The sequence below is a fragment of the Sinocyclocheilus grahami genome, unplaced genomic scaffold (genome assembly GCF_001515645.1).
Source record: "Sinocyclocheilus grahami isolate Dianchi unplaced genomic scaffold, SAMN03320097.WGS_v1.1 scaffold2135.1, whole genome shotgun sequence".
Lineage (NCBI taxonomy): Eukaryota > Metazoa > Chordata > Actinopteri > Cypriniformes > Cyprinidae > Sinocyclocheilus > Sinocyclocheilus grahami.
The window spans coordinates 13,246-85,334 of record NW_015507314.1 but is presented as its reverse complement, the minus strand read 5'-3'; the positions used below and the strand labels follow the sequence as shown (position 1 = coordinate 85,334).

The 72,089-nt window shown below is 35.2% G+C and overlaps 1 protein-coding gene across 2 annotated transcripts; it reads right to left on the bottom strand.

Annotated features, from left to right (window-relative positions):
* Window positions 1-21,144: 21,144 nt before the first annotated feature.
* On the bottom strand, window positions 21,145-66,138 carry LOC107574175 (syntaxin-12-like). Of its 2 annotated transcripts, none has more exons than XM_016260635.1 (4): window positions 66,070-66,138; window positions 59,186-59,268; window positions 49,113-49,222; window positions 21,145-21,335 (listed from the first exon to the last, which is right to left on the bottom strand). In XM_016260635.1, the coding sequence occupies exons 1-3, from the start codon at window positions 66,134-66,136 to the stop codon at window positions 49,127-49,129; spliced, it is 246 nt and encodes an 81-aa protein (XP_016116121.1). In that variant the 5' UTR covers window positions 66,137-66,138; the 3' UTR covers window positions 21,145-21,335; window positions 49,113-49,126. The 2 variants fall into 2 exon arrangements, with proteins under 2 accessions (XP_016116121.1, XP_016116122.1); XM_016260636.1 differs by lacking the exon at window positions 21,145-21,335 and adding an exon at window positions 28,365-28,406.
* Between the last annotated feature and the right edge of the window lie 5,951 nt (window positions 66,139-72,089).

The window sequence follows — 72,089 nt, the reverse complement described above, 5'->3', positions numbered from 1 at the left end:
TGCAAATGAAGAAACTTTGTCTACACACAAGCTTCATCATGTCTAATAAAATAACTTTTTGGACAGAAGTTGTATATGCCATTGCATTTATTATGAAGATCTGAACAGTTCACCCAAAGATTTCAGTTTGCTCAAAATCTACTCACTCTCAGCCAAGATGTATATGAGTTTGTTTCTTCATCAGAACAGATTTGGAAGTTTAGCATCAAATTACTTGCTCACCAATGGATCCTCAGCAGTGAATGCATGCCGTCAGAATGAGAGTCCAAACAGCTGATAAAAAAAAATTAATCACAATAATCCACGAGTAATCCAGAAAACTCCAGTCCATCAATTAACATTTTGTGAAGTGAAAAGCTATGCGTTTGTGAGAAACAAACCAATCATTAAGGCATTTTCATCATCTCGCCTGAATCAGGAGAGAAATATGCACAGATCAAGCGCAGTTTACAAGAGATAACGCTCCAAAATAGTTTTAAACAAATATGTTAGTGGTTTTTGATGTGAGAGGACAACAGGACTCAGAAGCATTAATAATTTAATACAGATGGAATAGATGGCGTAGATTCCTTGTAGATTACTGTGATGTTTTTCAGATGTTTGAACTCTCATTCTGACGGCACACATTTGCACAGTGTTCCATTGGTGATCATGTGGTGTAACAGCAAATTTCTCCAAATCTATTCTGGTAAAGAAACAAACTCATCTACATCTTGGATGGTCTGAGGGTGAGTAGATATTCAGGAAATCTTCATTTCTGGGTGAAACATTTCTTTAAATAATTAAAAACACCAATTCTTTGCTTTACTTTTGCAACATTAGCTATGTTTCCATCACCCTGTTTTAATGCGCATTTTGAAGTATCGCATGAGAAACGAGTGATGGAAACACCAAATTTCGAATAAAAATCCCTTAATTCGCAAAAAAGTTTTTACGCTCGCTTGAGATGGTTTTTGACTTGTGGGAAAAGGGATTTTGCGAATAAATCCCGCATGAGCGTTCAAAAAAGTCATGTGACTTTGCGCTATGGGACAGCATAACCTGACTAACCAGCGAACCGATTTAGTTGCACAGCATCTGAAATGTTGTCATGGTCATTCTGAAGTGCCCGAGCAAAGTCTGTCGTCAAAGTATTTCTGTATAACTGCCTCCCAGAACGGTCTACCACGACTGCGTTCCCAAACAGCTGACATTCACCTCCTTATTGTGATTCGTCTGCTCATTCAAAGCGCCATTAATTTATTATATTTGAGAATTATTATATTCAGTGGCTTCTCTTACTTAGTGATATTTGGTGCCAGTCAATCAGGGTATCTTCCGTCCATTCCAAATCCGTTTTCAATTAAAAAAACAGAAAACGAAAAAACTATTCGTTTTTTAATTTACCATTTTATTGCCTTTGTTTAATATTTACTTAAAGTTATATTTTTCTATTCTGCCAGACACATAATCTACTCTAAATAATGGATTTTAGAATATTGGCCTAAAAATGGAATATGACATTTTGATTTTTTAACTAAGCTGTGACCCGGAAGTTCACGCGCCGGGACGAATGGAAACGGAAGAGTGCGGATGCCGAATTCAGTCGCGAAACTTCCTTCAAGCAAGCCATGGATACATACACGCTTTTCAAGGGTCCTAAGAGGGTAACTTTAAAGGACGAAGACATGACAACTGATAAGATTGGCCGTATATTTCAGGTAATGATTTAGATTTTTTTTTTTTAATAAAACGTATCACCTATATATATATATATCATATGCCACTGCAGTGATGGGCAAACTCGCCTTATCCAGGCCAATGTCCTGCAAAGTTCAGCTGCATCCCTAATCAAGCACACCTTAGCCAGTTAATCTCTGTCTTAATGATTACTGGAATGCTACAGGCAGGCGAGTTTTATCACGGTTGGGTCTAAACTGCAGGACAGTGAGCCTGCAGGGCCGAATTTGCCCATCTGTGCCAATTATTAGAAAATGTTACAATTAAGCAAAACTATATAATCTTATAGACAACTATCAATTTTAATTTAAGGTGTGTAGTTCCAGTGTTTACATCACAGATGATAGCAACATCGCTATCTTCGCTGGAGAGAGTGGATTTTTTAGTAGTGTCGACCTTGTTGCAAGAGGACACTACGAAGGTAGTTGATTCTGCCGAGGTGCAATCACCGGACTCAAGTGTTCGACCCATTGCTACAGGCAGCACTTTTTCTGCTTTAATCAGAGTAATTATATACATTATATACAATGTAAGTTATATACCAAATATCACTGTTTAAGTGTCAAGTTCAACTTTTGAAGTAAAATGCAGCACTGGATAGCACTTTATTAAAGCTTTAATGTGACAGTTTTATACCTCAAATTACAGCATTGTTTTAATACAATTGATAATGCCTATGTTCAAAAGACTTGCTGTTTATTTTTGTACTTTGTAAAATTATTGTTCACAGAAATATGTAATAAATGTTAGTTTTATGATGAATGTCTTGTTCCTGGTATTCTTAAAGAAACCTTCATCTTCATGAATAACGTCTTGTTACATTTATGAGATGTAATATGGCTTCTTTAAAGGGTGTGAAGTCATAATTTACAGCCTGATCAAAGCACCGTGTAATGTCTGGATAATGATCAGCAAATTCTTCCTCCGCCTGGGCTCTGTCTTCCTCACAAGAAAAGGGATCTGTCCCGAATGTTGATGTTCTTGTCAGACGGGACCCCACATCTTGTTGGTACATGTCAGCAACCACGCTAAAGATGCCATTGTAATAATTTTGCCGCGTCTTTGCTCCCCCTGCCGTTGACCTTTGCAAATGCTGATGAAGAAAGGTAGCTCCGTCGTGGAAAATGTAGCTTTTTAAGATTTTGTTTATTTCATTTTTCACAATTTAGTTTTAAGAAGTAAGATTGAGAAACGAAATGTAGGAAAATGTATTAATTCCTTCTTTTTAAAATCCGTCTTCTTTTTTCTTAATTTTATGACGGATATAATAAATTGAAAAACGATTACATTTTTCGTTTTCTGTTTTTTAATTGAAAACGGATTTGGAATGGACGGAAGATACCCTGATTCCAGTTTATCAGGAAGTGATGATTTTGTTCGCTCTGACTCGTTGGATGGAAACAGTGCTTGTTCGTAAATGTTTTATGTAATATTCCAATTTTGCGCATACGTTAAATTCACAACTTTGGATGGAAACCCGGCTATTGGCACATACATTGAAACTCAAAAAACGTACCTATACACACAAATCGTGTGTATGCAGTTTCCAGCTGAAATTAACACTAGAGGCAGTAAAACTCTGACAACTCTTATTCCCTTTCACTCAAAATATGATTTGCAGGTCTACAGTTTTGATTAATAAAGCCTAATTTTCGCATAGGCCTACTTACTTGAGGAATATTATGTTATGAAATCAAAACAATTTTAACATGCTGTGAGATTTGAAAACTGATACATTCGAACATTGTCGTCATATATACAGCTTCATATGCATGAGTTTTCTAATTCAGTAGGTTTGCTCAGTAGCTCACGCCACACGGCAATGCACTTGAGTGATGAATTGCTCCGGTACCCACCCCGTGAAACTAAGGTTCAGCAAAACAGCTCAAATCCGCATAAGGATGTTAAAATAGCATGGCTGCATCAACAAATAAGTTTTTATATCACTTGTGCATTTGTTAACACTATCGGATAGGTTCAGGGTTGGGTTTGGTATAGAGGATATTTCCAACACGATAGAGCATTAGCTTTTAGCAACACTCATCGGATATTTGAATTATGAACCACTACAATACGTCCCTGAACGTAATGTAATACAAACACAGCAATACGTGCCTATAACAACGTTAGAAAAACGCCCCAGGGTCATGTATTGAACCAGTGTTTAAGCGCCACTCACTGGGTGTTTCATTTTGAAACTACCGCAAAACGTGCAGTAAGGTACTGTACATAATAAAGGTGTTGCAGAAATGGATTTAGAGGCACTCATGTATAATGAGCCTGAGTTGTTCTTTTTGATTTGTAGGTCTATAATGACCTAGACATATTTATTTATTTAAAGATCACACAACTGCCACCAAATGGCACAACTCTGTAAACTATGTTTTACAGTAATAATTTCATAATTTCAAATGCAAAAAAAGTGAACAGTTTCAGATTGTAATTCTGCATGGCAATATTTATAGAAATTCCAATAGGCAAAAATTCACAAACTGACCAGTAAATCATGCACTGTTTTTGCTGTTGTTGTTTGGAAAATGAGAATTACAGACTATGTGGATTTTAATATTTGGGTCATTTTCTCATTTAATGGCACTAATACTGGTGCACAGATTTCACTGCTCCATGTGTGTCTAATGATTAGGCTAAACATTGGAAATCCCCTCAGTCATCAGCTCATCTGTAAATAAAGTCTCCCATCTGTGTTGCCTCCCCGACAACAAAACAATCACACTCCTGCACCTGCACAGTATCCAATCCCTGTACCAGACTAAGCCATGGTACACATAGAAAGCATGGTTTGGAATATGAAAATAAGGATGGACAAAGCCATTACTGCAGGTTTCCCTCCACCTACTCCTTAGTTTGGATCATTCTCCTCCAGGGTAAAAGCCTCCTCATGGAGCCTCAGGGCTCAAATGATTCAACCTGACTGCCCTGTTATTGTGACTCCTGCTGCTTTGTCACAGAAAATGCTAGATGCAATTTGCCCCCTCAGGGGAGTCAGAATGAAGTGTCCATTTCAATTCAAGTGCTGATCTGAATTTAATATATAAACCGAAAACATATCTAAATTTTGTTTTTCACTGTCCGTTATTATAGTTAACATACTATTGATGTTTATGATAATGCGTTGAGAACATTTCACACAATATATGACTGCAGGAAACATGATACAATAAATGCATTTGAAAAGATGCATATTTATCAAAAAAATGATGAAACTGACTTCATATAATCTACATGCTCAAAAGTTTTTTTTTTCTTAAAATGATCACTTTTATGCATTAAGGATACATCAAATTGATCAAAGGTGATAGTAAAGACTTTCATAAGATTTCTATTTCAAATAAATGCTTTTCAATTGACATTTCTATTCATCAAGGCACCCTGAAAAAAATGCACCAATTTCAACAGAAATATTTATTTATTTTTATTCAAAAATAAGCAGCACAACTCTTTTGCAATATTGATAATAAAAATAAATGTTACATGAGCAGCAAAATGTAGAACAATTTCTGAAGGATTACATGAGCCTGGCAAGTATTAATGGCTACTGATATTCAGCATTACATCAGGAATAAATTACATTTAATATATATTACAACAGTTATTTAAATTCGCAATGATATTTCATAATATTACGGTTTTACTGTATATTTGATAAATGCACAACTGGTGAACATAAGAACACATTTTCTAACAGAAGTTAATTCTTTTTTATTGTAAATAAAGATTTAATGAACTCGAAGACACCATTCAATATAGTACATTCGTGTAAAAATATAAAAATAAAAATCCTATTAAGATTTCTTAATTTCAGAGAGACTATTTTTGCCAACTGCCTCATTAAGCTTCAATCTCTGAAAAGCTGCTGTGCGATAATCACGGTTATTAAAAAAAGTTAAATAAATCACAACTTAAGCAAATTAAATGCTGAATTCCACTGCTGATTATCATGTATCTAATGTTTTCAACAAACACAGATGCAGCAATCTGTTTGTAGATATTTGTTAAAATATCATCCTGCGGTGAGTAAGGGCAAGGGATCGTTTGTTTTGTTTCTGTGCACTTTGACAGCTGTGCTCTCTTATCACGGGCCAGATCAGAAGCAATATAAACACAGCGCTGAGATAATGTGCAAGCATCATGTTTACTTTACAGCAATTGTACTGCATCTCAAACATCAGAGGATAAATCGGCCCTATTAGAATAATAGTGTGAAGGACAACGGAGTAGATGAGGAGCACTGGTGAAAGAGAGAGAGATAGAGAGTAGCAACCATAACCTCCATGCATTGCAGATTTACTGATCTGTCTGCACTTTATGTGGACGAAATGGAAAAGAGAATGGTAGCATGTTTACAGCCCTATAAACTTTTCTTTAAATTCCCAAGGACTTGACCACCCTGAAACTATGTCAGAGCCGCCATAAAGCTCGGCGTAATGCCATTCTTTAAATCTGATGAAACATTTATTGATCTTCTTAGATCTTATTTTATTTTCTTCCCCTTACTTTTACCTCTAGCTGAGATACAGGAGCCGTGCTGAAAGAGGAGATGTGCATCCGAAGACTTAAAAACAAGAAACGTTAAAGGGACAGTTCACACACAAATAAAAATTCTGTCATCATTTACTCACAGAGGGTGAATTTTTTTTTAAGAATGTCCTGGCTTAACAGTCCCAGTCTCTGTTCTTTTTCATTGTAGTAAAAATAACAGAGACTGGGCCTGTTCAGCTCGAAAATTACAAAAATGCACCATAAAGTATCATCAAATTGGTCCATATGACCTGTGCACTGTTTCGAATCTTTTCAAGTCATACGATAGCTTTGTGTAAGGGACAGACTAAAACGAAACATTCTTTTCAATCAACTCTTTCGTTGATTAAGTTCACAAAACCTTTCTGTAGGGCTGCCCTTAATGTTAGCTGACGAGAAGAGTCAACAAAATTTTAATTAGTCGGTTGGTCACCAAAAAATAAATACAGCTCAGCGTTTTTAGGTGAATGTGTTATGCCACGAGTTTAGTACAAAGCTTTGTTTAGCAATTAAATGTTACATGGCAACCATGGAAATATTTTAAAACATTTAAATTTGAACCTTATGTCAGCTTTGTATTCTGTTTTTGTGATCACCCTATTTTCTACATATTTAATAGTATGTTAATAACGCTGTTTAAGGTTCAAAACACATTATTTTCCACATACCGTATATTACATACTCTGAAAAACTCTAAACTCTCTGAAAGGAAAACATGAACATTTTAAGGCCCTATGAAATTTTTTATTTTCTGCTAAATAAATTCTGGTAAATATTTTTTTTCTGGTAAATATTCCTTTAAAATAATGTTTTAATAATAATTGTATTAGTAGTAGTAGTACTATCATTGCATGCTGGAGAACATCATCATCAGGTTTAACTTGTGCAATTCATGCATCTCAGGTGCTGCTGTAATTAAAGCAAATGGAAACACTAAGAAACTGTAAAAGAAACATACAGTAGCAGACTTTTGTACCCCAGTTTTAATAGAGTATCTTTAGATCAATATCTGTATATTTGTATGAGCTCTGAACCTCGACAATACATTCTCATTTAATGTGAGCTGATTTTACAAACCTAAGGCAATGCAGAAGTGAAACTTAAAGTTGGCCTTTCTCAAATAGAGTGAATAGCTTTTGCAGCCTTGGTCCTACAATGGTCCCAACTCCAAATGATATGCCTGACTAACACATTGTACCATTAATTCTATCGTTTCTTTTGAACAGACCTGAAACATCAAGTGCATTCAACAGAAATCAAATTCGTCCTCAGGGCATAGATTCATAAGTGGGGATTTTTAATAAATTAGAAGTGATGTTTTTGTCCTCAAAAGGACGAATGGCAACATTGATTATGTGCAGTGCATTGGGTTCCATCTACATTATAAAGCCAAGGATTTTGAATCAATAGTAATTAGAGTGTTAACTAATGTAGTGGAGCTTTTAGTGTTATCATATGCTCACTCTAAAGTATTAGGATTTGCCTGTTTGTTTCTTAGTTCATTATAAAGCCATCAGTCCTTGGGTAATCATAATAATATGTGAGTTTAGCTGTTTCATAATCTCTCTGTAATAAGCTTGTTTGGTTACTATGTTCAAGAGATGATGAAACTCACAATTTCAACAAAAATAACATTAAGAGATGAGTTCACTAAACATTTTCTGTTCATAATGGCAGCAGTTATTCATCAAATGATGATCCAATGATGGAAAACAACAGGCATATATCTAGTCACGGTGTAGTCAAAGGTAATTCTAACATCTGAAAACATTCTGGTGTCTGGGTTGCACTTGTAATGCCAGCAAATAAATAGTTTTCATGGCCATTTAAAAATTGTTTTCATGGCCATTTAAAAAACTAAATAAAAAATAATAGACTAGCTATAATGACATATTCATTTATATTAATATTCACCAAGCATTTACTCTGTTTTGAACTACATGAGTGGGTCGAGTGAATCCTCCTCTTTCTGGGTTCTGCACGATCTTCATTAGTTCATTCTTTATTGTCTGACTTTGTCTCGCCTCCATTTCAGTTGTGTTCATTATGCAAACAGAAGGGCTATTCCGAAAATGAACTAAGTACCGTGTTTCAAAAAGGCTGATTAGAACATTAATTGTTCATATGGTGCTTTCACATTTAAAAAGCCACATTTTTTTGCAGTTAATTATGTGCAGTTGTATAACAGACTGTTTTAATAAACTGGGCCTCTAGTTTGGAAATAAGGTCTGTGTTGCAGCGCAATTAGAAAAAAAAAAAATCTGGCTGCTCATTCATATGGAAATGATCACCCTTCGCCCTGCAGGAATGTATACAACAAATGATCTGATAGGGTTTCGCTTAATAAGAGGGTGGAATGTGATTAAAGTTTACACGTAATCTCCACATATCATGAATCCAATGAGGCTTCAAATTCGTACACGCAAGGACGCTCAGACTTTGTCTCTGCTCAGTGTGGATGTCCACAGTTTGGTCCAGAATTTTAAATACTTAACCTTTTGTCTCCATAATAGGATTATGTGCTCTGAATTTTTTTCCGGTGCTCCAAAAATAGTGCCTATTATGTTTCATTCTATTGATTTAAGCCTTATTTTCAAATAAGGTTTTGAAAACCCAGACAAGTCAAGAGAATGTTGCTTGATTTTCATTCCCAAGGTTCAGTGAGCTAAGCGCTTAAAAGAAGTTTAGGGGAACTGCCAAAGTGCCCGTCTTCACAGGGAGCACCTGTGCTTAATAGTATCATTCTTTGACTCAATGGATTTTTTTGAACAGTCGAGAGCAAAATTGTCAGTACAAAAGTGCGGGCAGGTAAAATCTGCAGGGAGAAACTTCTAGTGAAAATGCCTGGCACACATGCTCACAAACACAATTTCAGAGTGGACAAACTGAGCAGAACTCTTGGTATTTCCGAGCACATTCCTGGCATGTTGTGTCGTAATGAAATATGACAAGAGATTTATTCGCTGCACTAATTATTTGTTTGGAGGTAATTTGTTATAATGAGAATGCAGAGACACTGTCTTTGTTTTGTAATTGAATAACACACGAATAATGAATTGGTCAGATCCTCTGCAGCAGCTGTTTTGGTCTTTGTAATGTAACTCATCTAAATGAAACAACTTCACTCATTTAGAGTGACGAACACACACTCACACACAGCAGGAGAGCAAGAACACAACATTTATTTTAACACTGCGGTATTTTTAAGAGAATATAATGTTGAAAGGCAACTGTAGGTTATTCCTTGCTTTGTCCTAGTTTTACATAAATAGTTACTTGAGTTAGAAATATAGTTATTTTTCATTATATCCACAAGAACAAATCAAATGATGATGGTGGATACAGAGTTCAGAGGTTTTCACAAAGAGCTGTTAAAAAACATACATAAATGTATCTTTACGCTCCAGTTGCCTGATGCTTATTATAATTTCAAAACACATTTTTAAACAACGGCTTTTAAAGCTCTACATTAATCAATTACACTGTTTAATTAAGTTAACATTGAGTGTATGGGAATTCATTTCCCTTGTGTTATAAAAAGATAAACTGATTTATTTTGCACTTAGTGCGTGACAAAATATTTCAATTATCGTTAGTAATGTAAGCTTGTAATGACACCTTTATTAGCTGTCAAGTGTTTTATTTATTTACTATAAATATAGTGGGGTTCAAAAGTCTGAGACCACACTGAACATCTGGATTTTCTTTTTTTATTTAAACAAAGAAAATACATATTTTTAGGATTTAACAGTTACAGTTACTCAGGTTCTTTTTTTTGTTGAAAGAAATGAATACTATTATTCAACAAGGACACATTAAATCCATCAAAAGTGTTAGTAAAGACGTTTACATTCTTACAAAAAAAATCAAGTTCAAATAAATGCTGTTCTTTTGAACTTTATATTCATCAAAGAATCCTAAAAAAAAAAAATGTTTCAACACTGATAAGAAATGTTTATTGAGCAACAAATAAGCATATTAAAATTATTCCTGAAGGATCATGTGACAATGAAGACTGCAGTAATGATGCTGAAAATTCAGCTTTGCCATCACAGGAATAAATTAAATCTTAAATATATTAAAATAGAAATAAATTATTTTAAACTGTAACAATATTTCACAACATTACAGTTTTTTTTTTACTGTATTTTGATCAAGCAAATTAGCAAATAAATGCACACACATACCTGTATGCGTGTGTGTTAAATGCTAGAATCTTTAATTGACTAATTTCAGTTGGATTGACAAAGCCTGTATATCCTATTTCTGCAATGAGTTTGTGGGTATTCAAATAAATTATTGCATCTTATCTCTAGACACATTATGGTAATGGTTTATGGTATTATAGTCTTCAACGAGCCTGCATGCATGTGCTGGCTGAATTGATGTAAAGCTCTATTAAAATAGATGGCAATATTTTTCAGGGGTGCGAGGGTCACTCTGTCTCGCAGGACAGGTTCGGCTATTCCCAGCGGCTGTTGACTTATGCTTGGCTGTCTGGTAATTAGGCCAGGTAATAGCCTGCTCTGATGAGGAATGTGTACGGGAGCCACAAGAGAAAGAGCTTATAATTGAGTGATCAGCCTGGGACTACCATCAGCTAACAGCAATAAAGTGCACTGATCAACAAAAAACGTGCTGCAGCAAAAGTGGATAGACAGCACATACACACATTCCAGGCTGTAAACATTTATCATTGTTTATGTTGCACACATCCACCTGTGTTACATTTATCAGAGCACTAGTAAGTTCTGATTCCTACCCATGTAAAAATGATGCTGAAGAGTTATTCTAGTTTTATCCTTTTCAAAAATCCTACTTATTTTTCTAGGTATTTATATGTAAAGTTTACCTTTAACACTTACACGCAGAAACATATATGATTGTATTGACTCACTTTCGTCCGGTCCCTTGAACAGTACTACGTTTACGTTATCACCTCAAAACCCTCTTACCATAGTGCATGATATGTTTGCATCACATATCGATCTCCATATGCATGGCTTTTCCAACTTGGTAAGATTGCTCAATAGCTCACCTGATGCAGCACTGGATCCTTAAGTGCAAGTCCTGTGAAACACAGTTCGACAAAAGAGCTCAAAGCTGTGTAAAAACCAGGTAAAATGGCATGGTTGCTTCAGCAAATGCAAATTTATCTCTCTTTTTTTTTTTTCTTTAACACTATTGATTGGGTTTAGGGTAAGGTTTAATGTAGGTGGTTTTCAAACACGGTAAAGCATTAACTTTGAATGACACTCATCAGGCATTTGATTTCTGAAGCAACGTAAAAAATGTTGCAGCAGTCACATATAATTTTTTTCAGAGAAACTGAACACACGTTTTAGTGCCACACACTGTACACATTTCACTTTGAAACGGTTGCAAGACGTGCAAGAAGCAACATCATTTTTTGCAAAATTGTCACCAGAGGCACATATTTTGCATGAACCTGGGTTGACCATTTTCAAATGTCTCAAGTTGTTCATTTGTAAATTTCACAACTTATTTAAATGCTGTCAATATGTTAATAATATACATTTCAGTGTCTATGCAAAATATATGAAATCGCATATGTGATAAAATCACACTTTATGTACAAATACTTATGATTACTAATGTGATCAAGTTGTTTTTTCATGCACGCAGTCTGATCCAACAGAATGATGGATATTTGAAGAGACAACAACAAATGGAAGATGATCAAAAAACCAGCCCTTCTAGTTATCCAAAGAAAACAAAATGAAAGGAACATCCCTGCTGACTGATTGGAGACGGATTGGAATTCTAGTCATATATAAATGGCGAACGGACTCTAATAAGTAGTATCTGTGACAGTGTCTGACTTTTAATTGCTTAATGAGGGCCAAGGATCATGATAACTGAACTCTCATTTCATGTTTGCTGGAAAGTGTTTGCTAATACTGGCACTGTCTTCATTAGTCTTGGCTCTGAAGCTAAAAGGGGCCAACTTCTGACCTCTTGAGAATTGGACGTTATCAGACACAAATTGATGTTTGGTTCCACATCTGTTTCCAGCCTCTAGCTCAGCTTTAGTTCTTTGATCATTTTTCAAAGCAACACACTGCAAAAAGCCTTTATATCTCTGCCTTTAACAGAGAGGGATGTTTTCAGAGATGAGTCCTATTCATGTTGTCTTGTTAAGCACCCTAATGAATGCACCACTAGCGAGTGTTTATATGTGAGGCCATCGCTCATTTCAGTGAAAAAGAGAAAAAAAGCAAAGAACAAATTTTACCAGCTTGTACTCATCCTCATGTTGTTCCAAAACTATATGACTTTTGATGTTTTTGTCCATACAATGAAAGTCATTAGGGACTAAACCAAAACTGGACGCCATTGACTTCCAGTGTATGGACAAATAAAATGAGAAGGACATTCTTACAGGTTTAGAACATCATGAGGGTGAGTAAATGATTAAAAGACTGAATTTAAATTTTTGGGCAAATTATCCCTGACCACATAAAATGTAAGTATTGAAAATAATAAATGTTCAAACCCCCCTATATACTGTACATAGTTCTTGAATCCTCTTTCATGACTTTCACTTGTTTTGTCATTTGCCCTATTGTACAGTCCTCACAATGAAATTTACATTCAGCCAAAGGAATGTCATTCTCTGAGAAGCGAGTGATGTGTCTCATTGTTTAAAAATTCTTAGTAAATTATCTCTTCGAGTTTATGTCCATGACTGTCTGGCAACGGCTCTGGTTTGAAAGGAAAATGGATAGGGAGCAACTGTCTCTTGTTTTGTTCCAGTTTATAACTAATAAACAGCAAAATTATAGAGTGTTGTAGCCATGACGTTGAAACCCGAAAGACAAATTTGCCACGTTTTCCTTGAGATTTTCAGATGTTTTTATAATGTTTTTTTTAATTTTTTATTCATCAGTAAGGTCTCTGGTAAATGTAAATGTATGGATCCATAGCAACATCAATGCCCATATCTTGTGCAAATTTAATTTCCTATCGATATAATCTCCTGTCCAGTTTTTCTTTTTGAAAATGATCACACATGAAAAGCTCTTTGCAATCATATGCACTTACACAGTAACTAGACAGAATTGTTGAGACCAATGAGAAAAAGCGGCTGCAAGCCAACTAAGAGATTTAAAGTCCAGCAATGGCAGGAAGCTTCAGAAGTATGGCTATTGTCAGAAAGTAATTCCATTTCATGAATAAGCGCTTGACTGCATACAGTGACAGCCTAGTCTTCAGCCTGTCTCTCTTGGCATTTCTGCCCGCGCCAAACACTGACAGAATGTCATTTTAATGTTTGCAAATTCCAGGGTGAGAGCGAAGCATTCTTCTCATCCTTTTTTCAACTTGCGCCACACCGAAGGATGTTCAAAATAAACGTAAATAGAAAAAAAGGAAACTGACTGACATGCTCCATCTTATCTAATTGAATGTCTACTACTACATAAAAGCATTGCGAGTTTGAGTGAGGCCCTTATTTTGATGCAAAAGGAAAAGAAAGGCGCTGAACTGGTACATACTACCCTAATGGAAAATCTAGGTCAAGCATGGTGGTCAAGATGGTTGTAACTTAGGTCAGACAAAACAGATATCACAGTAATGTTATTTATTTATTTATTTTTGATGGCCCTATCAGTCTAACTATAAAAAAAAATTATACAATGCATTTTAATATTTTTTCAGATAATATATATATATATATATATATATATATATATATATATATATATATATATTCTATACTATCAGAACCAGTTTTTCCCCCCTCAAGCTGTGCACTTTAGTTCTCTACTTGTTTGAACAACAACAAAACTCTGTAATTGAAAACATATACAAGGATCTATTTGAAGGTCCACCTTGGATCTTGTGGAGCAGACAAGCTGTTATTGCCTCTAACACAGGACACTTTAACCACTTAAATAATACTTGTGGTTATGCTCTAAAGTTGCCTGCACTGTTGTGATTGTGCACAGACATGCAAAAACAATTATTAGGCTGGTTTTATCAACATATGTGATTTTTGTATTTTTTTTGTGAAGCACTGTGTTCTTAAAGTGTGTGAGAAGCTGATATTGCCTGCAAATGAGGCCAAAAGATCAAAACCGACGTGTTAATGCACAGGTCGGACAGAAGCATATGCCTAGTGGGACGTGGATGCAATCTTCTTTCAGCCGGGTCTAACTGAGCCTGACAGTTTTCCTTTTCTGAACATGCACGAAGAGATGCATTATGCATGAGAGGCCTGTGTACCATATGCCCACCTCTTTACTGACTGGCCCCTTTAAATGTGCTGCCTGGAACAGCCACGCCTGACAACAAAAACACACCTAACCATGTATTACCTCGCCTTAGATGACATTTGTCCGAGGAATTGTGTTTGCAGTCATGTAAAGTTTAAATAAACTTCTTCAAAATCCTATAGAACATACAGGAGATTGTGTAAAGTATACAGTAAGCATAACATGATTTGCTCTGCAGTAAAGACCAATTTAATTAAAAACTGACGCCGTTCCAGTTATGATTCACTTCAGATTTCAGATCTTGGACTTTTTCAACATCAAATCTTCGATATTATCGCTAAAATGATCGAAAATGCTACATAAAATAAAAATGTGAGGCAATCATTTAAAATCCAGTTGAATTGTGTGCGTTCGTGTGACAGCGATATCGAGTGTTTCCAGATTCTCGAACAAATGACTCTTTTAAACCGATTATTTTAATGAGTCAGTCAAAATGGTTCACAAAACACCCTGCGTTCCATTCGGAAGGGCTCATCCCTATGCCCTAATACCTTCTAAGGGTTCACCCTTCGGAGTGAGAGCTTCGAAGGGTTGAATGGTGTAGGGGACCAAACAACTGTTTCTTGAAGTGCCCTTCTGTGTCATCATCACGTGCCCACACGGAGGCGCCGTCATCATGCAAAGAATCTGCGCAAAGGATCATGGGAGGATGAAGTGTCCATCAGTTGTCCTTCCGAAGTGCTCTTTGAAGTGGCCAGTTTTGAGCACTTCTGTTTGCAACGACCCTTCAATATGGCGGCCATGATTGTTTTCACTCCGAAGTACCTTTCAGAGGGCGATATATCCCCTTTGGAACGCACTGACAGTCTCCAATTCGCTCGTGATTTACCGGTTTGATTCAGACTCAACAAATCGTACAAAGCTTTTCACATCCTTCCTGAACCACCCGTGATTTTTTTTGGTTATGCCTGATTCGAAATGAACCGAACTTATTACTGTGATGTTACAGTAGGGGAAAGTGGGGACGAAAGTAACAAAGCGATTTTCTCAGAGCCCTGACTACATTTGCTTTCCAAGCTGTGACAGCACATTCAGCACGCAACCCTTGACGGAGCTGAGAAATATCACGTGATTTCATCATCGTTTCCCGCGGTTAAGTCTGGAAAGCAGTTTTCGAGTACAATAAGTAAATTACTGAAGCGGTATTTATTTATTTTTTTCAAATTAGTTGTGTTGTGTTTCTCGTTTCATGTGTCACAGTAATGATCAATCTACAGGGTATTTAGAACCGTAACACATCCTGAAGTTTGTCTTTTCAGAGTTTTTCAGTATAAAAATAAATGGGTTTAAACGTCAGGTGTTCCTGTCGGGATGTTACTTTTGTCCCCCTACAGTGACAACAAGTGTGTTTTTATTTGTCCCGCTGCATGCTAATGTGGTGACTTTCTGTGTCTTGCATCATTTATTAAAACATGTTTATGTCGTATTATACCAAAAGAATATGCCAAGAGTGAGGGTCAGAAAAACAGACAGAGGTCTGATTCAGCCAGATGTTCATGAGAGGGCGTTTATGGACATAGGCCTATCTGTCAGGAACATCAGTCTCAGGGCAGCTGCTATGTCACATTTACTTTAGTTATATTTAGGTTTTAGCCATACCTTAGATTTTCCACCTCCACCTATGAATTTGCAGTGTTTCCAGATGTTTTTATGCACATTTTGAATTTATGCATAAAAACAACTGTATGGAAACATGAACTGGCCTACTGTTACATTATGTTGAGAATTTATATTATGTTAATTTAATTAAATTTTCATATTGTTCATTCTGTTAAAAACATTTTTTTTCTAAAAATAAATTGAATAAATAAATAAATCTTCTAAACAATTCAAGTGTGTACAGTCGGATTTTGAAACATTTGATGAAACTGAAATTTAAAATGAACTTTTTGAATAAAATTTAGAATTAATTACTTTTTTGCAAAGATAAAGGACAAAATATTTTTGCAGTTACATATTAACAAGGTCACAGTCAGGTATCTTTAATACAAATAAGAGTAACACAAAAAATCTAGCATGTATTGTTGTGTTACTTTTGACCCACCTGTGTGTTACTTTCGGCCCAACCGACGGAGTCGAAAGTAACAATGTGCAACTTATGTTCAAAGTGAAATGATACTTTAGTCTTTCTACATTTGTACAAAATACCACCTAGTATTGATAGACCACACTTCTGAGTTATTGGCTGCAGCAAAAATATATATCTGTCTACAAAATAATCTTTTTAAATTATATTTTTCTGAAAAATGGTACTTTCGTCTCCACTTTCCCTAAGTCTATTTACAGGCTGGGTTGTTCATTTGGCAACCAGTTCAAGAAACATATTCAAAAAAGCTTTGCTGTAATAAATTATATAACTATGTGTAAATGTTTATAAAGACAATTAAATTCAAATGTAAATATTTTACATAATATTAATTTATTAACATTAAATACAACACAAATGTATTTATTTATTTATATTCTACATTCCAAATATTCTAGACCATGTGAATTATTTATGTCATAAATACAATCAGGATTATACTTTCCTCAGACAACCAAAGGTAGGTTACCCTATTTCAGAAAACTAAATAAAAAGACTGAAATGACAGATTGCATTTAATTTTGACAGTGATATTTCAGAGTGATGCCAAAGATGTCATCCCGTGTTAACATAATAATACACTACGAACTCTCGATTGCTAGTTGTCCAACTGCATAATACTTGCTTTTCTGCTGACATCCTCAAGATGTGATTATGAAAACACCTCTTCCCAGAGAGACCTATTTTCAGAGTTATCAAATAATATGTTTACAATTTCTTCAAAAGTCTATGAAAAGCTTCTCAAATGTGCAGAGTTCTCAGGTGTGTCCCTGTCAGAAGGCTGTGTACGAGTTCGAATAATTGCCAGACTGCATTTGTCCTCCACATCTGCATATCAATAGTGCCCAAACTATGTGGACATTTGATGTGCCGCAGTATTTTCAGAGCCTTTTAATGGTGACTCAATAAAAGCAGGTATCTTTTTATGAGCAAAAACAGTCTACATCCTGAAACAATTACGACCACCCCAAACCTCAAAATATGACTAGCTATTTTGCCTCTAATTTAAGCTTGAACGTTATTAGACATGCAAAAATCAATCAATGTCAAATCTACAACATAAATTACCAATATGCACTCCAAAACAATCTGCATGCTATGACATGGCGCCTATGTATTATGCTTATGGATTGGGATTCCTGACATTTTGCTGCTCTTTAAAAAGCAGCGGTGAGTGAGCAGGCTGGACAGTGAGAAGTTATGAAGTGGTGGAAGACATTTATCCATATGTCAGTGATAAGAAGCAACCTGTCAAAGGCTTGATGCCAAACTGCACCACCCGATGCGTAAACACTCACACACGGACAGTTCTTTTGGGCGATCAATGCCAGTTAGAGGCATTTTAGAAATCATCGATAACAAACACACCTCCGTTCTCTTTCTTATTCCATCCTGTATCTGTCAAGAGCAAATTTGTCAATTGCCTAAGAAGTGGAAACAGCATTATTATTGACCACACTGTCTGCATTTATGTGTGTGTAAGTGACTGCCGTCACGATGGAAGCGTTGATGGAAACGCAGGGCTGTGACAAATGTTCCCCATTGACATGTTTACTAAATGTCCTTTTAATGCGGCTGTAGCTATTAAGTGCACACTTTGGAAAGATAAATGAGACAGTTTGAAATTGTGTAATCATGTTTATGTATTCAGTGGGATTCTGCTCTGTTATATTAGTCTGTGAGACCAACTAGATGGGCTTGAACCATCTAAGACTAAGATTTTTTACAGCATGGTTCCTGACAAAGTTAACAAATTGCCTATGGCAGATTATTTTCTAATATTTGTGTTTCCTCCGATGACTTGTTTTGCAAAATTTGATCAAGCCTTGGTAGCTATTGTGATTGCAAACATGGCAATATGTTGCAGTAGCTCGGCCCATTAGAAAGACTTTAATTCTCACTATAGAGAGCTTGCTGATTCATGAGGCCTAGAGGAGTAATAACGCAGAGATTTATCCCCCGCTAACAGAGTTGCAAATGGGACAGCCAAGAGAAGCTAATGATGTACTGTTGCTGCCAGTTAGCCAACATTTTAGCACCCAAACAAAGATGGATTTAGGAAGAATAGTAAGCATGTTAGCATCCATATTTCTTCTAGGTTGTCACAAGGGATTTTTGAGGGACAAAATTAGATTTAGTCTTCTTATAGAGAAGATAAATATCGGCAAAATATTTTCAATTTTTTAAAATATGGATACACATACATTACTGTTCAAAAGTTTGGGGTCTGTAAGATTTATTTGTTTGATTGACCGGTGGGACAGCTTCCTCATTTTTAATTGCTCTCAACAAGTGAAGCAAAAGGACTAATTAAAAGATCGTTTGACACACTGGAATTGGCAGCTATTGCACACAATATACTAGTGTTTCACAAGTTGTGTGATTTTTAATAACAAGCACAGCAGGCTATCATGACTGACTGATGTCTGGTTGGAGCAGGGATATTTAGGCTATTGCTTTTACTGATTATTATTATTTAAAAAAAAAAATTTTTTTGGAAAGAAATTAATACTTTTATTAAGCAACGATGCATTATCTTAAGCAAAAGTGATAGTAAAGACATTTATAATGTTACAAAAAAAGCTGTTCTTCATGAAAGAATCCTGTAAAAATATCTGCTTTCCATAAAAATATTAGGCACAACTGTTTTTAACACTGATAATAAAAGGAAATGTTTCCTGATCACTAAATCAGTATATTAGGGTGATTTCTGAAGGATCATGTGACACTGAAGTATGGAAGCCCATTTCTACAAAACAAAAAAAGGTAATTACAATGTTTTATCTAACAATTTGGATGGGCTTTCTAGTAATTCAGTTAACATTTCACAGTTAACAGTTTATTTTTATTTATCTATTTTTTATTTCTTTATTTCTCTGAATTCTCATAATTGCAAGAAAAAAGTTTGAATTGTGAGAAAAAAAGTCAGAATCACCATTTATTTATTTCCCTGTCATAAAAACAAGCTTCCATAAGGATAGAGTAATGGCTGCTGAAAATTTATTTTTGTCAACATAGTATATAAAGTTAAATAAAAAAAATAGTAATATACTTCTTTAAAAAAATATAAATAAAATATATATAAATAAACCTTACTGACCCCACACTTACCTGGTTCCATCGTGATTAATATGTATTATATAAAAGAGGAGGTGAATCCTTGAATAAAAGCAAAGCAGACCTATTTGTGTACGTAACATCGCATTCCTTTAACCAGCTTCTACAGCAATCCATAAACACAGCAGCTAAGCATTAACATTCTGTAGCAGCCATCAATGATATACCAGCCGAAACTGCTATGACAGAAAAAGCTTTAACTATACCCCATTCAAATTCTATGTAGACTTTCTCAGCTCACTACAGAGATCATCCGACAGATAAAATAATCACTCTGCGGGGAAAGCGTAGTGAGCTTGTTGCTGTCTCTGAATGAATAGTGTGCCATGAAGTTCCTGTCTCATATTGATTAGCAGGTGAATGACTGAGCCAGTACAAACCTATTATTTCTATTATTTGTATGTCAGTTCTCTTTCCATCACAATCTGCTGAAGTTTTATGAGCTTTGGCAGTGTGTGCGAATGAGACAGTGAAACAAATGGAGAGACTAGTTGTTTTTTTACATTGTACTGTTTAATAAAAGCCAGCAAATAAACAATTAAAAATCAACTTAAATAATGGATATTAAGAGCAGTGCAATACAAGACAATACTGAACCTATGAAATAGTATTTCATTAAACAAAAAAAAAAACTATTTATGATTTTATGGTTATGCAAATGATAACAATAACTCAGTTTTCTCTCTCAACTGGTGTTCTATAATGGTAGGCTACCTGCTGCATTCAAATGTCAGTTTATAATACCAGTTTTTGGTAAACACAGACAGCAGGTTACAATATTTAAAGAGAAATATACACCGGTTATGTTTCTATATGACAAATAAATTGCCTTATAAAGAATATTCCTAAAAAGAATGTCACTGTTACACTTTTGTCACAGATTATATATTTGCACCCTAAAAAAATAAATATACACATTTTGAACACAGTGTAAGTAGCAAAAGATCAATATGAGCTGCTATGAGAACTAGCATAAGACTGATTCTTGAGACATGGGACAAAACACAGAAAAAAATGGACTTATAAATAAATAAATAAATAAATCAGATGATCTTCAAATAAATGTACCATTTCGTTTATTGTGCTTATATATTTTTTCATAACCTTGATATGTTAGCTTGGTCATACAAATTGTGAAGAAACAATATATAACATCCAAATTGAATTACAGGCAAGCAAATCCACAGCCAGTTTTGTCTCTGTACTCAAGAATCAGCGATAAATTATGGAAAATATATTTTAAAGTCGGCATAAAAGCCTACAGCAACATTTAGTCTATTTGGAGTTTGTTCTTTGATTCGACGAGTCCACTTTGAAGAGGTAAGGAGCAATTAATTGCACATTACAGTACAAAGCACTGATTAAAAATAGACACTTTTAATGAACATTCACACACACACACACACACACACACACACATTTCCATACATGCATACACAAAAAACAAACAAACACATAATCTGACAGAAGTATAGACAGAGATAAGAAGAAAGGGAGTGAGCACAGGTGGGCCTCCATTTACAGACTCTATTTTGCTGGGAAGTCGAGGAGAGATCACAGCAGAGAAACAGAGATCTCTGAAAGAATAACAGAAAAAGGTCAAAGGTCACAAAGCATGTCAACATTAAGGACACAATTCTGATATCTGACCCGAGTACAAAAAGATACAAGATGATTTGTTGTATTTTCATATATATATATATATATATATATATATATATACAGTGGTGTGAAAAAGTGTTGGCCCCCTTCCTGATTTCTTATTTTTTTGCATGTTTGTCACACTTTAATGTTTCAGATCACCCACTGTATATATATATATATATATATATATATATATACATAAATTGGTGGATGTACTGGCAAACTGCTTCTTCCCTGGCATAATCTCTCCAACCAGTTAAAACATTAACTGGTTTCAATGCAAACTGTACAATTTATTATAAAATTGTCCTGAGGTTTGGGTGATGTGAATTATGATTTGTGGTCAGACTTAAAGTTTTAATTAAGAGCAAGCCTAAGTTTGGAAGTGAAGTGGTTCATTAATCACCCAACTAGGCAATCCATAAAAGGCCATAGCTCATCACTTTAATCTGAAATTTTCTTTATTCAGAGCGCAAACAAGAAACCTTTAAGTAAATGAGAGTTAGGGAGGCATTATTCCTTGTCACTAGACGTGGGTTAGTATTCAGTGCTTGTTATCCAACATCAAACTTACATTTTCATCTTGTGTGGTAGCTACGCTACGCTACACTACACTACAATAAACAGTCTTTGCTGCTTAATATTCATTTGGCAAGGATACATTAAATTGACCAAAAGTGATTATAAAGACAAATGTTACAAAATGTAAAAAAACAAATAAAAGAATAATAATGTAAAATAAAAGAATCCTTAAAAAATGTGTAAGTTACCACAAACATATTAGGCAGCAAAAACTGTTTTCAATAGTTAATAATGACAATCATTAACACTGAAGACTGTATTAATGTCAGCTGAAAATTCAGCTTTGCACTCACAGGAATGAATTACATTTTAAACTGTAATCGAAATGGAAAAGTCATTTTAAATTGTAGTAATATTGTTTGTACTGTATGTTTGATCAAATGCATAGAGCCTTTCTGAGCATAAGCAAATTCTTTCAAAAACAATAAATAAACAAACAAACATATAGGTGTGAGTGTGTTTCTTAATCATTTGACAGATTGTTCTAAGCATAAATTAAGGATAATGCTTTAAAAAAAAATGTCAATGAGATATGAAACAAACTTATTTTTATATTTACTTTGTAATATTCCAACTGATATTCAGTATAACAGCACACTTGCTTGTGTGATATTCCTTAAATCTGTGACTTGTCCCCATCAGCAGTCGCAGTCCATCTGTGCAATAGAATGTGAACGATTCTGTAAGCAACTGACCAAAACGAATGAATCAGCTTTTACGTAACTTGGTAAGAGACCAGCCAGTCGCTCTACTTGAAAACGTTGCTAAGCACTTCCCACTGTCTGCACAATTACCTCACAATTACTCTCTCTTTCTCTCTCTCTCTCTATCTAGCTATCTATCACAATTACTCATTTCACTCACTGTGCCTAAGGCTTCCCGGTCACGTCACCAGGGTCTGAACTGTAAGTTTGATCTCAAATGACCTGTCTCTGCCCATCTGGGTCTGCAGCGCTGATCTGAGGCCAGTGCTGACACACGAAGACCTCAGAACAGTCCAATAAAATAAGAGTGAAGGGCACTGCAGCCTTTTGATCTACTTCTTTACCTGCTTTAACCTCCCCACCCATGTGGAGTGGCTTCTCATCCACGCACACACATAAATAAAACATAATAACAGAACAATGGAAAATCTATGAGGATTGTGACAAGAAGAGGTTAAGAAAATAAAGCCAATAAAAGGGGAAAATGAGGTATACAGTATTTACTATAAGTGGGATGCAACAAAACAATTGCAGATAGATATTCTATAGAAAAGGTCTGCATACTCGAATGCAAAAAAATTAAAATAAAATAAAATAACAGTACTTTAATGCATTACACAATTCATTTGAAAAAAAAATGTTATGCTCACCAGGGCTGAATTTATTGATAAAAAATACAGTAAAACAGTAATATTGTGAAATATTATTACAATTTAAAATATCTATTTTACATTTTAATATATTTTTAAATGTAATTTATTCCAGTGATGGAAAAGCTGAATTTTTAGCAGTCATTACTCAAGTCATCAGTGACACATGATCTTTCAGAAAACAAGTAAGTAACATTTAATATTATTATAATGATGAAGATGATGATGATTATTATTATCCTGTTGTGTTACTTAATATTTTTGTGGAAACCATAAAGCATTTTAAGATTCATTGATGAGTAGAAAGGTGCTTTTTATAATGTAAACGTTTTTTTTTATTATTATTTTATTTAATATATCACTGCTGAATAATAAAATAAAGTAAAATAATCAATTCTTCCTGACCCCAAATCTTTTAAATGGTAGTGTATATGCAAACAAATAAGTTCTTACATGCCTAAACATTAAATGGGAATTTTAGTCTGCTTTTGGACTGTTTGGTATGTTTGTATTATATGCATAAAAATATATCTTTCAAATTGTTATAGCAGATCAGATTTGGATGAACTATACCTTTAAGTTGGTGTATTTTTAAGGTGACATTTGTGTGACATACAGTGCATGCATTTCACCATGACAAACTTTTCTATTCAGTCCAATTCCCTTTACAATACACACTATTTTAATGTCACATAAATGTTTGTGTTCTCATAATTGTTATTGCCACACTGTGATTTGCAATATTGTTTCAAAAACAGCCAGATACGTGTGACTAAACATCTCATCTGAATTCCTGTAATATCAAGAACAGCAACAAAATAAATGTCAAATGATGATTCTAACAAAAAGGAGAGGAGGAGGTTTTTAATGTGTGTGTGTGTGTGAATCTGGAAAAAAAAAACAATTTGGAGAGGCAGAGAGAGAAATTACAGATAAGCATTATGTGAACGTCTGAAAAAAGGTCTCCGAAACGTCCATCAGTTGTGAAGTCATTGTCGCCACTGTGTGGGAATCTTGTCTGAGCCGATGAGAGAGAGCGGGTAGTAAGTGAGAGGAAGGGTAAAGAGAGTAAAAGGATGAAAGGATGGGGAACTGAGAAAGAAGGAACACCTGCTTTGAAGTGACAGAGATCAGAGGGCAACCTCTATCCAGTCTCTCTGGCCAAGAAGCTCGCTCTGCTGGCTACGTCCACATCAAAGGCTGCTTCACAGCCACCGCGGGGAGGATCTCCCCCAGCCACCGAGCTCACAAGTCTCGCTCTTCCTGCGTGCCAACTGTGCCACTATAGCCATTATACCAGAGTGGAAATGACATGAGAGGGGAGCTAGAGAGCCTCCAAAACAACTCGCAGGCTTATGAGACAGAGTTGAAGTGATGAGGAATCTCCTCGACATAAGCACATAAACTGGCAAACCAGAGCTATAGCTCAAGACGAGGGTGCAATAGGGCCAAGGCTCCCGAAATAAAAGGGCCCGTCTGTCACTATGCACTGCAAATCTGTCCTAAGTCATAAGGTCATCACGTGCAATGAGCAAAAGACTGAATTTTAGGTAATTTGATCTAAAATTTAATACATTAAATGTTGCATATGTACTGTATGTACTTAAGTAATCTTTAAATATAAACAAAAAAATTAACGCTTGATCATTTTCTCAACAATGGATCCTCTGCAGTAAATGGGTGCCATCAAAATGAGAGACCAAACAGCTGATAAAAACATCACAATAATCCACAAGTAAACCACATGACTCCAGTTCATCAATTAATGTCAGCAAAAAGCTGCATAATTATTAAGAAAACAAACCCATCATTAAGGCATTTTAACTTTAAACAATCGCTTCTGGCCAAAATACGAGTCCATAATCCATAATTGAGTTCCACTAGAAAAACGTTTTTTGCCCTGTTGTCCTCTCACTACAAAATCCACCAACTTATTTGTTTAGAACTGTTTTAGACTTGTCTTCCCTTGTAAATGGTGCTTGATCTGTGCATATTTCTCTCCTTATTCAGGCAAGATGAATTTTTCACTCGAGAATGTAATATTGTGGATAGAGGACTTGGAATTTACTGTAGCTGCAAAAGCAAAGGTTTTGATACAAACATGCAGTTTCTCACTTCAAGATGTTAAGTGATGAACTGGAGTGGTGTGGATTACTCGTGGATTATTGTGATGTTCTGATCAGCTGTTTGGACTTCTGACGGCACCCATTCACTGCAGAGGATCCATTAGTAATCAAATGCAATATAGCAAGTGTAATGTAATGCTAATTTTCTCCAAATCTGTTCCAATGAAGAAGAAAAAAAAAAAAACACATCTCTTGGATGGCCAAGACAAAATTTTCAGCAAATATTAATTTGCTTTAAAACGATAGTTCACCCCAAAATGGAAATTCGGTCATCTTTTATCATATCGTTCCAAACCTGCATGACTTTCTTCTATGGATCACACAAGATGATACAAACAAAAACAAACAAACATAAATAAATAAAAATAAAAATAGTAATAATACAAAGTTCACCTCCATAAACGCCATTAGATTGCCAAAGAAAGATGCAGGATGTCTGCAATTGTTGTCTATAACTGGAATAGTTATCTGTTATGTAGTTATGGAATAGTTAGATATAATCTATCTATCTATCTATCTATCTATCTATCTATCTATCTATCTATCTATCTATCTATCTATCTATCTATCTATCTATCTATCTATCTATCTATCATCTGTCTGTCTGTCTGTCTGCCTTATTTATCTAAACATTTGTTCAAACTAATTTTGGATCAGAGCGTGGATCAGGGAGTGAAGGAGTGAATGTTTAGTTTCCAAAAAGCATCCCAAGATGCACCTCATGTATTTTTTTGAGAGAAGAGTCAAGTTGCTACTCGCATATATTGTAACTACTAAAAGTTACAATATACACGAGCAGTAGAAAAGGGACATGGAATAAATGGAAAGAAGATGGGGAAGGATACCAGCAAATGTTGCACGCCAATCTCAATCACTTTATCTCCATAAGCATGACAGTTCAATCAGAACATATGCGCAACTGCAAGTCCACAGCTCTAACATGAATTTAAGCAAGCAACAGACGAAAAAAGCTGTTGGGAATGTCAAAAGCTTCATATGACAGGTTTAACTCCAGACCAGGATAAAAAGGGTTTTCTGCTCTATTCTTACCAATCCAAGACTTCTAAGATTTAGTAGTTAGACGCTGTTCGGGGCAGATCAATATGGACAGATGGGCCCCTGCACTCCAAAAGCATCCGTCTCACCCCATTTCCAGTCCACATCCAGATGCCTTTTCCCGATAGCTCATATCAATCAAAGGCAAGCTCTCTTCACAGACAAAGTATTGATTGTCAGAGAGTAAATTAAATGGTACCTCCGCACCTCCACAGATGCAGAGCGAGTGCTCTGTATGAGTTGAAGGCAGAGAGCTGTTTGAAACTTCACAGTCCAGCTGCCCGCATACAAGGTAAAAACATTTTTGGACACACCAGAATGGAGTCTACTCACTAAGTGCATAAGCTTTTACACCTCCAACAGTGAATAGACAATTCGAGAGCCATTCGAACATCTTCCTGTCAACCTGCCCACTTGCCCTGTTGAAAAATATGTTTTCCCCCATTCCTAAAAGCACACACAGAGCATGAGTCACACTAGTTGTTGTAGATGGGGCAAGTAAAAGACTGTCAAATCAGAAACAGAAAACAAGATGCTTATTTTTCTTTAAATAATAATTAATGGGATTATTTTATAATTCAGTGAAAATGTTAAAAACAATACTATATGAATATTATTAGAATTAAAAAGAACTGTTTCCTTTTTAAATATATTTAAAAAATATTATGTATTCTTGTCACGACAAGCTGAATTTTCAGCTGCCATTACTCTAGTTATTAATATATGCTGAAAACAGATTTTTCTATATATTTTGCAGAAATTATGATATACCATTCAAAGGTTTGGGTTAAATATGATTAAGTAAGTAAGTAAATAAATACATTTTAATGCTTACTTGCTTATATTCAGCAAGGACACAATAAGTTAACCAAAAGTGATAGCAAAGACTTATTTATATTTCAAATAAATGCTGTTCTTTTGAAATGTAATTTCATCAAGGAATTCTAAAAAAAAAAAAGTATCATGGTTTAAACAAAAAAATATAAAGCACCAAAATAATTTTCAACATTGATAGCAATAGGAACCATTATTATTATTTGAGCACCAAAAAATAATTTATAATGATTGAGCACCAAATCAATATTCTACAGGATCATGTGACATTATTAAAATGATATCTATAAGATAATGTGACACTGCAGACTGGAATGATTATGCTGAAAATTCAGCATTGTCCTATTATTTGGCAAAATTGCTGTTTTTCCATTATTTTTTATCAATTAAATGCAGCCTTAATGAGCATAAGAGATTTTATTCAAAACATTATAAAATATTCATTATTCCAAACTTTTTTCTCTTTGCAATGTACATATACTGTATTCTGATTTGTGTTTTTCCTCTAATAATATATTGCATAGTGCATGTTACATTCACATCTAAAAATGTGAAAACTTGAGTGTGCATCATTCTAAAGAAAATGACAACTGTATCAAATTCTTTTCTATAGTCTTTCCCTGTGGTCCCCGTGGATTCGACGACTCTGCATTGATCTTTCGACTATTATGACACTTTTAAGTCCTCAGTCTTTTTAATGGTAGCGTCTAGCACATTAAGTTGACCAATCAGCTTTAAGTAATCTCAGCTCTTCCTGGAGACGCCAGCTGAAGCCTGGGAGGGGGCCGTCTCATTGTGATGCCTCGGGAAGCATATCCAAAAAAAAGAAAAAAAAGACAAGTGTGATTTCTGTCATCCTCCGTTTCAGAGAGATGTCCTCTTTATCTCTTTGTTTCCTTCTATAAGCTACTAACATTTAGGTTTGGGACTCTGCAAACTTATAATACCTCCGCTGCACATCTGTTTCTCACATGGGAGCTTCAGCGCCTGTCTCTCACCCGGAGAGTTTGTCGGTAATCCCCACGCGTAAAGTTCAGAGCGAGCTGACAGCACTAAAAAATAGATAAATAAGGATTTTCATTTTTTACCCTGTAATGGAAAATTGCACATAACATTTCTCACTCAGCATTTATCCTTAATACCGACTGCAAATCCATATCCCCTAATTTCACAAAATCACTTCATTGCAGAGAAAGGAGCATTTTTTGCAGGTAGGAAACAGTTTGTCAAAGCTTTTCTTATACTCTTTTCTTTCTCCTTTTTCCACTCATGACAGAGCAATCGATATAAAACATTTTATATGCACTTTAAATGAGAGCTACTATCAAATTGCTTTTTTTTTCTTTCTAGAAAATAACTGTCATATTTCACTCAGCTCTGGCTGATTTTAAAGAAACCCATAGAGGCGACAAAAGGTGGAAAGTACAGCAAAAATTAGCCAACGGAGTATCAGCAAACCTCATCACAAGTGAACTCAGAAACTTCTATCAGTCAGTGGAGAAAGTGAGTAATGTCTTGCATTAAGTTTGTTGTTTATACTTGGCCGGAAGCAGTGAAATAACCCTATTAAATCAAGTAGTCGCCCTGCCATTAATCTCAATGCAGCTGACTAGTTCCTCAAAGCTAATGGGGTTTAGAATTTGCATCAGGCAAGTTTACCCACAAAGCTTTGCCTAAGAGGATTTTAGTCCATACAGAAGGCTTATTGTCACACTTTTTCATGGACGTGGATTAAATATGCTAGGACTAGCACACTGTGCTAACTCCAAACTGCCTTTCGTTTCTGACGGCTGCTTCTGGCTAGCAAGTAGAAAATGACCTTCACTAATGTGCTGGTAGTTTTGGGGCGGTTAAAGATCAGGGGACGGTCGCAACGAAGCCCTTAAGCTGAGAAAACCCTACTATTATCACTAAAGATTTTCTTAACCTAAGGAGTTTGTTGCAACTGGCTGCAGGCTAATCGAGTTGCTGAGTTTTCTATTGCCATTCTGCCCTTGAGAAAAGCATTTAACCCCAAGCTGTTCCGATGGAAACTATTCCTTCTGCAAGTGTACTATAGATTGCTTTAGATTAAAAAAAAAAGAAAGAAAAAAAGCTGCAATTCTAATCAAAACAACAAGGACTACTCATCCTCTGTAGAAAACAAAGATTATTGGTGCTAATTCACAAGAACATACTATTAAAATACATAAAAATACATAAAATAAATGTCATGTTTAATTCAGTATGTTACTTGCCATTGCCTTGTAATTATTTATGAAATTTACTTGCAATTTCTGAGTGAAAATTGTTTCAAAGTTATTTATTTTAAATATAAGTAACAAAACCTGCAATAATAATAATAATCAAATAATGTAAATCAGCATTGTGATTTCAAATTATTAATTTAAATACAATAATTTCATAATTCACTGGCATGAATGTAGTAAAAGTAGTGTAGTCTGTAATAACATCTTTCATGTATATTAAACTAATATTAAATGAATTAATGAACTGCGCTTATGATACGATGACAGAACAACATGCATTCAATCAGATGTTCAGTGCTAGGAGGTCTGATGTTTAGCACTCTAGGCACCCTTAAATATTCTCACACTCTCTCTGTGCCTCTGTCGGATTTCTTTCTTTTCATATTTGCAGTGTCTCATCATGGTGAATACCAGCTCAGTGTTGTCAACTTAGGTTTTTCATTTGAATAAGCCTCTTTCTGCAGGAACCTGTCTGCTCTGTTTCACTGAGGCTAAATCAGCTTTAGCAGCTAAATATAAAAATTTCCTGAGCAATAATTCCTTAATATTTATCAGCGAAAAAAAGGTGCTTGAAATTCAACTTCAGCCCTGCTAGCAGTTTAGAGAGAGAACGACAAGCCGCACATAAGCTTCGATGCCTCAGTTGATCCTAAAAACTCAAACTGGAGTTGGATGTGTGTGCATGACTTGTGCTGGAACACTTTACTAATAACATTTAAACGAAAAATGCAGGCTTCTCCTGAAGACATGACGTGTAAAAAGATGAATAAGAATAGCGAAAAAGGATTCAAGGAGGAAAAACAGATAACATTATCAACAAGTAGCTGAGAGCAACATGTTCAATGTTGAGATAAAAAGCACTGAACATTAAGGCTGAATTAGCTACACACTGATAGCTCTTTTCCACTGAAATGGTGCTTGTAATTGGCGGAGGGATCTGCTAAACTTTCTCAGGACCTGAAAGGTATGTTAACTAAAAAGTAAAACTAATAAAAAAAAAATGTGTTAATTGAAATAAAGTTGAAATGAAATCAAATGTCTTGGCAACCAAATTAAATAAATTAAACTGCACAAAAACTAAAATTAAAAATAAATTAAACCCAAATATTAAATAGTAATAAATAAATAAACAATAATCATATAAAAATTACTTTAAATAATAAAACTACATTTAAGATGAGAACTGAAAATATAAAAATAAAATAAAATTCAAAATATTTTTATTGTGATGTTTTTATCAGCTGTTTGGACTCTTATTCTGACGGCACCCATTCACTGCATTAGGATCCATTGGTGAGCAAGTGCTGTAATGCTACATTTCTTTGGATCTGTTCCAATGGGGGGGGGGGTTTGGGACTAGAAACTCCTCTGCATTTTCGGTGGCCTGAGGGCAAGTCATTTTCAGCAAATTTTTATTTTTGGTAAACTTTAAGAGCAAAGTTTTTTTGATAGATAGATAGATAGATAGATAGATAGATAGATATGTCAAAAGCACACAAAAATCCTAAAACTAAAATTAAAAACTGAAAATTTAAAAATAAATATTTGAATATTAATAAATACTATAATAGCATAGGATTGATGAGTCAGTAAAACAGTAATCAAAGTAATTTAAAAAGCTCTGTTAACATCAAATAATAAACAATGAGCTAAATGATCCTTAAACCATCTCAGAAAGCTCCACTGTCACCTCCCATAATACCTTCTTCCTCTGAACCAGTCAACATTTCCAAAGGCATCACGCTAAGCCAGGAGCAGCAGTGATGGAAGAGAGACATTAAAGGCTTCTAAGGATAAGCAGAGGTAAATTCTGCCCTCCTCCCCCTGCCCTTCCCAGCATGCCTGTGGTGGGTGGCTGGGTCTGTTATGTCCCTTCTTTCCGAGACGGTGTCTGGCTGCACGGTTTGACTGCAGCCCACACTGCTGCTTCAGTGGAGGGTATGGTGTCCGCACACACAGGTGCAGGCCGGCCCACTAATCCGCCGCTCAGTGGTCAGTCTCAGACATGATAAGGGTCAAACTGAGACTTGGCCCAGCCGTGCAGTTCTATGCCGGGGAGATCCGGGGAAGTGTGCTGGCTTCACGCCCTTTTGCCACGTTCACAAAGAGGCAGCCCATGTGAGGCTGGACACAGACTGTAGGTTTTATGTGGGCTGTGCATGTGCGTGAACATTCGAAAAATACAAACTGATACAGAAATGAATGAAAGAGCCTTGGTAATATGACTGGGAGTCCTTATTATACTATGAAAAATTTTGTATCGTAAAAAGCCCTTGGAAAAATATAAATTTTTTAGAACATTTGAATTCTTGGTTTACACTGCGCATATATATATATATATATATATATATATAGTGCTTATTTGTCAGGGTCTGCAGTTAATCTGCATCATAAACTAAACTGTTCTGTTTCTATGGCAGCAATGAAGTTCCAAGAAGTAATTTCCTCACAGATTTTAAATCCCTTCAGCGGATCTGGCTATACTTTTCCTAGAAGTTCAAAACATGAGGGCTGTAAAAAAGTCAGTGAGGAACTGGTGAGATGCCCTGTTGTGTACAAATGGAGGTCTTTGAGGCCAAAGTATCCATTTATTATTCAATTCTGGTTCCTTTTTACGCACTACTGAGTGATTTTCAGGTGTGTCACAACAGATTTACAATCAAATTCAGATATGATTTTTTTTTCTTTACACAATGGTACGGCCAAGTCACATTTGTATGGCAGAATGTATATTTACATGTTTTTTTACACAATCGCAGTCACAAAAACCTGTGGATGAAAAATTTAATGTGATAAAAAATAATCATAAAAAACATATGCTGACAATACAGTGTGCATTGTTAACATAACTTTTTTCCCCCCATATAAATACAAAGAAGCCAATTTGAGGAAAGCTAATATCTTATTTTGATATTGTTCTGACATTTAATCTATGGCAATATACCAGCAATAAAACTGTAAGCAACACAATGGGATTGATCTGTTTTATTTCTAGTCTAGTCAGCTTTTGCTATATTTTGCTCTGCCAAATGTGCCCATAAAGACAGAAAACCCTTTAAAAAACCTAGATGGAGACTCCAAGAGGAAAACAGCTTCAGAAATGGACTTAATAGAGCGGTTCAGATTTGTACTCCTATAAAATCCGGAAGAAAGTTAGTAATTTCAGGCTATGAGTTTTTTTTAAAGTAGTGGTTTATCAGTAAAATCAGGCGTATTTTATTACTTTGTGATGTGAGGAAGTTGTGAGAAATTATACACAGTGAACACTTCAAGCATGAATTTCTCTAGTTTAAGCATTTTTTAAAAAGTAAGTTGCTAAAATCTACACTATCATTGATAAGTTTGGGGTTGGAAAGATTTGTTTATGTTTTTGAAGTATTTTTGAAGTAATTTATTTGATCAAAAATACAGTAAAAATGGTAATATTGTGAATTATTAGCATTTAAATTAACTGTCTTGTGTTGTCATATATATACAAAACAGATTCCAAAAAAGTTGGGACACTGTACAAATTGTGAATAAAAACAGAATGCAATGATGTGGAATACAACATAGATGACATATCACATGTTTAAACTGAGAAAATGTATCATTTTAAGGGAAAAATAAGTTGATTTTAAATTTCATGGCATCAACACATCTCAAAAAAGTTGGGACAAGGCCATGTTTACCACTGTGTGGCATCCCCTCTCTTTTTATAACAGTCTGCAAACGTCTGGGGACTGAGGAGACAAGTTGCTCAAGTTTAGGAATAGGAATGTTGTCCCATTCTTGTCTAATACAGGCTTCTAGTTTCTCAACTGTCCAAGGTCTTCTTTGTCGCATCTTCCTCTTTATGATGCGCCAAATGTTTTCTATGGGTGAAAGATCTGGACTGCAGGCTGGCCATTTCAGTACCCGGATCCTTCTTCTACGCAGCCATGATGTTGTAATTGATGCAGTATGTGGTCTGGCATTGTCATGTTGGAAAACGCAAGGTCTTCCCTGAAAGAGACGACATCTGGATGGGAGCATATGTTGTTCTAAAACTTGGATATACCTTTCAGCATTGATGGTGCCTGTCCAGATGTGTAAGCTGCCCATGCCACACGCACTCATGCAACCCCATACCATCAGAGATGCAGGCTTCTGAACCGAGCGCTGATAACAACTTGGGTTGTCCTTGTCCTCTTTAGTCCGGATGACATGGCGTCCCAGTTTTCCAAAAAGAACTTCAAATTTTGATTCGCCCATGTTGTGATTTCCATTACAGTAGCATTCCTGTATGTGATGCAGTGCCGTCTAAGGGCCCGAAGATCACGGGCATCCAGTATGGTTTTCCGGCCTTGACCCTTACGCACAGAGATTGTTCCAGATTCTCTGAATCTTTGGATGATATTATGCACTGTAGATGATGATAACTCCAAACTCTTTGCAATTTTTCTCTGAGAAACTCCTTTCTGATATTGCTCCACTATTTGTCGCCGCAGCATTGGGGGAATTGGTGATCCTCTGCCCATCTTGACTTCTGAGAGACACTGCCACTCTGAGAGGCTCTTTTTATACCCAATCATGTTGCCAATTGACCTAATAAGTTGCAAATTAGTCCTCCAGCTGTTCCTTATATGTACATTTAACTTTTCCGGCCTCTTATTGCTACCTGTCCCAACTTTTTTGGAATGTGTAGCTCTCATGAAATCCAAAATGAGCCAATATTTGGCATGACATTTCAAAATGTCTCACTTTCAACATTTGATATGTTATCTATATTCTATTGTGAATAAAATATAAGTTTATGAGATTTGTAAATTATTCCATTCCTTTTTTACTCACAATTTGTACAGTGTCCCAACTTTTTTGGAATTGGGTTTATATATATATATATATATATATATATATAATTTTTGAAATTTCAGCAGTCATTACTCCTGTCTTCAGTGTTACGTAATCTTTCAGAAATCATTCCAATTTGATGCTCAAGTAACATTTCTTATTATTATCAAAGCTAAAAAAAGTATCCTGCTTAATATTTTTGTGGAAACCAGGACATTTGTCTTTGATAAATAGAAATGGCAAAAGAACATCATTTATTTGAAACATACATTTTATGTAACTATGTAAAAGTCTTTGTCACTTTTGATTGAATTAATTCTTGAAAAAAAACGAGTTATATATACAATAAAAATCAGTAAGATTTTTAATGTTTTTAAAGATGTTTCTTCTGCTCATCAAGATGCATTTATTTAACCAGAAATACAGAAAAAAACTGTAATATTGTGAAATACTATTACAATTTTAATATACTGTAAAATATAATTTATTAATGTGATGCAAAGCTGCATTTTCATCATCCATTACTCCAGTCTTCAGTGTCGCATGATCCTTCAGAAATCCTTCAGATTTATTAACAATATGCTGATTATGATCAATGTTGGAAACGTTTTTTGAGGATTCTTTGATGAATAAATAGTTAAAAAGAACAGGAACAATAAAAAAAAATGTAAACATTTAAAACATATTTCTATTCAGTCACCCACCAGCACAAGTAAAGTGACTGTTTCCTAAATAAAATGAAAAAAAAAAAATCACCTGTCAAACAAATCACATTGTATTTAGACATTTGCTGATGTGAGATAAGAGGTGATGTACTTCAGGGATCCAGACACCACTGGGGTCTGAAACATTCCTTGTTAAACCTGCTAACAGACTGGCATTTAAATGCTTCTACTATATGATAATGCATAGCGGTCACAACATTAAAATCAGTAATAGTCTGTTGTCATGCTGTTGAGGGTTCATTTTAAGCAATTGGTTACTCAATGAGTTGGGGCCGCTCTCAAATTGCTCTAAATTTTACCAGCTCAGAGCAGAAGGATCAGCTGTAGTTAGCTCACGCCGCTGACATGCATATTGAAGGATCTCTTTCACCCAAATGAGTCTGTAAACAAGATGTGAGGGCAGCACTGGCAACAACTCGCAGGAATAAGTGTCAAGGAGCAGTTATTGTGTTATTTAGAGCACCATAAAGCACAAGGCTATTGATTTGAGAGGCAAAGCGGCTCCCCGGTTAGTTCTGTCATTGCTGAATCATTAAACTGATATATTATGCACTATGCTCTTCCCTCTGCCACCCTGTCTGTTTCCAACCACATCAGTCCAGCACATTTCCAATAATCCTTTGCACTTTTGCTTTTGTGAAGGATCTCACTGTTAACCGCCCACGTTTGTCACATATAACTTTTTCTAAACATCTAAGGCCGTGTACACACCTGGTTTAACATCCAGTTTAGGTGATCAGATCATAAGTTCAAAATTAATTTCTGCTTACACCTCACATAAACATTTTTAATCAAATGCATCTCCTGTGAACCTTTGATGAGCAGTTTCATAAACGTAGAGACTATTTTAAAGCCATTTCTTCAGGAATAGTCTGACAAACAAAAAGAAACTAGTTACTTTTGGGATTTAAATCTATCTTTTTATGTAACTGACTTATGAAGTTACAACTGACTTACGAAGTTACTTATGAAGTTACGATGATCAAAAAAAAAAGAAGAAAAAAAAGGAGTTTAAATGCAACTGGCCACTGATTCTTTTGAGGGAATGTGAGGGAATGTGACTAACTAACTAACTAAATAACTAACTAACCAAAAATAATGAATGATCAATAATAAATAATAAAATAAAATAAATAACAAATAATTAATAGGAAGAATTAATTAATAAGTAATATTAAATTAATAATTTAAACCATTAGAAAAATAAATATCCAAAACCACAGCGATAACTAAATAAATAAATATTTTAAATAAACCACTACAACATTAAAATATATATATATATATACACACACACACATACATACACACACACACACACACACACACACACGTATATATATATATACGTATATATGTATTAGTGTGCAACATAAAGTGCAAGAAGCAAGTGTCCATCTCATAGTCCAAATCACTGAAATCAAAGTTCAGTATTATAGTGTAAGAATGACAACATATCCATGTGTTCTAGTCTATTAATAATACAATTATAATCAAAAAACAATTTTTAAAGGAGTATTTACCAGAAATATTATTAGGAGAAAAATGTAAATGTTCAGTATTTCTGAAAAAAAAATAGTATATATTTTTTTTATAAAATCAATTAATTGGAGATGCTTTTGATTATTAAAATGTAATGGAACCATTCAAATGGAATCCAGAAAACAATGGAAAACAGAATTTGGTAAAAATAAAACTGTAAAACTCAATTAATTAGACAGGCTTTTTGATTAATACAATTTAAAATGATAGAAAAATGAAAATCGAAAAAACTGAATGTGGAAATAAAACGGATTTCATAGTACCCTACAATCATAATACATTTTTTTGTGGTAATAAAAATATGTAAGTGAACAATAGCCAACGGCCTGATGATTATTTTTACACATTGCTGTGCGATCTAATACTTGTTTAATATTAAAGGGGTCAAATGATGCGATTTCAATTTTTCCTTTCTCTTTGGAGTGTTACAAGCTCTTGGTGCATAAAGAAGATCTGTAAAGTTGCAAAGACTAAAGTCTCAAATCCAAAGAGATATTCTTTATAAAAGTTAAGAGTCAGCCACACCTACCTAAAACGGCTCGTACTAAAACGCCCCCACATATCTACATCACTACGTGGGAAGATTTGCATAACGCCGCCCAAATGTTCATGCAAAGAAAGAAGGCGTAACTTTTATTATCGCTGTAGTATTATTGCTGCCGCCATGTCGTGAAGACGCTGTGTGATTCATGTGAAAGCGAAACAACTTTGTTTGGGTGCCGCAAGCCCGCCGGACGCTCCTTCGTCGAATCCGCCGCTTCTGCTCACTCAGCCCACCGGCCGTCCCTCACTTTATCCCCCGGCCTCTGCTCACTCTAGGCCGCCGCCGCTCACTCTAGGCCACCGTGTGTGATGCTGTGTTTCGTTGTGAAAGTGAAACTGCTTTGTTTGGCCTTCCAACAATGGTCACGACTAGAAATCAGTAGTTAAGTTGTATTTACAACACTGTTCCAGAACACTTCAACCCAAATATTCAGATGTGTGCAGCACATTTTATGGAGGACCATTTCCTGATCCTGGTAGAGTAGACTACAATGCCGGCTGTTCTGACTCAAAGACTGTAAGTACGTTTTTTATATTTAAAGAGTTTTTATATTTTATATATTTAAAGTGAGTTTTTGGGCAGTGTAGAGTAGTGCTTGTTGTTTGTCATTTCTTCGATCACAAATGCAGACATGGTTTTATGTAGGGATGGACCGATACCACTTTTTCCAGTACTCGCCCGATACCGATACTTTTATTTTTGGTACTTGCCGATACCGAATACCGATACCAATATGTTTATTGCATTTGTAAATTTTTAAAATATTGGGTACAGAAACCAAAAGAGTATGGATAATGTTAGTTGGTTAACATTATTTATCAAATAGATACAGTCAAACCAAAATTTATTCAGACACTTTCAACATTTCTCACATTATCACAGTTTATTCACTATAGTTTAGACAATGGTAATAAAATATAACAAGAACTAAACGGAGTCAGAACAAATTCAGCTTGATAATGTTAGATAAAATGCATACCAATTATATCTGGTCTCTGAATAATTTTTGGTTTCACTGTATATCCTTCTGTTATTTTCACACTTAATTAAGTTTTTGTTACTTTCACTTCATTTTTTGCTCTATGGTACATCATCTTTAATTTAATAGCATTAGAGCTGCTCCTTTGCAGCTGCTTAGTACTGTAATCACGCGCTTTGCTGTAATAATGCAGGGAACCATTCGTTATAAATCTCCTAACTGTGATATTTTCCGAAATAGAAGTCGCGTTTTTTCATGTGAAACGTGCTCCGATTTATATTCCTAAGCCACTCATATAATGCAGAAACACATACTATAAAGCAAATCAGGTATTTGTACTGATGCAGAATAGCACAGCCTAGCGCATTTCACACAAGCTGCTAGATTCACTTTCGCCAGAAAGTCGTGTATGCCTAAGATTAAAAATAAATGACATTTATAGTGAATGCCCCTATAAATGGTCTTATTTTTACGATTTAGTTTTAATCCAAATGATGCCGCCATGTCGTGAAGACGCTGTGTGATTCATGTGAAAGCGAAACAACTTTGTTTGGGCTTCCAAAAGAGGACGATATCTGCTTCATCGTGCCTGGAGCTGATCCGTGCTGGTTGCTGAGGAAATACTATAACTTTGCGCTGTGGATCGCCGGATTGGCTTTCACCGTGGACGAAGCGGAGTCCAGCCCGGGGTCGTAACATGTTGTTGCCGCAAGCCCGCCGGACGCTCCTTCGTCGAATCCGCCGCTTCTGCTCACTCAGCCCACCGGCCGTCCCTCACTTTATCCCCCGGCCTCTGCTCACTCTAGGCCGCCGCCGCTCACTCTAGGCCACCGTGTGTGATGCTGTGTTTCGTTGTGAAAGTGAAACTGCTTTGTTTGGCCTTCCAACAATGGTCACGACTAGAAATCAGTAGTTAAGTTGTATTTACAACACTGTTCCAGAACACTTCAACCCAAATATTCAGATGTGTGCAGCACATTTTATGGAGGACTGTTTCCTGATCCTGGGAGAGTAGACTACAATGCCGGCTGTTCTGACTCAAAGACTGTAAGTACGTTTTTTATATTTAAAGAGTTTTTATATTTTATATATTTAAAGTGAGTTTTTGGGCAGTGTAGAGTAGTGCTTGTTGTTTGTCATTTCTTCGATCACAAATGCAGACATGGTTTTATGTAGGGATGGACCGATACCACTTTTTCCAGTACTCGCCCGATACCGATACTTTTATTTTTGGTACTTGCCGATACCGAATACCGATACCAATATGTTTATTGCATTTGTAAATTTTTAAAATATTGGGTACAGAAACCAAAAGAGTATGGATAATGTTAGTTGGTTAACATTATTTATCAAATAGATACAGTCAAACCAAAATTTATTCAGACACTTTCAACATTTCTCACATTATCACAGTTTATTCACTATAGTTTAGACAATGGTAATAAAATATAACAAGAACTAAACGGAGTCAGAACAAATTCAGCTTGATAATGTTAGATAAAATGCATACCAATTATATCTGGTCTCTGAATAATTTTTGGTTTCACTGTATATCCTTCTGTTATTTTCACACTTAATTAAGTTTTTGTTACTTTCACTTCATTTTTTGCTCTATGGTACATCATCTTTAATTTAATAGCATTAGAGCTGCTCCTTTGCAGCTGCTTAGTACTGTAATCACGCGCTTTGCTGTAATAATGCAGGGAACCATTCGTTATAAATCTCCTAACTGTGATATTTTCCGAAATAGAAGTCGCGTTTTTTCATGTGAAACGTGCTCCGATTTATATTCCTAAGCCACTCATATAATGCAGAAACACATACTATAAAGCAAATCAGGTATTTGTACTGATGCAGAATAGCACAGCCTAGCGCATTTCACACAAGCTGCTAGATTCACTTTCGCCAGAAAGTCGTGTATGCCTAAGATTAAAAATAAATGACATTTATAGTGAATGCCCCTATAAATGGTCTTATTTTTACGATTTAGTTTTAATCCAAATGATGCGTGTGCTAAGTGAGTGAAAATCAAAGATCACACAACAGAATTGCGCTCTCTCTCTCTCTCTCTCCCTACCATTAAGTAACTTGTGCATTGTTTTACTTACTTGTTTTTGATGTATCCGACCAAACTACGAACTTTCAAGTGATGTCTGTGAGAAAGGTATATTCACTTGACAAGCTCACGCATCTGTGCCGCCGCACGCTCAATCCACTCAGCGCGCTTTGCTTATCAACTCGCACACATCAGCTATACAGGCGTTAATACTGAATGTTTAACATTATATTCATTGCATACATACAGTATACTTCGTAGACATCCTTAATCTCTAATAACTCCATTCTTCTGTCTGTTGTTGGTGTTTCATTTTCTGAATATGGCACTTATCACATGCTGTGTGGTATCGGCATTTGGTATCGGGGCATTTTAACGCGTACGAGTACAGAAGCTCAGTATCGGGCCCGATACCGATACCAGTATCGGTATCAGTGCATCCCTAGTTTTATGTTTACGCGGTGCAATGCAACGCGTGAAAAGACAGTATAAGTCATTATAATCCATAATTATGTTCCCACTGGATGCAACGAATGCCTCATTTATAATGGGTTTTCATGTTTTTGAATCAACGCTCCGGCCTGACAGGGCATCATCACAATATGGTAAGGGGCGTAACATTTCCGTCACACGCTTGAGGTATTCGGCCAATCACAACGCACTGGATAGCTGGCCAATCCCAGCACTCCTTGCTTTTTTTGAACGATGAGCTTTGTAAAAATCGACACGTTTCAGAAAGGCGGGGCATAGAGGAGAAACAATAATGCACAGTATGTGGAAAATAATGTGTTTTTTTAACCTTAAACCGCATAAACACATTTCATTACACCAAATACACAAAATAATGTTCTTTTTAGCAGCATCATATGACCCCTTTAACCAAGCACTATTTCACTCAAATGTCCACTTAATCTTTAATATTTGGTCATTTCTTTAGGACAGAAATGCTACAGCCACTGTAACTGAAATAATATGTGGACATCAAAACGTGTAAACTCAGAGTGAGGGTTTGAGCTTTTATTTTGAAACCGCGATGCATTCTCCTGTGTTTGCATAGATCTATAAATGATTTACCTTACAAATCTGATGAAATGGCGTATGTTGCATTCCAAGATGAATGTTATAATAAACCCAAACTCACAACAACATGCAGAGATGGAGTTTGAGACGCTCCACACATGCAAATGAAAACAGTTCCTGTGGAACTACTGTGAACGGAGCCGCTGTGTGACGCATGAACTTAACCTACACGCATGTAAATAATTAAAGCGCATATACTGTATTAGAACTGCATCACATATAATTATTCAATTAAATCAAAGCGTTTGTGAATTCACAATTATGCTTAATTATTTTTAAATGGGTTTAATACATCATGCAGCCTTGGAGAACAGACTAAACATGTGTTTTATCCACCTTTTTCTTCATCGCGGAAGTAAGCCTATGGGTGAGACTTCCGGTTCATTAGCCGCTATAGGTAAATAACGTTTTCCTTTCTCTTTGGAGTGTTACAAGCTCTTGGTGCATAAAGAAGATCTGTAAAGTTGCAAAGACTAAAGTCTCAAATCCAAAGAGATATTCTTTATAAAAGTTAAGAGTCAGCCACACCTACCTAAAACGGCTCGTACTAAAACGCCCCCACATATCTACATCACTACGTGGGAAGATTTGCATAACGCCGCCCAAATGTTCATGCAAAGAAAGAAGGCGTAACTTTTATTATCGCTGTAGTATTATTGCTGCCGCCATGTCGTGAAGACGCTGTGTGATTCATGTGAAAGCGAAACAACTTTGTTTGGGCTTCCAAAAGAGGACGATATCTGCTTCATCGTGCCTGGAGCTGATCCGTGCTGGTTGCTGAGGAAATACTATAACTTTGCGCTGTGGATCGCCGGATTGGCTTTCACCGTGGACGAAGCGGAGTCCAGCCCGGGGTCGTAACATGTTGTTGCCGCAAGCCCGCCGGACGCTCCTTCGTCGAATCCGCCGCTTCTGCTCACTCAGCCCACCGGCCGTCCCTCACTTTATCCCCCGGCCTCTGCTCACTCTAGGCCGCCGCCGCTCACTCTAGGCCACCGTGTGTGATGCTGTGTTTCGTTGTGAAAGTGAAACTGCTTTGTTTGGCCTTCCAACAATGGTCACGACTAGAAATCAGTAGTTAAGTTGTATTTACAACACTGTTCCAGAACACTTCAACCCAAATATTCAGATGTGTGCAGCACATTTTATGGAGGACTGTTTCCTGATCCTGGGAGAGTAGACTACAATGCCGGCTGTTCTGACTCAAAGACTGTAAGTACGTTTTTTATATTTAAAGAGTTTTTATATTTTATATATTTAAAGTGAGTTTTTGGGCAGTGTAGAGTAGTGCTTGTTGTTTGTCATTTCTTCGATCACAAATGCAGACATGGTTTTATGTAGGGATGGACCGATACCACTTTTTCCAGTACTCGCCCGATACCGATACTTTTATTTTTGGTACTTGCCGATACCGAATACCGATACCAATATGTTTATTGCATTTGTAAATTTTTAAAATATTGGGTACAGAAACCAAAAGAGTATGGATAATGTTAGTTGGTTAACATTATTTATCAAATAGATACAGTCAAACCAAAATTTATTCAGACACTTTCAACATTTCTCACATTATCACAGTTTATTCACTATAGTTTAGACAATGGTAATAAAATATAACAAGAACTAAACGGAGTCAGAACAAATTCAGCTTGATAATGTTAGATAAAATGCATACCAATTATATCTGGTCTCTGAATAATTTTTGGTTTCACTGTATATCCTTCTGTTATTTTCACACTTAATTAAGTTTTTGTTACTTTCACTTCATTTTTTGCTCTATGGTACATCATCTTTAATTTAATAGCATTAGAGCTGCTCCTTTGCAGCTGCTTAGTACTGTAATCACGCGCTTTGCTGTAATAATGCAGGGAACCATTCGTTATAAATCTCCTAACTGTGATATTTTCCGAAATAGAAGTCGCGTTTTTTCATGTGAAACGTGCTCCGATTTATATTCCTAAGCCACTCATATAATGCAGAAACACATACTATAAAGCAAATCAGGTATTTGTACTGATGCAGAATAGCACAGCCTAGCGCATTTCACACAAGCTGCTAGATTCACTTTCGCCAGAAAGTCGTGTATGCCTAAGATTAAAAATAAATGACATTTATAGTGAATGCCCCTATAAATGGTCTTATTTTTACGATTTAGTTTTAATCCAAATGATGCGTGTGCTAAGTGAGTGAAAATCAAAGATCACACAACAGAATTGCGCTCTCTCTCTCTCTCTCTCCCTACCATTAAGTAACTTGTGCATTGTTTTACTTACTTGTTTTTGATGTATCCGACCAAACTACGAACTTTCAAGTGATGTCTGTGAGAAAGGTATATTCACTTGACAAGCTCACGCATCTGTGCCGCCGCACGCTCAATCCACTCAGCGCGCTTTGCTTATCAACTCGCACACATCAGCTATACAGGCGTTAATACTGAATGTTTAACATTATATTCATTGCATACATACAGTATACTTCGTAGACATCCTTAATCTCTAATAACTCCATTCTTCTGTCTGTTGTTGGTGTTTCATTTTCTGAATATGGCACTTATCACATGCTGTGTGGTATCGGCATTTGGTATCGGGGCATTTTAACGCGTACGAGTACAGAAGCTCAGTATCGGGCCCGATACCGATACCAGTATCGGTATCAGTGCATCCCTAGTTTTATGTTTACGCGGTGCAATGCAACGCGTGAAAAGACAGTATAAGTCATTATAATCCATAATTATGTTCCCACTGGATGCAACGAATGCCTCATTTATAATGGGTTTTCATGTTTTTGAATCAACGCTCCGGCCTGACAGGGCATCATCACAATATGGTAAGGGGCGTAACATTTCCGTCACACGCTTGAGGTATTCGGCCAATCACAACGCACTGGATAGCTGGCCAATCCCAGCACTCCTTGCTTTTTTTGAACGATGAGCTTTGTAAAAATCGACACGTTTCAGAAAGGCGGGGCATAGAGGAGAAACAATAATGCACAGTATGTGGAAAATAATGTGTTTTTTTAACCTTAAACCGCATAAACACATTTCATTACACCAAATACACAAAATAATGTTCTTTTTAGCAGCATCATATGACCCCTTTAACCAAGCACTATTTCACTCAAATGTCCACTTAATCTTTAATATTTGGTCATTTCTTTAGGACAGAAATGCTACAGCCACTGTAACTGAAATAATATGTGGACATCAAAACGTGTAAACTCAGAGTGAGGGTTTGAGCTTTTATTTTGAAACCGCGATGCATTCTCCTGTGTTTGCATAGATCTATAAATGATTTACCTTACAAATCTGATGAAATGGCGTATGTTGCATTCCAAGATGAATGTTATAATAAACCCAAACTCACAACAACATGCAGAGATGGAGTTTGAGACGCTCCACACATGCAAATGAAAACAGTTCCTGTGGAACTACTGTGAACGGAGCCGCTGTGTGACGCATGAACTTAACCTACACGCATGTAAATAATTAAAGCGCATATACTGTATTAGAACTGCATCACATATAATTATTCAATTAAATCAAAGCGTTTGTGAATTCACAATTATGCTTAATTATTTTTAAATGGGTTTAATACATCATGCAGCCTTGGAGAACAGACTAAACATGTGTTTTATCCACCTTTTTCTTCATCGCGGAAGTAAGCCTATGGGTGAGACTTCCGGTTCATTAGCCGCTATAGGTAAATAACGAGGAGAATAACAACGTGCAGTAAACGGTAAAACTGTTTGCACTACAAACCAGTGTGTTCATAATTTCAGATAATACATTAAAATAATATGATAAGACACACCAACTTTCAATATCAAGCAGCAAAACGAACTGTTTTGCTCAGCTAAAAATAGCTGGACGGAGTGGACGCAGATGAAACCGGAAGCCATACCCATATATTTTCCAAATGGCCGCGCCCATTTTTACGACAAGAAAAAGGTGGATACATTCTCGTCCATGAAATGCGCCACTTCCGGTATTTTGCCGGTTAGTCGACGCCAGCAAAATTAAGTCGAATAGTCGAATAAAATCGACGAATCGCGACAGCCCTAATATATATACTATATATATATATGAAACATAAAATACGTATAATAAATAAATTCAGTAAATAAAGAAATAACAGTAAAACACTTAATAATAGATGTATCCAGTTTTTTTCAGATTTATCAAAGTGGATAAATAGATAAACAAACAAATCAAAAGAGGGAAATTACAATAAATAATAATAAAAAAAAATATTTCAATAAATAATTCTCAGGAACTCAGTGGATGATTGACAGGTGTGTAGGAGGTCCTTGTATCATTTACACTACACTTCAAATAATGGTTTGAGTGATTGAATCTCTAAATGTTACACCTGTATTTAGCAGTGTCTGCTTACCTGAACATCCACCTGAAATGGATGTTACTATCAGGTTTAAGCAGGGTCTAAGGTACTGTTTGTCACCCAGGGATCATTTCACCTAATTTTCCATAAAAATGTGCATTGCGAACAGCTTGGGGTTATAAGGAGATAGAAAGAAATAATCACAAACTGTGCAGGGTATGAAATAAAAACAAGTCTCACCAGAACCGAATGGCCCATGTTTACATAGATTCAGAGTTGTTAATTCTCTATAAATCTATGCAGCTTTTGGAGCCAGTCCTTAGCACACAAGCTGGCAAGCTCTCCTGAGCTTATAGTCTGTTATGGCACTGAACCAAACAGCGCAGCTTATGGTGAAAACCCCCCACCACCCACCCCCCTTTCCCCACTCTTTTCTCTAAAAACCATAGGGTCTGCAAACATGATTTGGTACACATTGCTACACGGGTCTCTTAAAGCAGTTATCCAGTCAACCTGAGAAATAAAAGACGTGCTTAATCGGGAATTGAGGGGTGAGCAAAAAATATGAGTCAGAGGGATGAATGAACTAAACAGCTCTGCTAATAATGTAATTAAAGGAAAAAAATATGTCTTTCACAAAAGTCTTTCCAAATCTGTATGCATCTCTTCTGTGGACCACCAAAGAAGACATTTAGAATTGTAGTAATATTTCAGTTTCTTTGTCCATACAGTGAAAGTCTGTAGAGTCCAATGTTGTTTGTGCCCCAGTATTATTTAAAATATATCTTTTTTTCTTTTTTGCTTACTGCAAGAAGATAAGGCCTGTTCACACCAAAAATTAAAAAAAAGATAAGCGTCTACACCAACGCATGACAATGTTCTGTTTATTAGTGTGAACTGCAGTTCTGTCATCTGCTGCTTCCAATGTTAAGGCTCTTGAAAGTTTGATAAATTCTGATTGTCAATGTTTATATTGTTTATCAACTTAAAAACATGGTCTGATAGTGATTCCACTGATTCTGAAAGTGTTGTTATCATTATAGTAATAATGTATTTTGGTGTGGACTTCCTATTCTTATAGAATTAGAATGATTATTAAAACTTTATTGATATTTTATTTTTTTTACTTTTATCAAAACTAAAACTAAAATAAATAATAATTAAAAAATATATAACTATATTTAACTATAACGACTATATAACTATAATAGTATCTCATTGATACTAAAATAACACATGTATGAAAGGCCTTTATACAGGTATGGAACAGCATGAGATTTTTGGGTGAAATATCCTTATAAAAAAAGGGACCCAAGTTATGCAGAAATGAGAACAACCACCTAGCAACCACTCAGAACATCATAGCAACCACATAACATGGCAGCACCTTCAGCACAGAAGGCCACCATTACAGTTTCTTCTGAAATTAAGTGAAAATCTAGCATTTCATTTAGAAAAGACATAATAACCACATAAATGAGACAGTTGTAGGTCAAAACAGAAGCGATGGAATATTGAAATCTCTACATCAATTAGTACTTAAGAGTTCTCCATTTGTGAACAGTGCATATAGCAGAGCGTGTTTGAGTTGAGTGATTTTTTTAGTGACGAAATCTCTCAACTGTTCTTATTTGCTCAAGCGCTTGGTAAAAGATGAGATCTTAGCACCGAAGTTCAAACAACTTATGCTCCCTGTTTCACTCTATTTCACAAATGCGAGTTAAGAGCTACTTAATTAAAGATGCTATCTGCTTTCAGTTTCACACACGGCGCTTAAAAGGAGGTGTGTGCGTGTTGCCAGAGGAAAAGCGGGAGAGCGGAGAGGGTACGGATCGATATGAGAGGGAGTCCAGGCTGTCACTCAGCTTCGTCTCCCCGAAGGAGGCCGCGAGAGATCGAACACATAGATAAACATTTCATGGAAATGGAGTCAGTCCTCACCCAGTTTCCAACACTCTTCCTCCTCACAGATAGATGAATGAGAAAAACCAATGAACTAATGAATGAGTCAATGAACGAATAAAAGTAGATTGTGAGGATAAATGAATAACAGAAGAGTGTAATTGTCAGTTGGCCTTTCAGAGATGAATGAGGAGGTAATCCATCTAACTGATAAAATCCCACTCCCCTCAGAGAGGCTGCCCATGGGTGAAATATTAGTCTGAAGAGCTTTCACCGCATTGGCGTTTCGTGGTGAAAAATAGCATCCTGATACGCCCGTTCGGGTTACTCAAATGTCAAGAACCAATTAGGTAAGCAAGATTGTTTTGACACCTTTTTTTTCAGATGATTTTGTCTGAAAGTTTAAAACAAAGGGCAATTGGTGACCTGCTTTAGTCGAAATTCAATCCAATCAATCAATAAAAGTGAAGCAAATGTTTTTATTAAAAAAATCTATATTGTATTAAATTATGTATTTACATGTTTTATATATCTACACTACCGATCAAAAGTTTGTAATAATTTGTTATTTTTTATGTTTTTGAAATATATGTCTCTTATACTCACCAAGGCTGAATTTATGTGCTCAAATATACAGTAAAAACAGTAATAGTATTACAATTTAAAATAACTATTGTCTACTGTAATGTCTTTTTAAATGTAATTTATTCCTGTGATACAAAGCTGAATTTTCAGCATTACTACTCTAGTCTTCATCATGATCCTTCAGAATAAATGGATCAAATAAATGTAGATTTGGTGAGAATAAGAGACTTCATTAAAACATTTTTTTTTAAATTCATAATGTTTCCAAACATTTGACAAGTACTCTATATTTAAATGAAATGACACATTAATTTAGACAAAAGTGAAAGATTTATATATATATATATATGTATGTAACTATAAGAAAGCTAAGTTCTGAAGAGACATGATTGCTTGATATGATGAACAGACTAAAATATTTTATTCACACATAAACATGATCATGGCACATCAGATACAAACATGCTCAAACGTAACATCTTCATTTATGTTTCAAAGATGAATGGAAGTCAGTAAATGGTAAGTGAATAAATGGTTTTTGGGTGAACTGTCTCTATGTTCTACAGAGGCGTGGTTATGCAGCTGATTCTGCTCTTCTAAAGTGTATGTCTGTGTGTGTCTGTGTGTGTGTGTGTTATATATATATATATATATATATATATATATATATATATATATAATGTTACAAAAGCTTTATGTTTCAAATAAAGAACTTTCTCTTCAAAAACCTGGCAACAATTTTTAATAATAATTATTTTAATAACTATAATTATTATTAAGATAGGAATAAATAATAATATAATTTTCACACACATATTTGATACATTTGCTTAAAAATTAAGTTATAATTACTGTTGATTTGTGTTGTCCCTACAGTATTTTTTTTCTCACTTTCTTTTTGATGTTGTTATTTTTATTAAAGGCTGGGCACACCAGATGTAGCTCACCTGTGGTCTTGCTCTCATTTTCTGGCTGAGACTGCAATAATGATGATAAGCAAAGTAAGAAGCAGCACTCCAGCGATTAGCAGATAACATTTCCTCCTCCTCAGCTGGCTCTGGAAGACAGAATAAAGAAGAAAAAGGGAGATATTACTGTATGATTAGGTATAATGATAGTTTACAAGAACCCCCCCCACTGTTAAGCACAAATAAAGAGATGTTTGGGAGAATGTTCATGCTGCTCATTTCCGATGTGAATGGTGACCAGGGGCTTTCATACTCAATAAATAAATAAATAAATAAATCTATAAGGTATTCCATACAACAACATGCCCTAGATTTTCTAAAGCCATGCATAGATTGCCTGAAAATATTCTTTTTCATTGTAGCTCTCAAATCTTATTTCTATATTTGAATATGCATATATTCAAATTTGGTGTGTTGTGATCTGCAGGGGAGACAATTATCATAATCTATCATATGACTTCAGAAGATTTTTGGAGCTTGACAACCCCTGGTCACCATTCACTTTCATTGGAGCAGCATCAATGTTCTGTTATGTTGTGTTCCACTGAAGAAAGAAATACATACAGTTTTAAAACAACATGTGGGTGACTGATTTATGCAAAAATAACAAAAACAGTGAGCTACTATCAAGATACCAAAAATACTAGTTAAGTTAGGTTAGTAGTGTCTGATGAGTAGGGGGCGATAGTGACTGAAAATGCATTCAGACAGCATCCAGCAGCATAATCTTAATAAACTAATAACAAAAGCGAGACTCGTGAGTCAAATAGATTTGTACACACAAAAAAAAATCTATATAATAAATTATTTCTCGGTTGCCCGCCACTGTTAAAAATCAATAAATCAACAGTCATTATCCAGTACGAACGGCCCTTCTAGGTACAAAAGGACTCGCATGGAATAAAAGAACAAAATTACACCATAATTTTCCAAACAGGTTCCCGCCACCGATGCAATACCACAATACGAAATGAAGGTGCTGCCATCAATTGACCTCTATAGGCTCTCTCCTCAATACAGAGACATGCTTTGAAAATGATTTCTCACAGACAGAATTGAATTGTGGCCTAGAGTCAAGAGCTGTTGGCCAAGCATGAGAGAGCCGCATTCTCAGACGCTCTCGAGTTCTGGCTGAACGGCGTCCGCAAAACCCATCTGGCTCTCTGACGCTCTTCGCCTCTGATAAGGCTCTGCGGTGGGAGGAAGCCCTGCTCTGTTTTCAAAAGAATTTTGGAAAACTGCCGAAAGTGTCATTTGGACTTTCAACATCTAAGACCAAAACCCCCCTGCGGATCTTTTGCTTTGTCGTGTTGAGAAATTAAGATCCAGTTTAGAACCAACGCAACAAACAAGTGTGGGAATAATAAACAACAGTGAATGGAATTTGCTTGCTGAGTGCGTTTCAATATAAATTTTTACGACTCGGCGGGCAACTCCGACATTTGGAAGCGTAGATTCTATGTTGTTTTGAAATGCCCTTCCCCATTCACCATAATTTTTTTTTTTTTTTTGACAAAGCCAGAAAGAGCAGCAGACGTAGACCACAGCTAGGCTGGAGTCTTTAAACCCTGACGTGCTTCAAAGCACGAAGATCAATTCATCTTCTTATCTGAGACTGGAAACAGGCTTTCTATGTGGAAGTGTGCATGTGGGGGGGAGGGAGGGAGAAAAAAAAACTGCTGTCGAGTAATTTTCCGTTTAAACGTTCCACTCCACAACAATTTGCATAAGCAGCCAATGCGTCTGTGATAAGAAGATTGGTAATTTTCAAAGGCTCTGTAGGAATTGGGAATTAAAAGCCTCTCTCTGCTATCTCCTCTCTTGCAGCTGGTCACCACAGATTCCCTTGCTTCTTTCTTACATTTCTCCAAAACCGCGTCTTATAAACTTTCTCTCTCTCCCCCAGTTTGCTCTATCACTCAGCATACAGTCTCTCGGCGCTGATTTTCACTCTGTGTTATCCCGGGCATGCTCTGTCATTCAGAGAAAACAGGAAAATAAATCAGGTAAAAAGGGAACAAAAAAGCTTTAGGTGACAATACAACTGTTGCTCCATTTCGGAGCTTGAATTTTTCCTGATGCTGCGGTGGGGAAGTGAGGTGGAGATGGAGAGTGCAGACGTTCACAGAGTGAGAAAGAGAAAGCGAAAATGACTTAAGGATAAAAAGAAAGCTGATGGAGTGAAGTGCCGGCGAGAGGAGAGAAAAGGAAAAGGGAAATGAATTTTCTCTCTCTCCATGTATCCAATTTAGCCGAGCTGCTGTAGAAGCACTAAAACTAAAGCACCTTGATATTGAAAAAGTTTTTCAAAGGGTAGTCCTATAAATGATTAAAGTACTGTATGAATATGCACTGATGATTTCATTAGAAGCTTTGATTTAGTTCTTAAAGTTTTTGACTTTGATTTGAATTGTAGAGAAATGCAAATTATACCATATTGTATTGTGTACAAACATACACTACTTCTCAAAATGTTGGGGTTGGTAATTTTTAATTTTTTAATGTTTTTGAAAAGTCTCATGCTCACCAAGGCTCACCAAAAACATATTAAAAACAGTAATATTGTGAAATAGTATCACAATTTAAAATAATATAAATAAATATATCTTAAACTTATTTTATATGTCTGAATTTTCAGCATAATTTTGCCAGTCTTCAGTTTCACATGATCCTTCAGAAATCATTTTAACATGCTGATTTGGTGCTTAAGAAACATTTCTTATTGTTATCGATATTTAAAGCAGTTGTGCTGATATAATGTTTGATGAAACCATGATACTTTTCTTTTCAGTATAATTTTAAGAAAGGAAAAGTAAAAAAACTGAGTTTATTAGCAATGTCTTTACTGTCACTTGTGACCAATTTTTTTGCGTCCTTTGTAAATATGTTTTCAATTCCAGTTAAAATAAAAAATCTATTTCAATTAAATAAAATTGAGGTAGTCTCAAACAATTTATATGTTTTACTAAATTAGAAACATCCTGTCACATTTTTGCCTTGACATGACACGAGTGCTTTTTGTTTATTAAGCTGACAAAAGAAAGCCTTTCATGTGTGATTAAATTGTAACAGTATTTTTGGGTGAACTATCCCTTTAATTGTTATGAGCTTTATCAGAACTACCAACCCGATCTCATGGCATTTCATATATATGTTACGGGGTATAAATTAATACGACTTTTGCTAAATTGTAACTATTTTAAGGCCAGTCTTCAGTTTCACATGATCCTTCAGAAATCATTTTAACATGCTGATTTGGTGCTTAAGAAACATTTCTTATTGTTATCGATATTTAAAGCAGTTGTGCTGATATAATGTTTGATGAAACCATGATACTTTTCTTTTCAGTATAATTTTAAGAAAGGAAAAGTAAAAAGAGTTTATTAGCAATGTCTTTACTGTCACTTGTGACCAATTTTTTTGCGTCCTTTGTAAATATGTTTTCAATTCCAGTTAAAATAAAAAATCTATTTCAATTAAATAAAATTGAGGTAGTCTAAATTAGAAACATCCTGTCACATTTTTGCCTTGACATGACACGAGTGCTTTTTGTTTATTAAGCTGACAAAAGAAAGCCTTTCATGTGTGATTAAATTGTAACAGTATTTTTGGGTGAACTATCCCTTTAATTGTTATGAGCTTTATCAGAACTACCAACCCGATCTCATGGCATTTCATATATATGTTACGGGGTATAAATTAATACGACTTTTGCTAAATTGTAACTATTTTAAGAGTTTCCCAGTTTGTAAGAATTGACCTAACCCTAACCCTGCCCCTAACCTACCCGTCGCGTATTGTACAAAATCGTACGAGTGAGGTTAGCCACCTCGTAAAATACATACGAACTGGTCGTGAGATAGCGTTGGAACTACTTTACTATTCAAGTCACCTAGTGGCTGGATGGGAGAACCACCTCAAGAGGTGATTTAATTCTTGGTCTTTTTTCCTGAATTAGTATGATTCCACATTAGATTTAACATGTGGAAAACTGTAAATTTTCCCACTTGTAATAGACTATTACATGAGGGCATATGCAACATAATATTTCTGCTGGACAAACTTGTCATGTGACCACAAATGGATTTCCAGCCATGAAAAAGGGTGGACCATATCTGCTAACCTCTGCACCGGAAACTCAACTAAATTAACTCCTGTAACAAACCCTGAACAATGCAGCAAATTTCACTTTAACGCATTTGAGTCACATAGGTGGACATCAAATTTTCACAAGAAACAGAATGACATTGGTTTTAAGAGAAAGAGAGAGGGGGAGAGAATCATTTCCCTTGTGTGACATGAGAAATGTCTTTATAATTTCATAATAACGCAGCATGATGATTACCCACATAATATTATTCTGCCTTTATCTCATCTGCTCAGAAAATTGAAGGTCCATAAAATAAATAATGTTTGCGCTGCCACTGCCTGGCTTGTAATCGGCTTACGCGCAATTTACATAAAAATTCAGAATCCAAGTATTCCTGATTATGATGTTTAAAAGACACAGCAAATAAACAGGAACTTGAGGTCCCCACTTTGCAGTTTAGCCTTTGGCAAACACGAGTCCTTCTCTGCCTCAGGCTGATGTTCACAAGTGTGTGAAAGCTCCATGGAAGAAAGCGTTACAGATGAACAAGAAAGGTTTTAAAGTTGCACCTTGATCCTGCCACCCTACATAAATCTGAGAGGATGAGCAAATTATTTTATTTCGATGTGTCTAGACTGCCAAATGTTTGAATTACACTTTTTGTAAAGCAGAGATTGAAGCAGCTGCTTTAAAATAATTGTTCAGGGACAGTTAATGAAAAGTTTGTTGTTGATCATTTTAAAAAGGCAGCATTTTGTATCAACTTTCCTTAATAAGTCATTAAGAATAATTATATAATAAATGGACCAGTAATTAGTAAAAAATCTTTAAACTTCAAAGTCAACATGAATTTTCACCCTAAGTCTAATTTATGATTTAATCACTGTATCGTAGTACTGTACAGTAGGGTAGCATTAGCAGCAGCGACTTTGGCAAGTTGGCCAGTTGCCACATTCCAACTCATGGAGAATAATGCTCCTGTGCTAAACTCTCCACAACATCCCCTCATTCACATACATATTCATTCCACTTCAGCTCCAATATTACAGACAGGCCTATGTGGCAGTCATCACCACCAGCTAAACTCCATTCATCACCATTACCTAAATTACACTGCATGATTGATTTGCATTGCTGTGCCTGATCACAGCATGACACAGCACTGATCAGCTGCTTTCTGCATTCATTAAATAAACCTGACAAACTTTCAACATGAGGAGAATTACACTTGCAAAGAATGAGTAAACTACAGAACAGGCATTTTTTTATTCTTGCACCAATTTTTAAACAACAAGAGAATAGAAAATGCACCGCTAATTCAAATACTGAATGTAAATCCATTTTACACATTCCGGAGAAAAATGCGAGTGATGCTTCATCATTAAACAATTTTGTCAGGGCATTGCTATGTGATTTTTAAGGTGTTCCAAGTAGCTTTTAAAGCAATAGTTCACCCCCCAAAAAAATTGCTGAGAGTTTACTCAGGGCATTGAAGTACTGTAGATGAGTTTGTTTCATCATCAAAACTGATTTGGAGAAATTTAGCATTACATCACAAGTGGATCCTCTGCAATGAATGGGTGCCGTCAGAATGAGAGCAGCTGAAACAGCTGATAAAAACATTACAATAATCCACAAAAGCTGCGTGTTTGTACTTAAAAAATTAAGTCAAAATTTGAAATCAAAATTAAGATCTTTTTAACTTCGGTCCTCTGTCAATAATATTGCTTTCTCAAGTGAAAAAGCCATCTCATCTGATTCAGGGGAGAAATATGCACAAATAAAGCACTGTTTACAAGTGAAAACAGTCCAGAACAGTTCTAGACAAATACGTATGTTGGTGGATTTTGATGTGAAATGACAACACGGGATGGACTTTTTCAGTGGGGGAAGAGTTACTATGAATTATGGACTCATATTTTGTCCAGAAGCGCCAGTTTAGAGTTAAAATGCATTAATGATGGATTTTATTTTTCAAACACTCAGCTTTTCACTTTGCAATACGTTAATCAATGGACTGGAGTTATGTGGATTACTTATTGATTATTGTGATGTTTTTATCAGCTGTTTGAACTCTCATTCTGATGGCACCCATTCACTGCAGAGGATCTTGGATTCAGTGGAGGATCTTATTCACTATAAGTCAATTAATTGTTTGCCCATTTTATTGTCTACTAGGCAAAAATCAAAAGTCTGAGCACTCAGAAAAGTAACAGCACTCCTCTCCTCAACAAACTGCGTGATTTAAGGTATCATCAAGTCCCCAACCCTAAGTATCCAAAACAGTAGCAGTGATACTAATAAATTTAATTTAATTCGGCCCCCTTAGATCACGCTTTGGCTCTCTTATGGTTTTGTGTGTGGGTGTGTGGGAGGGAGGGAGGGTTATGGAGGGTATGTTGAAGCAGTGAATCTGCTCTGGGCACACAAATAAGCTGTCTGGTCTGCATGGATTCAGTGCAATCGGGACAGCATGTGGCTTTCGTAGAAGCAGATAGCAAATAATAATCCAACACCCCGCTCACTATCACACTCTACGGGCCACAAGATCATCCAACTGACATACTGTAAATACAGCCTAACAGAGTCCACATGCGCACACACTCAAACAAATACATTTTCCACACACCAGATATGAGTAATGTGTAAGCAATAATCTGTGAAAAATGCTAATACATTTGTTGCACAACAGTGGTTAAACTATTGGTTTTTACTAGATTACTATGTCCCTTCTAGTACACATATGTTTGCCTGTATTATGGTCTAGGAGGGTTTTTTTTCTTTTTCTTTTTTGTTTATCATGCACGCTATAGCAAGCTATTTACTAATCATATGTTTTCTCACACTTTAAAAAAACACTTTATTTTTATACACACATTCTTTTATACTATCAAAAGTGACTGTAAAGACTTTCACACTGTTACAAAAAAATAAAAATATATATATTTCAAATTAATCAAAGGATCCTGAAAAACATGTATCATGGTTTCCAAAAAATATTAGGCAGCAAAACTGTATTTAAAATTGATAATAATTTATGTTTTTTTCAGCACCAAAACAGCATATTAAAATGATTTCTGAAGGATCATGCAACACTGAAGACTGGACTCTGGAGTAATGGCTGCTGAGAATTTAGCTTTGTCATCGCAGGAGTAAATTACATTTTAAAATATATTAAAATAGAAATTTGTTATTTTAAATGTTAATAATATTTTAAAATATTGCAGTTCTTGGATTAAATAAATGCAGCTTTGGTGAGAATAAGAGTTTTCTATTAAAAAAAAAAATCAATAAAAATATAATAATAAATTAATTAATGAAACTTTTAATGATAATGTTTATTTATATGAGTATAGTGACATATAGTATATGCAGTCAGTCATTGATTCATTCGGAGTCATTCAAAATTGCTCATTCTACCAGTAACAAAACAATCGACTGTATTTCCGTCATTGAAGCTTTTGTTCAAATGATTTGTACAAGAATACGAAAAAAAAGGATTAATTCAGGAATGAAACACCACTGCTAGGTCTACCTCAGAGACACACAAAGGCTCTCCTGTGTCTCAGAAATATTTGCACAAAAAATATTTTGTTTAAATGTACGTTAGTCAATTATAAACTTTGTCCAATTAAGAATGCAGTATTTCTACTTACAGGAAAAGGGACATAATTGTAAAACACTGACCTTTGCTCTGAATTGAATAAACTTATCTAAGGTTCACTTAGTTAAGAGTGCCCAGTAAAGCAATTTTCCACATCAAAAAAAAAAAAAAAGGGGAGCTTGTAATGGAGAGAGTGAGAAAATGAGTAATGGTAAATGAAGTCTGGAGTCTGTGTATTATGGTGTGAACTCTCTTCAGTGTCTGTTCATTTGAGTTTAGAGTTTGGAGCAGCAGCATGGTAATGAACAATCATGTTCCATCATGCTCCATTGAACTCTGATGGGGCTGATACAACATCATTCTTGTCACTTACAGACCTTCCATGGGTGGAGAGGAACTGCTTTTGGCTTGATGGATTATAGATTCCATCTATTTCCTGCGTTCGGCTAACTGACATTTTGGTCCATGGAAAGAAAATGACTTGCTATTTTTAATTGACTTGTGTGTGTAATGTTCAACAGTGTGGGTTTATGGGAGATGTTTGAAAAGAAACAGGGTAGCGCCCTAAGCCAGGCGCTTCCCTCCTCCCCTCAGGGTGGGCGGCAGCAGGACTGGCGAAGTGCTAAATTGCTCTGCGTGAGTTTGGTCACGGCTGAGCTCTCCTTGAGTTAATGAAATGACAATTAATCCAAAAGCTGTTGCTACTCACTCATTTACTCCCTTGCACTCTTGTAAGTGGAGGAAGGAAGAGGCGAGAAAACTACGGCCAAGAGAGGAATGCTAAAGCACCCGTTTGGGACATTGCTTTGCCACACACAAACTGTGTGTGAATCCCAGACAGGAACTATGTGAAAGGCCACATTTAAACACCAACTGCTCTAATCAGACAGGAATAAAAATAAAAAAAAGTAAAAGTATAAGTATGGTAAAATATTTTTGATATGATGCATAGACAGCAACGCAACTAACACGTTTAAGGCCCAGAAAGGTAGTAAGGATATCATTAAAATAGGCCATGTGACATCAGTGGTTCATCCATAATGTTATGAAGCTACGAGAATACTTTTTGTGCGCAAAGAAAATAGAAAATAGAAAAGAAAATAGAACGCCGGCTCCTGTGTCAGCAGCACCATAATGATACATTGTGGTACTCTCATGAACGAGTGTCGAAGACTGACATGGAAGAAAATAAATTGTTGAATAAAGTTGTTATTTTTGTTTTCTTTGCACACAAAAAGTATTCTTGTAGCTTCATAACATTACAGTTGAACCACTGATGTCACATGGACTATTTTAATGATGTCCTTTTTACTTCTACCACTACCTTTCCATCTCTTAGGTGACAAAAATTAAGATAAAAATTGTCAAAAATTGTTCAATAAGCAATAAAATGCGGCAACACAAAAGGAAAGTGTATTACTGCACATTTAATAACTAATTTATCATATGTATCAGAGTTTGGATCCATCATGTTAAAGCTGAGTTTGGCACTAGCAACATAGGTTTGAAATAAATACCAAGTTCTGTCATGAAACTCTAGATGGTGCAAGCCGACAAGTTCTAACTCAATCTGACCTAATTACATCATCATTCAAATGGGGAAGCTTTCTTTTCACATCAGCAGCCAATGAGCTTGCTGCTCAACATTCAAATACTTGGCTAGTGCTTGCTGTAGCAGTTGCAGCGCGTTTCAGAAATCCTCCACCATCCCCAGCTCCACCTGTATAGATCTGCTACAGGGTAATTTCATGTAAGTTATACACAGGGACTATTTCATATATGCCCTATGTGCAGCAGTATTTCCTACATGCTCACAGCAGCATATCTGTGGATGTATTTGCAGTAGCAAGTCTCTGTACTTGCTCTGCCACAGCAGCAGCAGCATAGCAGATCTATGCTACCAAAACCAAACACATTAACATTGCAATGTCTGTTACCATGCTAAACACTCCAAGAGTTGTCATGACAGAAATATTTTGAATGAAAGTCATTTTTGATTACAAAAAGTCCACTAACTGTGCCAATTATGACATGCATGGCATCAGAGTAAACAAAGTTGTAATACAGCCATTTTGTTTCTACACGCACAATACTTAAACAGAGCTTGAGAACAATCAATGACTTATGGTCTACCCGTCAGGTAATTGGTGAAGGGTGATTACTGAAGTGAGCAGCTAATGAATGACAGCATGTTGAAAATCTCACTGTGTGATGTCAACTGAAACTAATAAACAAACCTGCTACAATAATTGTGTTCATAGACTGTTTCAGAGAGACTCTGTTTACATACCAAACTGCTTTTTGTGTACCTTAATGCAGCTATCAAAGCAATAGCTTTCCAAGAAGTCAATAACATACCTGATAATGACTGGCTTTTGCAAGCTCCTGATTGGCTGATTCCACGTGTGATGAGGTGGTCTGAATGTAGTCTTCAATGCTGTCTGTAAAGAGAGAAAACAAGCATTGTTATTGTTGTTGTCATCATCGTGTTTTGATGTACAAAATGTTACAATGCGTTCAGGATGTTCTGTCAGACTATTTCCAGATGATTTTCAGCCCATATTCATGAAACCTTAAACTTCATGAGAGAATGTGTGACTCACTCATACACACTCACAAAAAAAGAAGATTGTCCAAGCACACAGTGTACCAGAGCACCTTTATAAACATGCCCACTCTCTCATTCATGTTCCCTTTCCCAGGGAGAAAGAGATTAGAGAGCAAAGTGCCCTCAACAGAGCAAAATGTTGATGCTGCCAAAAACTGAAGCTGCACTGCATTTTGTGGTCCCCTACACACCATCATCACAAAAGACCATGCTGAAAGAAAGAGTTCGGCCAAAAATGAAATTTCTGTTATTATTTACTCATTTTGTTCCAAACCTACTTGCTATTATTTTTTCTGTAGCGATGCCATACAACAACATAATTCATAGTGATGAGGGACTGTTAAGGGCCAAAATAAACAACATCAAATTATAAAATTAAATTAATATAACAAAATTAAAATATGATCAAATTAATTCAAAAATTAAATATTAATATAAAAATAGACAAATTATTAAATAAACACTTTAATAATATATCAGTATAATAATGACTGTTAGACATAATGATTGTATCTGATGTTATCAACGCTAGGCTAATGACTTGATACTCTAGAAATACAAAAATATAGCACACAAATATTTTGTGAACAATCAGTTTAAGATTATATATTTGTATCAATTAAAATGTTTCAGTTCCAAATAAAATGCATTTGATATTTCCATAGACTCCATAGGTTTTAGCCTTTAGAAAGGCCAAACCTTTCTAAAACTTTCTTGTCACATCGTGTTCTGGGATTGTCTTATTATCCACAAAGTATGTGTTATCTTATACGCCAACATAATTATGTTATGGTTAGTTATTCATATTAATCATGAGCTGATTCGTTACAGAGCTTTTTTCCTGGCATACAAGACATAAATAAATATCTATATTTTAATATAGTAGTGTACTAAATACATTTCATAGGCATAATAATAATAATAATAATACAATTTTAATCCATTTCCAACTGTCTGGATCAGTATTTCCATGCATTTGATTATGACCAATGAAAATTATTCATGTAATCCCAATGCAAATTAAATACTTCACAAATTTAACATGATTTCAATAAACGAAATGGTGACAATTTTTTTAATAACTACAAATTTATATATATATATATATATATATATACACATACATACACACACACACACATATGTATATATATATATATAGTATATATATATATATAGTAAAAAAAAAACTTAATTTTACACTTTCTAAAATAACAGTTTATAATATATTTCCATATACTGGTTTTTGCATGTACTTTTGTCACTGGACAACTAATAGCACAGCACGACCCGTTTTATTCAGGTACGTGTCACGACTTTGCTCTGGCTTTATCATAAAGCTCACCTTTCCATAAGGCTGTGCTAAAAGCACAAATCCAAACTTCCTGCATCAGTTTACTTGCCTCCTCTGTCCTAACTCCACCCCTCCAATCACGGCTATCCACAAAGATTTATTCACATCCACCTCCTAATAAACATCCTGGATACAAAGGCAAAGAGCAATTTAGCCACTTCTATTTCAGGCTCTTTAAACTCTAATGGACTCTGAGCAAAACAGAAATGTGTCACACAGGCTTTTGTTCTGGCCTTACAACCCTACAAGAAAGACCTCTTGAAAACATCACGCCTGGATGTTGTTTTCTAAACGCCAATAAAGTTTTCTGATGCATTTTCTTTTTCTTTTGCATGTGCATATGTTGGTGTATACAATCTCACACACTTCAAAATCATGGTCTAAGAGAGTGACTCTGCAAGAGGGCATATCTCCAGAAACATATCACGACCACATGAAGAAGAGCAGCTTTCATTTCATTCTTAAGCTGTGGCTTTAAAGGGAAAAATCAAATCTTTGGGATATGAAAGATGAGAGTTGGAGGGGCACACATGTCCTAAAACCCCCCCATTCAGACCTTGCATGTGCTCAGTGTGTTGAAAAATAGAAAGTAGTATGAGTTGAGTGGCTTTATTTTCATGAACACTTTCAGTATGTGGCTGACTTCAAAACTTGATGTGAACTGTCTAATTAGGCAACTAAAGTGGAAACTCATAATCAGTGTTATTTTAGTATACTAATATAGTTTTTGTTAATATTTTGAATTAGAGTTTTTTTATATTTTCTGCTTTTATTTTAATTTTAGTTCAAGTTTTAGTAATTTTTTAAAAGCACAATTATGTTGTGCTTTTTGTCATTTAATTTTTTTTTAAATATATCTTTATATTTTTTATATAGTATTACATTTTTGTTTTTAGTTTATTTAGTTTTGGTTATTTCAGTACTTTATACCTAAACTGTACAGAGAAATAATTTTTTTCCAAGAAATAATTTTTTTTATGGTTTTAATTTTACTTAATGATAATAACCCTGCACATAACAGGGTTATGACTGAAATTAAGAACTCTACATGTATACCAAAATCACTCATTATGTGATGTACAACATTTTTACTAATTTCACAATTGTTTCTAATAGCAAAATAGCATTTCTAATGGCAAAGTTGGGTGAAATGTAATTTTTAATTGGATGAAGCTTCCTATTATTTTCCGTATGTAAAATACGAAATAGGAATATAAAATATTTCTAATAAAATATAATCAAACATTTTCCTTTGTTAGCTCTGTCATAGTTAAATGAATAATTATGAATGTTTGAATAAACAGACCTCAACACAATGCATTCTGGTATTGACTTATCAACAAATGGTCAAGATTAGGTATCTAGGCATAATTTTGTGGAAAAGTATCAGGAATACCTAAAAAAGTAGACTAGATAGGCTTGGGTTTGGACAAATGAATCATCTTTTAAACAAAGTTTACAGGGGAAGAGAAACCAGAAGGTGATCAAATAAATTAAATATTATGAAAATCGTAATGCATGTAGCATAATGAGAGGACCCAAAAGTGGCATAGATGAAAACAAAACAAAATATAGTCCACCTACATCCTCAAGTGACCTTCTAAAGGGCAGAACAGCGTTATTGGGTGGTTTATTGTATATTGTGTGTTCCACTAGATTCTGGTTATTTCGCTAGTCATAACTTGTGATAACCTTCAACGTGTCTGACATCATTTCCCTGTGTAAATGTTAAGTGTCCGTGCGAGGAAGGAAGTTGGGGACAAGGAAAGTTTCAATCTCCCTTTTTCTCTCGTGAACTCCTTCCTTATTGTGTAACTCCTCCATTGTCTCTCCTTTTTCCTTGGGCTGCTGTTGTATTGTGACCGTGAGGGTGTTAAATTAGGATAAAGAATGTGCAAAGCACATCCTTAACCTCTCCTGAAGGAATAGTATCTTTACTCATCTTGCCTGTTGAATGTACAGTACACACAGGATTAATTAAAACAGCCGGACGAAAGGACACTGTGCTGGATGAGTACCAATTAGAACAGGAATGGGCATTTTCCAACAGAGAGGCCACGGCTAAGGGTCTCTGATTGTATGTAACCATTTCATATTCAGCTCTATAAAATCTTTTATATTTGACTTTTTCAATCACATGCAATTTATTAACTGAGGCAAATTAAATACTAATGTGCAATAAATGTAAAATCTGAAAAATCTTAAAAGGATAGACCTAAAACTTCATTTACTCACCCTCATATCTTTTGAAAACCATATGACTTTCATACAGTTTCATTTATATTTTAGCACAGAAAAGGCAAACATAAATACATAAATAAAACTATAAATGCTGATGTGTGACATCATAGCATGTGGGCAGGGCCACATAATAATGGTTCATGCCCCCAATATTTGAGAAACGTTAATGATACAGCATTTCCATTTACAGTAATATTTATTATTAAAGATCCACTGATATTAAAATTCTTGCTCATACAGAAAGGCCAAAAATTGTTTTGATGTTGGCTGATATTAAAATCAATTTGCAGTATTTCTATTCTATACTAGTATTCATAAATACATACAAAATAAAACACTAAAAACTAAAATCAAGTGAATTTAAGCATCTCAGTGTCATGATGTTCAGCATGAAAGTTAATTTTAATATTTTAAAATATTTTATTAATTTTATGATTTGGGTGTTATATAATGGAAAACAATCTAAATATAAAAATAGGAGAAATTTGAATTTTAAAATAAATATCAAATACTGACTATACAAAACAAAACAAAACAAAACAAAACAAAACAAAACTAAACTAAACTAAACTAAACTAAACTAAACTAAACTAAACTAAACTAAACTAAACTAAACTAAACTAAACTAAAATAAATGTTTTCTAGTTTGATAGTATTCAGCTTGGTTTCATAAATTTAACTGACAGGTCATGACTGCTGACGTGTCCAAGATAAAATGTCAAAGGGTTAGGCTAAACATTTTCCAAACAAGTAAGCAACAACACTATTATCCCTGCTTTCTGCATGTAACCAGTGACTCAGCTCCTAAATCATGCTTCCCGTTTAATATCGGTCTGTCTTTCTCTGCCTGTTAACTATAAATTGAATCTTTGAGGATCTTCTCTGATCTTAGTCTCCTCCAGAGGCCTGTAGAGACTAGCTCTCTGTCTGTCATGTATTGAGCTGGTGAAGGTGATGTCTTGTTCTCCCCTCTGAAACTTCACCTCAGCACAGCAGGGGATTATGGGATGGATATGGGGGGAGAAGTGATTATCAATAAAAGGCCAGACAAACAAGGATGAGTCAATAGACTCTTAACTGGAAACACAGAGCCACACACACACACACACACACACACACACACACACACACACACACACAGGTTTGTTTTTGTGTATTGTGGGGACAATGTGGGGACACAGCTTTTATACTGAGGTTTGTTTTTGTGTATTGTGGGGACATTGTGGGGACACAGCTTTTATACTGTACAAACTGCATGTGCTATTGCCCTACACCAACCCTACACCTAAACCTACCCCTTACAGGAAACTTTGTGCATTTTTACTTTCTCAAAAAAACTCACTCTGTAAGATTTATAAGCGTTTTGAAAAATGGGGACATGGGGCTATGTCCTCATAAGTCACCTTCTCCTTGTAATACCTATGTCATACCCATGTCATTATACAAATGTGTGTCCTCATATGCAGGGCTGCAATAAGACCTCAATGGGCCTTAACTTAGTCAGTAATGACTTACTGCAGGGCCCCCCATCACAATAATGATATAGCTTAACATAGGATTTTTATCCAATCAAAGTTTCATAATTCTTGTTACCAATTCCAATATCTCAAAATAAAAAAAATTAAAAAACGTACTGAAGACAAGTAAACAGTCATGAATTACAATAGAACAAAGAAATTGACCTACAAAAATAAAAAAAACTTACTGAAGACAAGTAAACAGTCATGAATTACAATAGAACAAAGAAATTGACCTACAAACACTTAAAGCACTTTAAGCAAATAAGATTGTATAAAATAAATAGACTACAAAAACTGAATAGTCTTCACTGTGTAAATTCAATATACATTATTTTACAAAAGCGATTCGGTCAAGGACAGTGAGTGATTTTCTTTCTAATGTTTAATTTACATTATTGACACAAATGGCAAGAGCAGCTATATTAAGCTGCTTTGCAGGAATAGTTCACCCAAAAATTTAAGTTATATTGTTGTTGTTCTAAACCTGAATGAGTTTCATTCTGCTGTTGAATGCAAACGTATATATTTGTAACAATACTGGTAACCAAACAGTGTCTGTGCCCCCATGACTTCCATAGTATGGAGGGAAAAAAACACTATTGGAGTCAACAGGGACCAGAAACTTTCTGGTGGTTACGAATATTCTTCAAAATATCTTCTTTTATGTTGAGGAGAACAAAGAAATGTATACAGGTTCAGAACAACTTGAAACTGAGTAAATGATGACATTATTAAAATTTTTGAGTGAATATCCCTTTAAAATCGCATCATATAATGCCAGTATCGCATAATAGCCAACTAGTGCACATGCTTTATTTTTAACTATTAATGTTCATTTAAGACACAAATACCTGACAGGCATTTTGACACATAACTATATGTATTCGAACGTTTCACAAGGCGCGAAAAATAACTCTTAGTTTAGTCAGGCGCTGTACGAGCAAGTGTCAGAAACCGTCTTAACGCACGCATTTGCCAAATTCAAATGTGACGTTTTAATCTCTAATGGGAATTCATGGAATTTACGGAAAAGTGAGGGGCGTGGTGGGGTTTTGGCGATCTACTCCACAGACAATCACGGGCCCCCTCCTTGCTCAGGCTCTGGGGCTTCAGCCCCGCCTAGACCAATGGTTAATGCGGCCCTGCTCATATGTCACAAAAACGCACACATACACACAGACACACACACAGGTTTGTTTTTGTGAAAAGTGGGGACATCCCATAGGCGTAATGGTTTTTATACTGTACAGACCGTATATTCTAGTGCCCTACACCAACCCTACCCCTAAACTTACCCCTTACAGGAAAATTTGTGCTATTTCAGATTTTCAATACACTCCATTCTGTGTGATTTATAAGCGTTTTGAAAAGTGGGGACATGGGGTAATGTCCTGAAAAGTCACCTTCTCCTTGTAATACCTATGTCATACCTGTGTCATTATACAAATTTATGTCCTCATTTGTCACAAAAATGCGCGCACACACACACACACACACACACACACACACAAGATCTCACCTATGGTGTCTCCTTGTTCATGTACCATGCTGGCCAAGTCCTTCATAATCTGATTGACGTCCAGCATGTCTCTCTGCAAAAACAAAACAGAGGTTGCAGCTCAGAGGTGTGTACAGCAAACATCACAGTACTCTGAAGTGATCTTTTATGCTTTGTTTATACTTTATATATAACGTATTTCTATATATGTTTACTTTATTTATACTTTAAATACATTAAACAACAACAAATGCAGTAGAGACATAGAAAGGAAATAGATCTTAACGAAGACCAATTACACATTATCACACATAAACAGAAGTTGATGCTTATAAGTGGGTGTAGATCAGCTATAATAAATAAACTATATACTAATTATATCTAATAGACTATGTTCATTACTTAATTAATTTTAAAACATTACTGAGAAAAAAAGCTTTAATACATTTTCATGACCCCCAAAGAAACTACAATGAAATAAAAATAGGCATAAATTAATTTTACTTTAATTGCATGGCATATTATAAAATTTCAGAGAAATGTAACACCTTTAAACTGGTTTTAAATGACACCATTTAGCATATTAACTTGGATATCCCTAAAATACTAAAACTAAAATAAAAACTATATATATATTTATTTTTTATTTTTTTATTTATTTTTATACACTTGACGATAGAGTGGAACTAAACTGAAAATAATAATAACTAAAAAACAAAATCTGATTTATAATAACCCTGAAATGTGTAGATATTATTTTATAATTTACATTTATATTTATATTTGAAGTTATCATTAATATTATCATTCATATTTTAAAGTTTAAAAAAAGTTTTTCTTCAATATATAATAAAATTTTGTTATCAAGTATTGTGAAATACTGGTGTAGTTATTGACGGCCCTAAAATACTAAAACTAATATAAAACTAAAACTGAAAACTCTGAAAAACTAAATTTTAACTAACGTAAATTGAAGAAAAACGAAAAAATCTAATCAAAATTAAATTAAATTCGGAATTATAATAAAAATAATACATCATCGTTAATATTATATATTTTAAATTTGTATGTATATTCAAGTTGAAAAGATGCTGTTTTTATTCAATAGATGGAAAATCAAAAATGGTATGACAAATTGTGAAATACTGGTATAGTTATTGGCAACTGAAATTATGCTACTGTGACAGACCTGAAGCAACATGGTGTCTTCTAAAGCCTGAGTCTATCTCCTGCTCACAGGCCTTTTTGTCTCCATACACAACCCTATGCAAGTGCAGCTGGGTCAGTGGAGCTCAAATCATTGAGCCATTCATCACAGGTGTCTGCAATTGTTCGGGAAACTGGCAGCCATCCTGGCTCTTGGCACAAACCGTTTGGCCGAAGCCAAAATGGCCCCTAGCAAATCACACATTACTAAAGAGTTTCTGCATTTTCTCTCTCTCTCGCCATCAGCACCATCACAGAGCAACATATTTATTTTTCCCACCAAGGCATTTGTACAATTTAAATTCAGTGTGTAGAAACAACAGGATATGGAGTGTCATTACGCTTGATTGGATGGGAGAAATTTAAAGGATGGTGAAGAAAAAACAGCAGGATACACATGTAGTTAGAGCTATCATAAGTTAATTTACTGTAATGTTTAGAATGGCTGCTTTAGTGAATACTCCTCCATGGAGCTGCATCCCCTTTGAGAATTGGGTTTGTAGCTAACAGGCACTGAATTCAGAATAAATCAAAGCACAAGTCATACCGGCAAACATAATTCAACACACTGAAGGAAGGCTGGGGGAAAAAAGTCTGATGAAATATGAAGAAATTACTTAAATGACCTAAACAAACTTTACAGTTTGAATAAACTTTTAGACAAATACTTTGCTGTATTATCTATCAAGCATGATTACATCTGTCTGGTGAGATATGCACTAGTGTTATAAAATGTTAAAAAATATCTACACATAAATATATATTTTATATACAAAATAACATATACAGTTGAATTGTTTGGGTTTGGAAAAATGTTTTTAAAAGAGTATTTTACACTCATCAAGGACACATTTGATCAAAAATACAGCTGAAATATTGAAATATTATTGTGAATATGTATAGGGTTGGTAAGATGTCATTAATGTTGTCGAAATAAAGTAAGTATTTTACATGCTCACCAAGGCTGTGTTTATTTGACAAAAAATACAGTAAAAACAGAAATATTGTGAAATATTATTATAATTTAAAACAGTTTTTTTCCCCAATTGTAGTATATCTTAAAATGTAGTTTATTCCTGTGAAGGTAAATCTGAATTTTTAGCATCATTACTCCAGTCTTCAGCATCACATGATCCTTCAGAAATCATTCTAATATGCCAATGTGGTGCTCAAGAAACATTTCATATTATTATCAATCCAAAAAATAGTTATGCAGCTTAATATTTTCATAGAAACATGACACTTTTAAATGGACTCTTTGATGAATAAAAAGCTCAAAAGAACTTTTGTTGAATGTAATGCACCCTTTCTGAATAAAAGCATGGAAAATATTGCTGACCCAAAACTTTTAAATGGTAGTGTATGTATATTTGAGACCCACCAAAAGCAATAAACAAATAAGCAAAACAATAAATAAACATATGGCTTGAATTCATTCAGTAAGTTAACATGCACATGAGTGTGTTTGAGTCTTTATATACTGTTTATAGAGTCAGAAAGTGACGTATTGATTTTGAGAGCACTCTGTGCCCTTCTGCCCAGGGGGAGTCTGGGTAGCCCTGGGGGCTGAGGTGTGCCACTTTACATCATTTATAAGGGTTATAATAAGCACACAGAGCTCTAGAGCTCCCTTATGACCCAAAACCCAGCGCTCCTCTTTATGCTACCCTTTCATGAAGACCCACGGTCTTGCTGTCCCCTGAGACTGTGTGCAGTGGAGGCGCTTCACAGACGGGCCACTTTGAGGGGTCGAGATGCGGTTGAATGCTTTGGGTAACATGAACCAATGAAGCAGTTGGAAGTTCTACAGCTGTAACTTCCCAGTCCAGATCAGTCATGGAGATAGATCTTAAGAGTACCAAAACTATGACAAGAACTTTTGCAGCTTATGTCCCTCACTGAACTAAGCGGAAACAATGTCCATTTTCAGTAGCCAGTAAGAAAGTTTATTTTTCTTTCCACACTGCAGACAAATCGTTTTTTCTTTCTTCTTCTTCTTTAAAGGAATAAGTTCACTTAAAATGAAAATGTTGTCATCATTTATCCACCTTCAAGTTGTTCTAAATATGCACTAGTATCTTTCTTTTGTTGAACATAAAAGAAGATCTTTTGAAAAACTTTGGTAACCAAAAAATGCCTTTGACTTTCATAGTAGGTTTTTTTTTTCTGTCGGTGGATACCATCAACGCTTTGGCCACCAACATAAAAATCGATAAAAGTCTAAAAATATCTGTTAGATATCTGAAGTCATTTTAAGTTAACGAAGTAATTAATATTTCTCCTAGAAATGAGATAAAAATACTTATAATATATACTATCTTTCCAAAGTGTGTGGTTGGTATTTTTAATGTTTTCGAAGAAAAGAACAGTAAATGAAACAGTAAAAACAGTATTATTGTGAAATATTATTATAGTTTAAAAGAACTGATTTATATTGTAATATATTTTAACAAAGATGGATTTTCAGCTACCATTACTCCAGTCTTCATTGTCACAAGATCCTTCAGAAATTATTCTAATATGCTGATTTGGTGTGCAAGAAACATTTTATTATTATTATCATTATTATTATTATTATTCACAATGTTGAAAACAGTTGAGCAGCTTAATATTAAATAAATACTTAATTATTATTTTGATACTTTTATTAGGATTATTTGATGAATTGAAGGTTCAAAAGAACAGCATTTATTTGAAACAGAAGTTTTTGGTAACATTACAAATATTTTTACTGTCATTTTTGATCAATTTAATGTGACCTTGCTGAATAGAAGTAATAATTCCTGAAAACACACACAAAGATATATATATATATATATATATATATATATATTAGGGCTGTCAATCGATTAAAATATTCCATCGCGATTAATCGCACCATTTTATCTGTTCTAAATGTATCGTAAATTAATACTTTTCAAGTTTTTAATACTCTAATCAACAAGGGCATGGACAAATATGGATGCTTTATGCAAATGTATGTTTATTATTAGTAAAACCATAGTCAACATAGAGCATGAAGTCTAGACATGTTTCAAAGGTCATGGATGTTTTTCAAAGAACTTGTTCATGTCTATTAGACACATGAAAAAATAACAGAAATACCAGGTTCCCATTACTTCTCTTTCCTTGCCCTGAGCAATTTACTTACACAAGCCTGTTTACATTATTTGCAGAACAGGGCAGCTCACTTCTTCTGAACATGCAAAATGTACATTTATTATTTATTATTACATTTGTTTGCCTCTCTGTGCCCACATACTATATTTTGATGCAGCTAAATTCTCAATAAAACTGATAAAACATTGATATATTTAGCTCTTTCTCTTGTCAGACAACCGAATTAATATCAAATGGTAACTGAAACGTGACCCATTAAGACCACATAACCAGCTCTCCCTTCCAAGATGTTAATCTGCACAAAAATCCTGATTTATAATCAAGCTGTCATCTGATGAAATCAAATAGGCTACACATAAGATAAAGACAATAGTTGTGCTGTGATTTAGGCTATACTTGCATAGATTATTCCATTCCTTTTTTACTCACAATTTGTACAGTGTCCCAACTTTTTTGGAATTGGGTTTGTATGTATATACATAATCTGTGTGTGTGTATAGATGTGTAATAGATGTGACCCTGGACCACATAACCAGTCATAAGTAGCACGCGTATATTTGTAGCAATAGCCAACAATACATTGTATGGGTCAAAATTATCGATTTTTCGTTTATGCCAAAAATCATTACGATACTAAATAAAGATTATGTTCCATGAAGATATTTTGTTAATTTCCTACCATAAATATATTATGTCTGCACGATAAATCGCATGCGTTATTTAACGCGCATCTTGTCAGAAAAGCCGGTTCTGTAATCAGCGGTAAATCTCCAACACCTGCGGGCTTTCACATTGAGCAGCATTAACTACACAGAGCCGTTGTTCACTAACGAGCTGCGCAAAAAATTGTGCGAATATGAATGTACGAATATGCGCAGCTCGTCAGTGAACAACGGCTCTGTGTAGTTAATGCTGCTCCATGTGAAAGCCCACAGGTGAACGAGATTTACCGCTGATTTTATTATTATAATTTATTATTATTTTATTATATTTTTTTCTTTGCAATGCACAATATGTACTATATTTGTACAGAAATCATTCTAATATGCTGATTTGGTGCTCAAGAAACATTTCTTATTATTATCAATCTAAAAAATAGTTGTGCTGCTTAATATTTCCATAGAAACCTATTATTATTCTGTAAGTTTCCTACCGCAAATATTTCAAAACTTAATAATTTTTATAATATCTTTATTATAAACTTAAATCATTTTTAAATGTATTTATTTTTTGCTATGCACAATATGTACTATATTTACCATGTTCAAAATATAAAACTAGATTTCATCAATGATGTCATATTCTTATAAAAAGATATGTGCCTGGTTTTCCTTTCCAAAACTCAGCCTTAATGTTGAACTGTAGAAGACAGTCCAAGGGTCATGTGGATCAGATCGATGCTCTTTTTCCTAGCACCACGATTATGTTGCTCATGTCAAACATCATTCTGTTTTTATTTGGAAAGAGAAAGATAGAGAACAAGATATAGGGAGAGAGCGTGCAAACACGGGTCTGATAGGACTCAAAGGGTCCGCCTTTGTTTCATTAGATACAAAATGTCAGACATCTGCTGCATCTGACACATGGGTCTGCGTTGCACCACAAACGTGCACACACTTCAGCGACAGCCGCTGACAGCAAGCGCAACAGCCACACAATTAAATGTGTGGACTGATAAGGCTATAGATGCAATGGAAAAACACACTCTCCCAAAC

Coding starts and splice junctions, on each gene's coding strand:
- LOC107574175 (XM_016260635.1), bottom strand. CDS start 66,136: ATGCTGGACGTCAATCAGATTATGAAGGACTTGGCCAGCATGGTACAT. Junction 59,269..66,069: donor TGAACAAGGAGACACCATAG/GTGAGATCTTGT, acceptor CTCTCTTTACAG/ACAGCATTGAAGACTACATT. Junction 49,223..59,185: donor CAAAAGCCAGTCATTATCAG/GTATGTTATTGA, acceptor TCTGTCTTCCAG/AGCCAGCTGAGGAGGAGGAA.